This window comes from Zalophus californianus, chromosome 11 (genome assembly GCF_009762305.2).
Source record: "Zalophus californianus isolate mZalCal1 chromosome 11, mZalCal1.pri.v2, whole genome shotgun sequence".
NCBI classification, from domain to species: domain Eukaryota; kingdom Metazoa; phylum Chordata; class Mammalia; order Carnivora; family Otariidae; genus Zalophus; species Zalophus californianus.
In genome coordinates, this window is record NC_045605.1 from 50,798,371 (window position 1) to 50,870,459 (window position 72,089).

A 72,089-nucleotide genomic window follows, 5' to 3' on the forward strand; every position below is an offset into this window, starting at 1 on the left:
CATGTGGCTTGCATATTCATTATTAATGTTGTTTTTTGAAAAGCATTTTTATTTTAATTTTAATAAATCCTATTCATCAATGTCTATTTTGCAGTTAGTCAATTTTACTAATTGTCTTAAAAATCTTACTGAATTTGTGGTCACTTGAATCTTTTTATTTGTTTTATTCTAGAAGCTTTATTTTTTCAGGTTTTACCTTTTGGTCTAAAGTCCATTTTGATTTAAATGTCATGAATGTCTGAGGTAAGGGTCAAGATTTTTTTTCCACCCAAATATGAAATTTTTCCTACAACATTTATTGAAAGTGTTATCCTCTCCTCACTGAATTGCAGTGACACCTTTGTTACAAATCAAGTTACCTTAAAAGTGTGCATAAAAAAAAACTTTATTCTTCCCATTGATCTTAATTTCTATCCTTGTGCCAATATAATACAGTGCTAATTATAGTAAATCTGAATTACGGTAGTGTAAGTTTTCTAGTCTTGTCCTTCAAGATTGTCTTGACTCTTCTTGATGCTTTGCCTTTCTATAAAACATAATTAAAAATAGTTTGTTTAGAAGATGGGCAAAATGGTTGAAGGAGAGCAGGATATACAGGCTTCTAGTTGTCGAATGAATAAGTCACAGGAATACAAGAGACACAGCATAGGGAATATAGTCAATAATATTGTAATAGTGTTATATGGTGACAGATGACAGCTACACTTGTGGTGAGCATAGGATAATATATAGAGAAGTTGAACCACTATGTTTTATGTCCGAAGCTAACATTGTGTATCAATTAAAATAAAAAAATTAAAAATAAGAAATAGTTTGGCAATTTTCACACAAGCATACATACCTTTGCATTCTGATTGAGATTTCACTAAATCTCTAGAACAATTTGAGAATTAACATTGTCACAATTTTTGATTCTTTCAATTCATCAGTATTATATATTTTTCCATTTATTTGTATCTTATTTATGTTTTCTCAGCAATGATTTGGATTTTCAGTTTAAAGAGTTTATACATTTTTCATTAGATTTCCCTAGGCATTTGACAATTTGGGATGTTAATGTAAATTTACATTTAAAATGTTAATTTAAAAATCTCCCATTTTTTACTTTTCTTATTAAACACTAACAACTTTATCATTTGCACAGTCTTTATTAAGGGCCTGAATAGCCATCTTTAATCCAATCACCATGCCAAATGTACTGCCTTATAAACTTTTACCTTTATAGGCCTCTGAACCTTTATTGCATATCTGGTATATATTGCAGAAATCACCCTTTTATTATATGAAACTTTATATGTTCTGGTTGCTTCTTACATGTAGGACGTTTCTATAAAATACAAGATCTATGAGAACAGGAGTCATGATTTGTGTTTCTCAAGAAATTTTGCCCCTGATACAACACAATGCTGAACATATAATGATGACCTGTCATTCCTTAGATAGTCATTACATGGGCACATTGCCTGACTTTCTCATTCATCAACTAGTGGCAGGCATATTTTTTCATGGGGAACGTCTTTTCCTGCTGATATCAGATAGAGTCCTAGACTTTTTCTCAAAATTGCTTCTAACAATTAGTTGATTTGGCATATAACACTAATTTATAATCTCTATTTAAACCTTCAGTAAAACTTCTATAGAAAACTAGAATGAACTTTAGCCATTGTATGTTTCCTATTTTTTCTAGCTGGGACTTACTTCTAGCAGTTAGTGGACATACTCCATCATAATTAGGATTCTCTATAACATATAGAGTTTTCTATAACATATAGAGAATTCTCTATTATAATATATATATGTAATATATAATTTTTTTATATATATTTGTTATGTGTTATATATGTTATGTTCTATGTTATAATTTTGTATATAATTTTCATTTGTAATACAATCTAATTTACACTATTATTGGGATGATTACTTAGAAAATAAAGAGTAAATATAGAAATGGTCCTCTTATATAATTAGATAAATGTTTTGTATGAAATGATATCATGTGTTATAAAAGTTTTATGAGTTTAAATAGAGAAAATCAGAGAGTGTAAGGTAGATCTTTACAAAATAATAATGTTTGCAAAAAAAAAACTAAAACAAAAACAAAAAATTCTATAACATAGCTATTGTAATCCAACATAACCTGTGTTCAGACAGTTACCAGAGTAGGGTAAACAAAACTAGATTTTTCCAGTTGTCAGGAAAAGGCTGAGCAGCTACATACTTCTAAGTTTAGAGTTGTGGGATTGGATTATATGACATCTGCTTCTCAGTCTTTGATTTTCTAATTTTACATTTAAAGTACTTCCCAGATGGAGTTCAGAGAAGTTTTGTATATGTCTGTGTGCATATGCATATGTTTATGATATATAGTATAGAGTTGTGCTACCTTAAATGTTGTGTGTGTTTTTCTGTATTAAAATCTTGAATCTCAAGTAGATAAGATTTACCCAGTCTTGATAGCTTTATATCTTTAACAACATCAAAGTGATAACATGGCTATTTGTTCAAGATTTTATTTTACTTACTTACTTACTTATTTATTTATTTATTTATTTAGAGCATGGGGGAGGGGCAGAGGAAGAGGGAGAGAGAAAATCCCAAGCAGACTCCGCAGTGAGTATGGAACTTGACATGGGGCTTGATCTCAATACCCTGAGATCATGATCTGAGCCAAAATCAAGAGTTGGATGCTTAACTGACAGCCACTCAGGCGCCCCAAGATGGGTGTTTTTTTTGTGTGTTTTTTTTTTAATTTTTTTTTTTATTTATTCATTTGAGACACAGAGATACAGAGAGAGAGAGCAGGAGCAGGGGGAGAGGCAGAGGGAGAAGGAGAAGCAGGCTCCCTGCTGAGCCAGGAGCCCAATGTGGAGCTTGATCCCAGGACCCTGGGATCATGACCTGAGCAGAAGGCAGACGCTTAACCGTCTGAGCCACCCAGGCACCCCAAGATGGGTGTTTTTTAATTCAGGTATTTATGAAGATGACAAATTTTTTTTAAGTAACTAAGCTCAAAGTCTGAAAAATCTCCCACAAAAATTACATGTATTAATACATACCTATGCAATTTTAACCATACTTGATGGCTCTAAGGCTCTAAGGAATAATATCAGTATCATTCTCTGGTTCCTAATATTAAACAGCTAGGAACAATTTGTAAACAAATTGGCCAGTGGCATATTTGTGTTGGTTCAATCTGACTTTTCCTGTGATGTCATATTGCTGCCATTTCACACCATCAGATTTTTAGCTGGATTTTAAATTCTCATGGTGAAATCTTTATGACTCAGTGTGTCTCTTTCCCTATTCACTTGTTCCAAGTGCATTATTGATATTCTCAGTCTGCAACATGATTTTTACACAGTCCTTGCTTTGCTTTCTTGAAACAGAATCTGAGAAATTTGGCTGACTCAGGATGTCATAGCTCTCTGTCACTGATCCAAGGGTTCTTGTTCCCCCCATGGCATCAGTTCTCTCTGGTGGTTGCATCCTTACCACCTGCACCAAGAAGAGAGACAATCAAACTACTAAGCAGGAAAAGTCACTTTTTGCTTACATGTAGATTTGAAAATAAGTTAATCCTTTCCTGCAGTGACATGACGCTTTCCCTGTAGCATCACTGACAATTTCTCCCATTTCAGTTTTAGCTTGAATGTATATTTTTAACAACTTGATGTCCAGTAACGTGTTCATGAGTGTTCCATTTTCGTTCACCTGAAAACAAAAGCAAAGCAAAATGTCTAATATCATCAGTAGGATGCCAATCTCTGGTAGGCTGTCATGATATCAGTTTTACATGCTCAATGACACATTATGAAAAACATATATTTAGTTACATTGCAGTAAGAGCCTGAAATCCTGAGTTTTAGTCTCTGCTTTTTCCTGAATTTGCTGCAAGACATTGCCTCATAAACCTGTCTGGACTTCAGTTTCCTTGATTAAAACATAAACACTTGGCTTAAATATTTCTGAAGTTGTTTGTAGTTTTATCAGTTTTCCTTAGGCTGTAATGCTATTTCTACATTAAATAATTTTTATCTTTAATTCATAACTGGGAACTTACTAATATATCAGCTTTCTCTTTGAGCTTCTAGTCAGGACCATCTGGCTTATTTCTATTCTATTTCGGGCACTATTTTCAGTGAGAAGATATCCACCCTCCAATTACAGGAGCCTGGAGCCTGACTCAGGAACCTTTGAAGCTTTGTTACATTCCTGGTAAAGAGACACTTTTTGAAACCTGCAAGGGCGGGTGACATTTCTAAGGTTCAAGAAAGTGTGAACTTTGGCACTGAACATATTATGCTATTCAATTGTACTTCCTGAAGTTTATGCTTAATGTAGGCATGGTGCTACTATTGTAAAACATGCTTTTGAATCAAAGAAGAAAGAGGAAATATCTCGATAAAGGTAATTTTGACATAAAGATATCTATTGTTACTAGCAGAGCTTCTGAATACACTGGAACAGTTCTTGACAGTAAAAAGGTTTTCATTATATATTCTCTATCACAGTCAAACAAGCAGGAAGGAAGCAAAAAAAAGAACAATACTTAAATGTCTATGATTTTTGGCACTGTGTTAAGAAATAGAGAAAAAAAATGAATTTCACAGTAAAGAATGAGATGGTATTTTTGTTCTCAAGCAGACATGATTTTGCATCTTTAGCAGGAATGTCTATATTCAAAAGACTTAAATAATGTCTCAGTTAACAAATTTTAATTAAGTAGGACAACATTCATTTACTCATTATTGAAGTTGCTGTTTTACATTATCATATAATTGATTTTCATTAAAGACTTTTCAAGCTCACCGGACCCAATGCATGTATTTTACAGAGGCAGCAATGTTGTAGGGAGACGTCTTTGAGTCCTTGGCTTCATTTTCCATTTGTGAAGCATTGGTCAAGAGTCTCTGTAGATCTTAGTTTCCTCATCCATGAAATCTGTAGAATATAATTGGTATCGTAATTAGCTAGTTCGGGAGATTTACCCAAAGTTACATAATAACTTTGTTCTATTATTAGAACTAGATTAGATATGAGGTCTAAAATCCAGTCCTTGCTCATTATACTGTACTAAATTGCCTCCTCCCATAAAATGTAATGTGTGTGTATTTTTTGTTCATGTTTTCCTGAGACAATAATGTTACTTGTATTATACATATATATGTGTGATATATACAGATGCAGTAATATTGTTGTATATTTATATGTATATGTACCTATAGTAACTATGTGTTACCATGTGCCAGATGCTGTTTTAAACACCTATATTACTTACATATAATATGTTACTTAATCCTCACAACAGCCATATGACATAAATACTGTTATCTTCTTCAATACAGATATTGTGGCACAGGAAAGTCAAATTGTTTGTTCAAAGACACAAACTAGTTAGTTTAAGGCAAGATTTGAATCCTGGAAGTCTGGCTCCACAGTGCATGTTCCTAGTTATTACTATTCATTATCTGTACCTTGTAATTATTGAGTTTCTGAAATAAGGGCTTCTGACAGCATTGAAACAACACTCATTCACGTTCTTTGGAAAGTCTTTCCTGCACCTGTATTCCTGGAAGACTTGGGGGAATGCTTATACTAATGCAAAGTGATAATAGGGCAAGTACTTATTTATATAATATAAATACAATTATGTAAAGCAAAACAACTCAAAATTATAACCGCAGTTGTGTTTAAGTGATGAAACATTGGCCATTTTATTTTATGATATAGCACTTTTGCATGTGAAAGCTCATCCTCATGACTGTGGAGCTTAGATTAGTGAGATAAGTGTCTGGAGACTGGGTTAGAGGGCATTGTAATTGTTAACATAGCTAACTAATGGAGCCTGAAGTAGGGAAAAGACCAGGAGTCTGACCACAAAATGAAGTTGTTGTTTACAGCACTACACGTCCTGAGCTTTCAAGCCCAAAAGACAAAGAATGAAGAATAGGCCAACTTTATCCTGTCATATATGCATGGTCATTTTCTCTGTCCCTGACTCCCTAACTCTTCAGTCTGAAAAAGAATCTCCATGTAAAAATGCAGACAATTTAGCAACATTTAAACTATGTCATCTCAAGATTTCTAACATGTTCTGTTACACCCCTTTCTCCTGATTCTATAACATTTTGCCTAACCACCCCAATCTCCTATTTTATCCCTAAAACAAATTAAGATACGGATAAGAACTGAAAGTATCCATTACATTTATGAAAGAATGAAGTCATTTTTGGCCTTAGAACGATTTCAGTAGAGGAGTGGGGCCAAAACCAAATAATGGTAGACCAAAGAAGGATGAATGGAGGAAGAAAATGGAGATTGACAAAGAAAAGACTGAAGATGCAGGAGGGAGAGAAAGAGACAGAGAGAGATAAAGAAAGGAATGGAGATAAAGATAGAGAGAGAACATGTGAGTGAAAAGAAAGGTTCTGCAGGAGACATGGACAAATGCTTACACTACAAAGTGATAATGGTGTGATTAAAATAATCAATAAGATATTATTATGATTATGAAAAAATAAACATCAAAAAGTGTAACTCAAGTTGGGTTAGAGAGGTGGGAGTATTTGTTTTTCATATTACAGTTTCCAGATTTTTTATTCTGCTGCTGCATTATTTATAATATATAATTTAAATTTAGTAAACTTAAAATTAAAAAGGACTCTTTAACCACTTGTTCCACAATCCAGCACACACACACACACACACACACACACACACACACACACACACACACAATCCTACTCATGTAAACACAATGCTTGCTAATATATGGTAAAGAATAAGGAAAATCAACACCAAGTACATAGGAGAGCATCACGAATTGATCAGATTACAGAAGACTTGGTGTATGTGCTATGTGTTAGAGAAATTGCTTATCTTCGGAACAGAGAACATAGTCCCAACCTCTGGTCAAAAGGTCACTAAAGATAACTCCATATATATTTCTAGTATTATGGACAAAGAGTCCCTCACTGTTGGAAAGTATCTTCATATTTTACAATAGTGAGAGATTAATTAACTTCCAAATCCACTCCCAGAGCTGAGAGCTTAAGGATAGAAAGTTTTAGAAGAAGAAATAAGGGTCAAAAAATTGAAGTCATCCTTCTACTCTCATATAATATCTTTCAGCTATTTCTTTTCTATCTTTAATAATGGGTACTTAAGATAGAGTCTGTAGAACCCACTTCTTGAGTATGTAGAACAATGGTTATCTATATAAAAATGAGTTAAGAAAACTTTATTAAATCACAAGGTATAGTGAGCTAACTTGATGGAATTTAAGCATAAAAATATAAGCATAGGGAGAGAGATTAATAATAAGAATGATCTAATTAAGTAATTGTGTTGTAAGTTATGAGCTTTCAATTAAATAAAAACTGAAATTACTCTTTTGCCTCTGTTAATTAGTGGGTTTTGTATCTGCTTCAGTTAAGCATGAAGAGGATACTGGTACAGTCTTTCACCACAGGGACTGCATTTGCAATTTTTCTAGTCTTCTGGGATTTAATGCAATTAAAATGAAATTGAATGCTTGGCTTAATCCTGTTGAGGGAGTTTGTTGGACAGAAAGCCCTGCAGCTTCACAGAGTAGAGACTTGAATAAAGTAGAGTGTATTACCATCCCAGTTGTGTTTAGATACTATCTTCTCCATGGAGTTATACTTGTCTACCTGATTGGTATCATTTTCTGGACTCTCAAAAATTCCTCTGGGATCTCCATTTTTACACTTATGATTATCTTATTTACTCATCTCTCTTCCTTAATAGACTATAAACTTTGAAGACAAGTAGAATGTCTTATCACCATTTGTTGGCCTGCAATGATGAGATCATTGTTGGTAAGCTCAAGGCCTGATGCATGATCAATGTCAAGTAGTTATTTCAGGATCTGTCTCACTGGACAAACAGAACATTTTTGCCTTGTTTGGCCACAGCCCACATGTGCAATGTCTGGCATAATTCAAAGCTGTGCTCCTCAGATTCATCATCAATTGATTTCTTTTGGTCTTTCTATGGCTACTACAATGGAGTACCATGACTACTACAACTAACTGGGCTTCTGGTACTCTTGTCATTAGATGGATAGATTGTGGATAACACATTATGCTTCCCAGGGATCCAATGTAGTAAGGTGGGAGAAGAATGGACACAAATTTTGGAATTAACTTGCCCCAGATTACGGTTTTACAACTTCTTTGAATTTGTTCAAGTTCCTTAATATCTCTGAGACCGTGCTGTCTTATTTTAAAGAACGAAAATATCAGTGCTTTTCTTTTTAGAGAAATTTAAATAAGGATTTAAGCCTAAGGATTTATTGTTGTGAAAATTAAAATGAGAGGGCATACATATATTTTAAAATAGGGAAGAAAATTTCTTTGATATTTGTCCTTAGAAAATTCTAGAATTATTTTTTAAAAGGTATGTTATACTGGCCTCAAAGAGCAACAGCTCAAACTTCTATGGTTTCATGGAGGGCAGGACATGTCCCACCAAGCACTTTTCTTTTTTAGTGGAGGAGTCTTTGTCAAAATATGGTCCCTGGGTCACCTACATGAGACTTATTTTAAATATTTTTTGAGAAGTCAGAATCCTTTTTTTTATTTTAATTTTTTTATTAACATATGATGTATGTTAATAAAAATAGCACATACCCTCCCCAGTGTCCATCACCCAGCCACCCCATCCTCCCACCCTGCTCCTCTCCAGCAACCCTCAGTCTGTTTCCTGAGATTAAGAGTCTCTTATGGTTTGTCTCCTCACTGGTTTCATCTTGTTTCATTTTTCCCCTACCTTCTCCTATGATCCTCTGTCTTGTTTCTCAAATTCCTCATATTGGTGAGATCATATGATAATTGTCCTTTCTCTATTGACTTATTTCATTTAGCATAATACCCTCTAGTTCTAGCCACATCATTGCAAATGGCAAGATTTCATTTTTTTTGATGGCTGAGTAAAATTCCATTGTGTATATATACCACATCAAGAAGTCAGAATTCTTGATCATGTTCCAGACCAATTTAATTACAATCTATAATGGTAGAATGACAAATGTGGACTTTCAGTATTTTTCACTCAAGTAATCTCTATGCATATTAAAGTTGAAGTGTCACTGATCTGGAATAAAGAGTCTAACTCAACAAGGGTAAAATTAACTGCAGTACATACCAGGGCCTATTATTTATGCACTTGGGTAGACTGGTGATAAAGAATATTTAGGGGTTGTTGTCAGTAGATGACACAATTTAAGTGTCAGATGAAGTTGCTAATAAATATAATGCAATCTTATCTAAGTTAATATTCACCTACTCATTCATTCATTCACTTGTTACTTATTTATATATTTATTCATTCAATGGACTCAGTGTGAAGTAAAATTCTAGGTGAAGTAAAATTAAGAATTTTTCTCTACATTCAGGGATGTTTTCATCTGGTAGGGGAGAAAAACTAGGTAATTGGAATTACGATGTGAATATTAATTGTCATATTGGATATAACATTCATTGCTAAGAATGAAAGGAGCTATACCTAACCCAGTTAGTAGCAGATGAAAGCTTAAAGTTGAATAGGAGTTAGCTAAGCAAAGGGGAAGAACTGAAGAAAGGATTGTTTCAGGAAAGTGGAACAGCTTGTGCATAGGTAGGAAGCCAAATATAAGTGTGTTTTGAACATGTAGATAGTTTGGAGTGGCTGGAGCATAAGGTAGGAGAACAGTGAAAGATGCATCTGGGGCAGTATAATTCTCGGAGCAAGCAGAACTTTAATGCTAGAGTCACTATTTTTATCCTACATGCCCTGATTTCAATATAATAAGCTTTTCATTTGCCATATGGAGATAGTGGCTTAGCACACATAGAGAATGTCTTATTTTCTATAGATGAATTATGTTGTCAAATGGTAAACTGCCGTATGGCAAAATGTGGTTCTAGAATTAAATTTCTGAGTGAGACTTTACCAAAGATGTAAAATTGCCCCTGTAAAAGGGAAATGTTTGCTATAGGGGTGCTATTATATTGTTATAAAGAGTTATGCACTAGTTTATTGTGTTTTAATTAATACTCAATGCCCCTCTCTAAACTTTTATATCTTAAAAAAATCATGACTAGTTTGACTATTGAATGAAATTTCTCTTTCTTCTTCTTCTTTGATAGACCTTTATCCTCCTGTGACATTATTCAAGAAATTGATTTTACCAATTACATTCCAATTTCATAGTTTTGATGAAATTTTTCCATAAGCAGGCATATTTATTATGGGGCCAAAAAAACTTACACATTGGATGAAATTCTTTGAGAAGGTAAGGAGTTTAAATCTCTAGAATAGTATGGATTTGTCTTCTCTAAATAAAGATTTCCTACCAGTTAACTTTCATTAGCAACGTATGGTTAACCCAAACAGATGATTACTCCCCATTTATCCATTCAGTATCCTGGGTGAATTCATGACATAAATGCCATATGTAACATCCTAAGTTAAATGCTGGTTTTTGAGCCACATTCAGGAAAGAAGAGAAAGGTGGAAGGATGAAAAGACTTCAGGGCGGTAAAAAGGAAAATAAGTTTCTAGCAAAGTTTACTTAATAGCATAGTTTCTGACAGATAGCAAATGCATTATTAGTTTTGAGGCTTTGTTTTGGTTTGGTTTGGTTTTAGTTTTACAACTGGTAAACTATAAAGTCATTGTGAGGTACAAATTAAATCTGTAAAATATCACAATCCTGTTTTTATTTCCATCTCCCTAATCCCTGCAATAAATAGTATACCTCTCCAGTTCACCTCCCACTCTAACATTATCTCTGTAAAGCAAATGTGCCCATGTTATTCTTAAAAAACCCGAGTTGCCAATATCTGAGCATAGACACACACACACACAGTCACATGTTTAAGGTGAACCCTCCCCCCAGATAGGCAGAAAAGACCCTTCAAAATAGGCCCTACTTCCTTTTTAGCTAGATCTCTACATGTTCCTAATTTTTCAGTGTAAAAAACTAGTTCTTTCATCATTTATAGGATGAAGCCTTTCATACACCCAGGCTTTTTACATGCTGTTCTCTTTGGATGCCTTTCTGCCCTCCCACATGTGGAGGAATAGCTGGAACCTTTCCTACACAATAATGGACAGCTTGGATAAAACTCCTGTAAAAAGAATATTTTCCCAAACATGTGAGAAACCCTCAGTTTTCACTCTATTTCCTAAGATGGAATTCATAAGAGTTACAAAACCTATGCTGAAGAGGGAGGGAAAAGATAGCAGAGGAGTAGGGGACCCTATTCCAATCGGTCCCTGGAATTGAGCTGGATATCTACCAGCTGAGCACCCACAAAATCAGCCTGAGATGTAAGAAGATAGATCTGGATCTCTACAAACATAATATCACAGGTGGATGGTTTCGAGGTACAAAGTGGGGAGCCATGATTCTGCAGGCAGATATCAGAAGATAAACATAAAGGGGAGGGAGTCAAGCTGTCAGGATCCTACACCGCTGGTGAGCAATAGCCTCCCACACTGGGGACCGGGCACAGACTCACAGACCGGTAGTGATGGGTAAAGTACTTTAGGGCAGCCCCCAGATGGAAACCCAGAGCGGTGGGGCCACACATGTAAACTGGGGGAAGCTGGCAGTTTTAGAAGCACAAAGGGCAGAGACGTTCCCCGACCTGGAGACGAAGACTGGGAGTGCTGCTGAGGGGTGTACGACCCAGGACGCTGCAGTTTTTATGGCAGCACAGACAGAAACAGAGATAGTGTGGCCTGGAGAGCTCACTGAAGAACAGACTGCAATCTCTCTGCTCTGAGGCAGAGGGTTGGAAACAATCTCTTCTGCTTTGACTCTCAGAAGAGACACGGAAAGCTGCCAGGGAAAGCTGCCAGAGAACAAAAGCCCCCGAAAAACTTGTTTTCACTGAGCCCATCCCCTGCCACAGGGGGCAGGGCAACTCTGCCCTAACAGGGTTGCCTGAATAACAGCACAGCAGGCCCCCTTCCCCGGAAGACAGGCTGGGAAAACAAGAGGCCAGCACCCTAAGGTTCCTACAAAACAGGTGCATCTTGCTTGGGTTTTGGTCAATAATATGGACTCTATACATTCTGTCAACCACCCCTCAACAGAATGACTAGGAGGAGGAACCCCCCAAATAGGAAAGACTCAGAGACTATGACTTATGACAGAGATTTACAAATGGATTCAGATATAACCAAGATGTCAGAGATGGAATTCAGGCTAGCAATTGTGAAGACAGTAGCTAAAATGGAGAAATTAATTAATGGCAACATAGAGTCTCTAAAGGCAGAAATTAAAGCTGAAATGGCAGAATTTAAAAATGCTATGAGATCCAATCTAATCTAGATAATCTAACAGCTAGGGTAAGTGAGGCAGAAGAACGAATTAGTGATTTAGAAGACCAATTAATAGATAAGAAGGGAAAAGAGGAGGCCAGGGAAAAACAACTCAGAATCCATGAAAATAGAATCAGAGAAATAAGTGACACCATGAAACGTTCCAATGTCAGAATTATTGGGATCCCTGAGGGGGTGGAGAGAGAGAGGACTAGAAGATATATTTGAGCAAATCATAGCTGAGAACTTCCCTAATCTGGGGAATGAAACAAACATTCGTGTCTTAGAGGCAGAGAGGACCCCTCACAAGATCAAGGAAAACAGCCAACACCCCAGCATGTAATAGTAAAACTCGCAAATCTTAGAACTAAGGAAACCATCTTAAGGGCAGTTGGGGGAAGAGATTCCTTATGTACAGAGGGAGGAACATCAGAATAACGTCAGACCTATCCACAGAGACCTGCCAAGCCAGAAAGGGCTGGCAAGACATATTCAGGGTACTAAATGAGAAGAACATGGAGCCAAGAATACTTTATCTGGCAAGGCTGTCATTTAGAATGGATGGAGAGATGCAGAGCTTCCAAGACTGGCAGAAACCGAAAGAATATGTGACCACTAAGCTGGCCCTGCAAGAAATATTAAGGGGGGTTCTATAAAAGGAGAAAAACCCCAAGAGTGATATAGAACAGAAATGTACAGGGATAATCTATAAAAACAAGGTCTTCACAGACAACATGATGACAATAAATTCATATCTTTCAATGATCACTCTCAACATGAACGGCCTGAATGCACCCATAAAATGGCATAGGGTTGCAGATTGGATGAAAAGACAGGACCCATCCATATGCTGTCTACCAGAGACTCATTTTGAACCTAAAGATACATCCAGACTGGAAGTGAAGGGATGGAGATCCATCTTCCAAGCCATAGGACCTCAAAAGAAAGCTGGGGTAGCAATTCTTATATCAGACAAATTAGATTTTAAACTAAAGACTGTAGTTAGAGACACAGAAGGACACTCTATTATTCTTAAAGGGTCTACCCAACAAGAAGATCTAACAATTGTAAATATCTACACCCCCTACATGGAAGCAGCCAACTACATAAGCCAACTGTTAACCAAAATAAAGAATCATATTGGTAACAATACATTAATTATAGGAGACCTCAATACTCCACTCTCAGCAATAGACAGATCATCTAAGAGAAAATCAACAAAGAAACAAGATCTTTGAATGACATGCTGGACCAGATGGACCTCATAGATATATATATAGAACATTCCACCCTAAAACAACAGAATACTCATTCTTCTCGAGTGCACATGGAACTTTCTCCAGAATAGACCACATACTGGGTCACAACTCAGGTCTCAACTGATACCAAAAGATTGAGATTATTCCCTGCATAGTCTCAGACCAAAATGCTTTAAAACTGGAACTCAATCACAAGAAGAAATTTGGAAGAAATTCAAACAGAAAAGGAAGGAAACTTCCAGACTCATTCTATGAGGCCAGCATTACCTTAATCCCCAAACCAGGCAAAGACCCCATCCAAAAAGAGAATTTCAGACCGATATCCCTGATGAATATGGATTCCAAAATCCTCAACAAAATCTTAGCTAATAGGATCCACTAATACATTAAAAGGATCATCCACCACAGCCAAGTGGGATATATCCCTGGGATGCAAGGGTGGTTCAACATTCACAAATCAATCAGTGTATCAATAATCAATAATAAGAGGAGAGAGAAGAACCATATGGTCCTCTCAATTGATGCAGAAAAAGCATTTGACAAAATACAGCAGCCTTTCCTGATTAAAACTCTTCAGAGTATAGGGATAGAGGGAACATTACTCAAGTTCATAAAATCCATCTATGAGAAACCCACAGCGAATATCATCCTCAATGGGGAAAAGCTGAGAGCCTTTCCCTTAAGATCAGGAACACAACAAGGATGCCCGCTCTCACCACTGTTGTTCAACATAGTACTAGAAGTCCTAGCAACGGGAATCAGACAACAAAAAGAAATAAAATGCATTCAAATTGGCAAAGAAGTCAAACTCTCTCTCTTCGCAGATGACATGATACTTTATGTGGAAAATCCAAAAGACTCCACCCCCCAAATTACTAGAACTCATACAGCAATTCAATAATGTGGCAGGATACAAAAGCAATGCACAGAAATCAGTTGCTTTCTTTTACACTAACAATGCAACTGTAGAAAGAGAAATTAGAGAAACAATTCCATTTACAATAGCACCAAAAACCATAAGATACCTGGAATAAGCCTAACCAAAGAGGTAAAGGATTTATACTCTAGGAACTACAGAACACTCATGAAAGAAACCGAAGAAAACACAAAAAGATGGAAAAACATTCCATGCTCATGGATCGGAAGAATAAACATTGTTAAAATGTCTATGCTTCCCAGAGCAATCTATACCTTCAATGCCATCTGATCAAAATTCCAATGGCATTTTTCAAAGTGCTGGAACAAATAATCCTAAAATTTGTATGGAATCAGAAAAGACCCTGAATCGCCAAGGAAATGTTGAAAAAGAAAAACAAACCTGGGGGCATCACGTTGCCCGATTTCAAGCTATATTACAAAGCAGTGATCATCAAAACAGCATGATACTGGCACAGAAACAGACATATAGACCAATGGAACAGAATAGAGAGCCCAGATATGGACCCTCAACTCTATGGTCAAATAATCTTCAACAAAGCAGGACAAAATATGCAATGGAAAAAAGACAGTCTCTTCAATAAATGGTGCTGGGAAAATTAGACAGCTATATACAGAAGAATGAAACTCGACCATTCTCTTAGACCATACACAAAGATAACCTCAAAATGGATGAAAGACCTCAGTGTGAGACAAGAATCCATCAACATCCTAGAGGAGAACATAGGCAGTAACCTCTTTGACATTGGCCACAGCAACTTCTTTCAAGATTCATCTCCCAAGGCTAGTGAAACAAAAGCAAAAATGAACTTTTGGGACTTCATCAAGATAAAATCTTCTCCACAGCAAAGGAAACAGTCAACAAAACAAAGAGGCAACCCACAGAATGGGAGAAGATATTTGCAAATGACACTACAGATAAAGGGTTGGTATCCAAGATCTATAAAGAACTTCTCAGACTCAACATCTAAAAAACAAATAATCAAGTAAAAAAAATGGGCAGAAGACATGAACAGACAATTCTCCAAAGAAGACATACAAATGGCTAACAGACACATGAAAAAATGTTCATCATCATTAGCCATGAGGGAAATTCAAATCAAAGACACATTGAGATACCACCTTACACCAGTTAGAATGGCAAAAATTGACAAGGCAAGAAACAACAAATGTTGGAGAGGTTGTGGAGAAAGGGGAACCCTCTTACACTGTTGGTGGGAATGCAAGTTGGTACAGCCACTTTGGAAAACAGTGTGGAGGTTCCTCAGAAGGTTAAAAATAGAGCTACCCTATGACCCAGCAATTGCAGTCCTGGGTATTTACCCCAAAGACACAGATGTAGTGAAAAGAAGGGCCATATGCACCCCAATGTTCACAGCAGCAGTGTCCGCAATAGCCAAAATGTGGAAAGAGCCGAGATGCCCTTCAACAGATGAATGGATAAAGATGATGTGGTCCATATATACATTGGAATATTACTCAGCCATCAGAAAAGATGAATACCCAACTTTTATGTCAACATGGATGGGACTGGAGGAGATTATGCTAAGTGAAATAAGTCAAGCAGAGAAAGTCAATTATATGGTTTCACTTATTTGTGGAACATAAGGAATAGCATGGAGGACATTAGGAGAAGGAAGGGGAAAATCAAGGGAGTAAATCAGTGGGAGAGATGAACTGTGAGAGACTATGGACTCTGAGAAACAAACTGAAGGTTCCAGAGGGGAGGGGGTTGGGGGGATGGGTTAGCCTGGTGATGGGTATTAAGGAGGGCGTGTTCTGCATGGAGCACTGGGTGTTATACAAAAACAATGAATCATGGATCACCACATCAAAAACTAATGATGTATTGTATGGTGACTAACGTAACATAATAAAATAAAATTAAAAAAAAATCAAAACCTATGCCTCAGAAAAGAAGGTTCCATGAACTGCTTCCAGTCAATGTAAGGGGAAACTCAGAGTTTACATATCAGAGTAGGCCATGTGTTTGAATTGTAAGTCCCAGGCCCTTGATTTTCTTACATGACAGTGCCTAGTTAAGTGGATTTTTAGCAATAACACACTCAAGAAGGGAAGGACAATAACTGAAGGATGTGTGCTGTGGGGATTCACCATGAGACACCAATGGACTGACTGTTCTCAGTGTAAAAATTATAGCTTAGTGCTAAATCCCCTCCCCTACTCTCTGGTGGCTGCTCCTTTAGGTGGGTCATGTAAAGCTTCTGCATCTCAATTACCTTCTCTGTACAATGTAGATTAGTGATACTTAAGAGCTATCCACTACAGTGCCCATCACCTCCTTGGCCATTAATAAATTACAGTAATACATATACTACTGAGGCAGTAGGACTCCTAGAACATTGGCCAGTTGTCAAAAAATGTATGCTTACCCGTTTTACTAAGAATGTCAAAGAACTATCACATAGGCTTTTTTTCTGGAGAAAGATTTTTTTACAGGATGGTCTTCAGTCCCTTCTCTTACATGCTATATCCCACCTGAAGAAAGAAGAGTACTCTGCTTTCCTGAGAATTCCACCAGGATTATACTAACCTACTTATCTAATTTACCTTTAGTATCTTGGAACTTCCTCATAGGAGCTTGAGCCATAAATGGAGACACAACTATAACCCAAGTATTGGAATTTAAATGAAATTATGGTCTTCAGGAAGAGGGTTACACTTAATTTTATTGCAGCACCAGTGTGTACATGGTAGCTAGAAGGAGATGGAAAATTTAGAGGTGTTTTCATTTGGCCTCAATAAATCCAAATATCTGTTCTGTTTTTTGTGAAGTTAATTCAGTTGTTGATCTCTTTAGGAAAGTTAAATGTGTCAGGTACTCTGCTATGTGGCATATGAAATATAGGCTGAAAGAAGAAAGAAAGGGGAAATACCTTAAGAATACTTTAAAAATCAAGAAAATAAAAATACTTAAAGAATTTGTATGCTTGATAAGGCTTTGCAGGTATCTTATTGAAGCCTGAATTAATATACAATAATTACCACTACAGTAACTAGGGCAGAATATATGGCTTCTTGAACTGGACTCTGTTAGGCACTCAGGGTAGTACTTGTATAAAACTTAGTTCTTTCATCTCTGTTTTTCCCATCTGTCTCTCTCCCAGATGTTTCACAAACTATTTTTAAAGGATAGACATTGTATTTAGCTGTGTGTGTGTGTTTTAATAATTCCTGCTTTTACCACCATGCCATGCATATTTTTAGACACTTAAGAAACATTTGTGGAACAAATATATAAATGAGCACAAAGAGTTATACAGGGCAGAAATAAACTTGCCATAAAGAGTAATGACATTTTATAAAGGGAAGAAAGCTGGTATGTTTCCTCTCAGTCTATTTCAAAAGGAGGTTCCACAATGCTTTAACGTTGTAGAGATATTTTCCATACACTTAGGAGTTAATGCCTCAGTTGCTCTTGCTGACCCATAAAAGATTTACATAAATTATATATATGTGTATATACATGTAATATGTATATATTCAAATTAGTATATATTCATATATATAAATGCATATATTTATTACTATGCATTTATATATTATATTTACATATTCTTTCTCTCACTATCTTGACATCTTTCTTGAAGGGTTTGTAGATAGTAGTTCACAATTTGTTCACAAAAATGAGAAAGGTTGATTACAGTTTGGATTCAAACTGGCAATCTTTTTCAGATACCACCATTTTGGATCTAACAGTATCCAACTAGACTGAAGTAATTTTTTTCTGTGTTACTTTGTGATTTTCTGCCTTTATACTTATTCATAATTTATCTTCCCTTTGCCTGAAATGCCCTGTTTCCTTATACATTGTTTATCTGAACTATATACTTCTAAGGCATTCCATCTCAAAAGCTGCTTATTCTGGAATTGTTACCTAATCTCAAGTAGAGGTGGTGTTTGGGTCTCATGGTTTCTCATTGACTGTATATGTACCTTGTAAGACAATGATATTTTCTCTTTTCTATGAGAATGATTACACTTGCCTTTACATTTTACACTATAAACTTATTAAGAGTAGGTGATGTGTGTGGTTTACTTATACATTTCATTAGTAATTAACAAATATTTTTATAGATTATCAAAAAAAGGAAACAAAAATATAAATTTCAAAGTAAGGTAGAATATCGTTCCATTGACTTACTAAACTTCAGTGAAGACATTGCTGAGGTATCAGTACAGATAGATTATTGGGATAGAAACAACTACAGTTTAGTAAAGTTCCTTTTAAAGGGAATATTTAATAACATATCATTTATAAAGCCATAAAATCAGAATAAGAAATCTTATTCGAAAAGAAAGTTGATATAAGCAAATCAGTTAATGTAGATGATGAATAAAATCAATTCTGGTTATGTTGTGATAAACATTTTTAAAGTATAAAACACTTTAATCATAACATGTCCAGATCCGGTAGTAATGAATAACTGGAAAAATATTAATTATAAATGAAATTAAAAATAAAAAAAACTAAAATCTACGAACTGGTTGAAGCACCCAGTTGTTGTATTCTCAAAGAATACTCATGGGTAATGGTTTATCATACACCTATTTTTCACATTTTAGAATAAAAATGAACTGAAATGGATATATATATACATATATATATATATATGTATATATATAAAATCTTGGTCCTGCACCTAGAGTGTTCACAGGTGCATGCACATGTATGCATGCATATATATATATATGTCTTTTTTCATTATCTCATTCCACATGCGGTCCTTCAAAAAATTTCCTCCTGATATCTACCTCGAGATATAAATATTTGAACATTCTATGACCAAAGAGATTACAATGACTAGAATTATTTTGACTTGATGCATTTGGTGAGAAAATGGTGTTTATAAAAGAGATATTTCATAAAAATTAAAATTCTAATAGTTTGAAAATGTAACTGTTTGTCTAACTTTAGGAGGATTCAAAGCCTCAAATGAACCTTTGGTATAATCCCAAAGTTATTTGCAGTAATCAAAGAACACTTTGTGTCTTCTTTGTGCAAAAGCTGTTTCATCTGGTCTATAAGAAAAGACTGGTGTTAAGTGATAGGTAGTCATTGGGGATGTCCCTTGATGTCATTAGTCTAATCAGTAGGCAAAAATCCAGGAAAAAACCTTTAAGAAATCCTATTGTTTCCAGTTTCACTTTTTCTTCTCTTAAAGTTATGAAAGTGTTTGCATTTGCATTTAAAATACTTCAATCATCGTTTATATAGTTTGTCTGTAACATTTATTCGGCAAACTCAGTGTGGACAGTTTAGAAAATCAGCTGTGTATTGGATAATTAAATCTGTTTAAATATGGAATTAGTTATCCAAGCTTGACAAATTCCCATTAACACTTAAAGAAATATGGAATGCTATATACCGTAAAAACAAGAGCAAAGAAACCAGAAAAATTTCAGACTTGATTATTTCTCCAAATATTCTTGCTTTTTTTTTACCTTTCTAAATATTTTACATAACCACAGTGATTGTCATAATATTTTGTGTGTTTAGAAAACTAAATATAAGAATTTCTAAATAATGAGCCAGAAACTTCCAGAGTAATGGCCTGGCAGAAAGCAACATTTAATTGACCTCAGACCATTGTAATCTCATGAACTAGTACTTGACTTAAGCCTATCACAACTTACCACTGTGAATATTTATCTATAGGATTTTAGCAAAATAGGATAAATACCTTTGTAAACTTCATGGAAATTCAGAGCTCTTAAAGACTAAGGTTCTTTATTCAGAGTTTTACAGTAGAGAACATTGAGGACTTTTAGAATTTAAGTGGAGTAAAAATGGAGTCTATGGGGACATGCTTAAATAATTCAGCTCTAAACAAGATTTAATTAGTCAATTATCTAATAAACATCAGAATTCATAAACAGTGCACAACTGAGTATGTTGAATAAAAGTTGCAAATTGCCTATATTCATAACAGATGATTGAAACATCATTAAAGATATGTAAATGCAATATCATTTCATTAGAATTTCGAGGAGAAAAGGTAATTAGAAAAAGAACTGTGAAGTGATATTAGGTATCTTCCCACTTGAAATGTGCGAATGATACATTTCACAAGAAAATGATTGTAGTTCAAGTCCATTTAGCAGTCAAGCTACAATCTGATTGGCTTTACCCTCCCTCCTTCATCTAAATTTGATAGTGTCTTGTAAACATGGTATCAGGGAATTTGGAGAATTTTTGTTTATCTCATCTACTAGATTTTGAAAGAGATGTTTGACAAAGTTCAATTTTTATTGGAAATGAAACTAATGCTACTTAAATTTTCTGAGGATTTTTATTTCACTGACAGTGTGTATCATTGAATGCCCTGGAGAATGGCATGGTTGCCAAAAGAAGCTCAGTTGCTCCACTCCCATAAGGTGTGCTCTCATACTTCATTGTTTTAGTTTGTTTTTTGAAGGAAGGAACATACCCATGCTCAGTATCTACATTGTTAACATATATTGTTAATTAAATAAGAAGGCTTAACTGAAGTCCTCTACTACCTTGGTGGCCATGTAAGCAACCCAAAACCTAACCCAAAACCTAAGCAACCCAAAACCTAACTCAAACTGGAAATACATAAGCCAGAGTCAATGTACTTGAATCAAAAAAAAAGAAATTTATTAGCAACCAATCACAAACAGCCAACTAGGCTTTCCCGAACAAGGCAAGCACCTAAGCTATAACCAATCAAATAATCCTAAAATCATCCTTACTGAACCACACTAGTTCATTTTCTCTTTCATATAACAGTTTTCAAAAATACAAATGTTCTTTCCTTCACTTTGTGCATACTACATCCCTACAAATGCAGGCATGGTTGTTACTCTCCCTAGGTTAGTAATGAACATGGTAGTTGTTCTCTGTCTTTCTAGCCCAAACTCCAGAGCACATTTCTGACTTGGTGGGATCACCATTGTTCCAAGAAATGGTTCTTTCCTTATGAGTGCAGGCTTGATCTTAGGACCCTGGAGTACATGACCTGAGCCAAAACCAAGAGTCAGACGCTTAACCTACTACATCATCCAGGCACCCTACAAGCATTATTTTTTCCTGTTATTCTCCTCATGCACTTACAGCCTGTCTCATCCTCCACCTCATTAGATGCCTCTTGTCTCTTTCAGCAGGATTTTCTTTTGGAAAAAAAAAAATGCTTTTCATTTTATAGCCTTTTACTCTGAACCGCAGACTCCTTGTTTTCCTTTTTAATTTTAATAGTAGAAGAGAACACTAATGGCGCAGGACATAGTAACTCTATGGAGTAGGATATTGGATTTTATTTTATCTCTATATTGTTCTCACTCCATGACCTTGGACGTGTCTTGAATTTCTCATTGGTTAAGTGGGCACGATACTAAATTATTTGCTGACTTTCCACAGTTTTTGTGAGAAGAAAATGGAGACTGTTTATGAAGATATTTTAAATATTAATAAATATTTGTAGATATACATTATCTTCAATAACAAAGAAGTGCATACTTGAATATCTGTCCATTCCCCCTCTCTTTACCATAATGGCTGGCAAGGGCTATATTTTATTTGTGCTTTTATCCTCTACAGCATCAATATCACTGGATAGCACTGAGCATATTATCAAATAATCAATAAATATAAAATAGATTGTGATTGATTGCATTTTGTTTTTCCATGATGTATGTGCAGAAAAGTGGATGATACCCAAATACAACTTATTGTATTTGGACATGCCTGGAGGGGGAAAGAAAGATGATGTCATGAAGAAATAATGTGTTCTGTGGTTGCTGATAAATATTTAACAACCAGATTTTCAGTGAAGGTGGGAATGGAAGTCTTGATTTAGAATTTGCTGGTTTATTTCCATAGTATAAATACTTCCACCATTATTGATTTCAAGTTACCAGTGTGGCCTTACTGAAAGTGGAACTGGAAAGAGATTTGCAGTAGAACACCATGACACAGTATTTCCAGAATAGAGAAACAACTGTTATAAGTAATTTCAAGAGTATAGGTAAGAATGAAATGAAATAATTAAAATGTAAAAAAATAGTTAAGAATTAATGAATTTTGAGTACTTATTACTTTTGTTTTTAACATAATTTAGCTGTAAGTTTATATATATATTTTTAATGATGGTTGTGTTTGTCAGATGACAGCATCTCTGAAATGTGACATTTGGCTCTCATGAGGCCATACTAGCTGGCTCTAACATGCACACGAATATGTTCCTTTCTTTGAGATAGCTCTGACACCTCACTAAAACATTATCCACAATTTACCATAATTTGGAATTAAGCATTAGCGGGTTTCTGTACCGCAGGCCAGGAATTTTCTTTACTAAAATACAAAGAGGTGTTTACCAAGTTGATTTTAGATACCCCCTTTTTTATTTCTCCTATCAAGAATTAAAAAAACCTTTATAAATTTTATACTATATTAAGAAATTCACCACTTTATAAATGCACACAAAGTATGTAAGTATGTTATATTTTAGATCACGGCCACATCTAGTAGTTCTTGCCAATAAAGAATAAAAATAAAGCTTATAAAATTTTTAAATAAGAATTACTATTGGTGGCAACAATTCTCAGCATAAAGTATGTTAAGTTATTTTTTTAATTCTTTTAAATTTTATTTTATTCCTTTTATGGGGTTAACACAATACTCATAACCCTAATTTAGTCATAGAATAAATATCTAAAAGTGACATTCCTCACCCCTGTTCTCCAACAGGAGCCATCTATTCAAACCAAAGAAGATTCTTACCACCTACTATCATTTTTTTCCTTCAAATCTTTTTCAGCTTTGTATCTTCCCACCTATTCTTTTTACCCTCTTGCCTGAGTCAGGATAAGAGTTTTTTCACTTTGGCCAAATCTGAACTATATTCTGGCTCTAGAGCCCTAAAACTATGAAAGGAAAGGCTGTTTGGAAGCTATTACTTTCAAAAAATATTTTTTAAAAGTATTGTAGATTTTATTTTAAAGCTAAAAACAATATATGTTTAAAGCAGAAAAGTGAAATTATAAATAAGAATTTAATTTAAAACTGTCATTATCTTTAACAAACAACATTGATATTTATAATGGGTAAATGGATGGATGGATGAATGGATGGACAGAGAGAAAGAGAAAGAGAAAGAAGGAATAAATAGATGCAGAGATGTGGATAGATGTATATGTTTACCATCTTGTGTATATAGTTTTACCTTCTATTTCTTTTCATATAACATTCTATAATCACTTCCTCATATATTAATTGTAAATATTCTTTTTTAATGATTAGAATACCACATCATATGGATGTGTGGTAGAACAATTAACTAATTTTTGGTTGCATAAGTTGCTTTCTAACTTTTGGAGTTATAAATAGCAGTATTTTAAAAAATCTTATATGTGGGGCACCTAGGTGACTCAGTTGGTTAAGTGTCTGACTCTTGATCTCAGCTCAGGTCTTGATCTCAGGATCATGAGTTCACGCCCCGCATTGGGCTCCACACTGGGCATGGAGCCTTCTTAAAAAAATAGTATATGCTCTTCTTTCTATTTATCTCTTTTTTTTTTGAGATATAATTGACATACCACATTATATTAATTTTAGGTGTACAACATAATGATTCAATATATGCATATGTTGTGAAGTGATCTCTACATTAAGTCTAGTTAACATCTATCACCACACAGTTACCAATTTTTTCTTGTGATGAGAACTTTTAATATCTCTCTCAGCAACTTGCAAATATACAATACAATATTATTAGCTGTATTCATCTTTGATTATTTCCTTAGATTTACTCCAATATATGGAGCTTCTGGGTCATAGAATATGGAGAGTCTAAACTTGTTATTATGTATATTGTGTATATTGTGAAATTTTATTAAGAAAAATTTTTTTATATTTAGTGAAAAAGTCTGATGTTGATGCCTAACTACTGCCCATGCTTCCCTGCATCCACATCTACACCAGAAAACTATGGCATTGGTATCACACCATCAGTTCATGTTTGTGAGTAATAAAGCAGAAGTTTTCATACGCTCATAGTTTGTGAGGAAAAGAGATCAAGTATTTTTTTGTTTGCTTGTTTTTTTTTAAGCAGGCTCCATGCTCAGCTCATGATCCTGAGATCAAGACCTCAGCTGAGATCAAGAGTCAGATGCTTACTGAACCACCCAGGCGCCCCTCGATCAGGTTTTAAACTGTGCATTTCACACATACTAAATATGAATGTGGTTCAAGTTGTTTATTGTGTATGCATTTATCTCCCCCGTCTGTAAGGAATATGTTAGCATTATTTTGAGTAGTGTTGTAAGGATTATAAATAATGTATGTAAAGTGAGTTATACAATGTTGATTCTGGGTAGATGGTATGTATGTATGTATTTATTTATCTGATGGTGGTAGGTTATAAAGTCCAGGAATAATTTTGGGAAATACTACCAATCCATGAATTGGATTTCAGCCAAAGAAATACAGCTCTTCTCAGCATGTAAAATCAGCTCTTTAATGACCCTACATGGCCAAAACCTGGATTTCACCCCTCAGGTTAACTCTAAACCTGCTTTTATGAGTCAGCAGCAACCCCTTCATAATTATAGCATTATCCACCCCACTATAAAAATCCATTAGTGCATCTGCCTTGTTTTTTTGAGGGATTAGTAGAGCAATATTGTGATTCTCATTGTAAAAGCTGAAAATGATCTTCACAGTAAAAATTACATGATGAAATTAAAAGTAATTGATTTGTCTATAATTTATAACACATAATTTATAATCACTTAAATGCATATGTATTTAAATATATTTTTGAAACTATGTATGTTTACTAATGGTTACCTAAGTGATTCTAATATTTATGAATCAGGATCTAAACAAAAGATGTATTTTTTTTTAGTTTCTTTTTTTAATTGTAATTTTATTTTATTTTATTATGTTACATTAGTCACCATACATCATTAGTTTTCTTTCTTTCTTTCCTTTCTTTCTTTCTTTCTTTCTCTTTCTTTCTTTCTTTCTTTCTTTCTTTCTTTCTTTCTTTCTTTCTTTCTTTCTTTCTTTTATTATGTTATGTTAATCATCATACATTACATCATTAGTTTTTGATGTAGTGATCCACAATTCATTGAAGATATATTTTAGATTCTTTTATGTGAAGATATACCTTCAATAGCTAAATCTTGGCAAGCATTTACAATAAGATTCTTTTGATGATATTTAAACTTTAAAGCAACTAATTTATTCTGGTATACGTTCTTTGGTCCTTATAGGGATTGGTCTCTCTATCCCCATGGCAGCAGCTGTTCTGTTCTGGGTCTTTGTAATTTCTTAAAGAAATTAAAATTAAAAGAATTTTAATATTGTTCATCAGAATTTCAACATATATAGGCAAGGCATGCATTCTCCAGATCATCATTGCTCCAGTAACCTCCATTTCTTTACCCATTGATGGTATCTGCTTAGTCCAAAAAGATCTTATTTTGCCATGTTTTACCTACACTGTCAGCAGAGTATTCTTTCTGTTCTCAAATTTGATCAAAATAATCTGCTTCTCAGGAATTCTCACTGGCTCCCTTTTGGCCTCCTGTACACTTTCACATGTCACTCAGAATCCTTTAATCACCTTTAAACTTTGTTTCCACAGGAAGGAAAAGAACTAACTTGAGGTCCTAGTATTTTACAGACATTGTGCTATGCACTTTGCATGAATATACTTTTTTAGTCCTCATAACAATCCTATATTTTAAAAATAAAGAAACAGAGCTTAAGAGAGATTAAGTAACTTTGTCCAAGGACAGAAGCTATAAGTGGCAAAGCTAGAATTATTTAAACCAATGTCTACCTCACTTCAAATCTTTTGCTTTTTCCTCTATCCCAGGGGAAGAGCAGTTGGACAGGGATCCCTGAAACATCAAGAATGTATGTGTGTAGGAGTAGAATGAAATGAATCTAAGTGGTAATTTGGAATAATCATGTTGCATAGCTATCATGTTGACTTTAACAAATTAATGAAGTATGACAATAGCCAATGAATAGCATGTTAGAAAAACACTGTTATAAATGTATATTAGGAATGATAGAAAATGATATATGGGACCAGTAATTTAGGGAGGAAAAAAAACACTAAAAGCACAAGAGAACAGGGAAACACATCTTATCTTGAGCTTGAAAAAGAACCATTGAGAAAGAATACTTGGGAAGGCACTTTTAGCCAACACAAATGGCTCTCTGAAGGCAGCCTGAGTCTGTAAAGGGATTTCGAACTAAAGATGCTGACAACATAGAATGTAGTTCAAGATAACAGCCTCCATTAACTTGATATGCTCTTTAATTTAAGTACAAGTAACTAAGAATGAACCTTCTGAGAACAGAAAAGTATAAAATGTTAGCACGCCTATTCTCATGGTTATCTGTCATTTAAAAACATTTCTTTTTTTAACTTGGGATTTTCTTCTCAGATCATTTTTTTATGCCAGCGGACTATTATTTATAATAAGGTTTTTTTAATGACTTTTTTGAGTCATATAGCTATATAGCTTGTCATTGTTGCTATGTAAAATATAGATGTAAAGCAGAGGAATTAATGGTTATTCTTATTTTCTTTTAACAGCCATGTAATGAGCACCACCAGTTTTATGCTGGGCTAACTCTGTGAGACCCATAAACATGAATAATGAAGCAGCCAGTGATCACAGGGGCTAACAATCCAGCAGGGCAGGCAAGCACAAATGCATACGATATCCACACTTGTTACAAAATACAACATGAGTGATGTTGAGAATTGCAGGGCTGAGGGAGGGAAAGATCAATTTGATTTTTGAATATCAAGGAAGACTTCACAAGGTCAGTAGATAAGACAGTGTACACAAGTAAGGTGGAAGACCAAAATTCAAGCTATTCTCTTGCTTCCTATTTGATGTTTAAATCTCCATTAGCTCACTTGACCTTTCTTATTTGTAATAGAACATTTAAAACTTTTGCCTTAAGGACAAATTGCATATATCTAAGCAAAAAGGCAAAAAAAAAAGGTTTTAGAAGAAATCATAGGAGAAAATCTTTATGATCTTGGAATAGGAAAAGCTTTGTTAAATAGTACCTGAAGAGATTTAGAATGCCTTAATCTTTTCCTTTGTCTTTATTAACCAGCAAGAGGGTGAAAGACAAAACAGATAGATAAGATGTGAAGATATTTGTGATACTATGTGTGGAAAATGACTGATATCTGAAATATATTAAAAAAAATCTCAGAATTGAATAAGGATAATAATACACTGACAAATAGGTGAAAGACTTAACCGGTCACATCACAAGACAGGATGCCCATATGCCCCATAAACATATGAAAAGTGTTTACCTTCATTGATTATTGGAGAAATGCAAAATAAAATCATAATATCATTTCACCAGAGGAGCTGAAATGAAAAACGAAAATTCCAAATGTTGAGGAGGATGTGGAGGAACTAGAACTCTCATGTACTTATTCTTAGTAAAAATATAAACTGGTAAAACCACTTGGGGAGCTGTTTGACAGTTTCTAATAAAGTGAGGTATAAGCTTACCCTGTGACTCAGCAAGTCTTTGCTCTAGGAATATACCTGTATTAGCTTTCTGTTGCTGCTATAACAAATTACTATAAATTTAGTGGCTTAAAACAACACGAATTTATTATCTTACAGTTTTTAGATCAAAAATCCAAAAAGGTCTCCTTGGGCAAAAATAAAGGTATCTTATATTCCTTTCTGTACACTAGGTTAGAATCCTTTCCCATGCCACTCACAGCTTCTAGAAGTATCCTACATTCTTTAGCTCATTTCCCCTTCCTTCACCTTTAAAGCTAGCAGGGTTGGATTCTTTTACCCTTTTCCCCTCATCACATCTCTCTCTGCCTGTCTATCTCTTTCTGTATCTGTCACTTTCTCTCTATCTTTCTCTCCTTTTCTGTGTGTCTTTCTCTATCTGTCTCTGTCTCTCCCTCACCATAGCCAGGAAAGGTTCTCTGCTTTTAAGGACCCATGTGATTACATTGGGCCCACTGGAATAACCAACCAAGGACAATTACCCCATCTCAAAGTCCTTAACTTAACCACATCTGCTAAAACCATTAGTCATGTAACATATTAACAGATTTGGGGGATTAGAAAGTGGTTATAAAATTTTAAAAACAGGCAAAATTAATCAATATATTAGAAACCATGATAGGTGGTATTGTTGGGGAGGATGTGATTTATGATTAGAATAAGACATGGGTGGGGTAACTTTCTGGGATGATAATAGAACGGTTCCATTTCTTTTTTTTTTTAATTTATTTATTTTAGAGAGATAGAGAGAGTGAGAGAGCGTGAATGAACAGGGGGAGGGACAGAGGGAGAAGGAAAGAGAGAATCTCAAGCAGAATCTGCACAAGTATGGAGTCCAAGGCAGGGCTCCATCCCATGACCCCGAGATCATGACCTGAGCCAAAATCATAAGTTGAACGCTTAACTGACTGAGCCACCCAGGTGCCCCAGAACTGTTGTATTTCTTAACCTTAACTTTTAGTTTGTGAACTTGTGAATATTATACTTAAATATTATATTAAAAATATGTTGTACTAACTTCACAGAACCGAAGATAAAATATAACAATATTGGGAATTCTCTTTATTGGAATTATTTAACAGATGTTTCACTAAATTTTTTTCTGTTTTCACATAGCCAATAAGAGAAATATTATCACCACTTAACAAATGATGGGGCTAAGAACCAGAGGTGTTAAGTGTCATAACTAATAAAGATCAGCACCTTGACTCAAACCAGTGCTTATACATCAAAACCCGTGAGTTGCCTTCCATGATATTGGGATCAGGAGCATTTTATCAGATCTGCAGAATCCTGCAGATCAGGAGCAGGAATGTGGACATTCAAAAGTAAGCACCACAGAGTCTGGACATATTAAATGAAAATAAAAATGCTAAGAAATTCTAAATCATAAAGCGGTTAGATACAGAGACTAGGGAAAGAAATAAGGCTTTGAGTTTATCTGTCTCTTTTAAGAACTGTGCCTCCATTCTCCAGATTTGAATAGCCCTACCTCTAGTCACATAAGTCATGTACCATTGCAGACCATAAGTTCCTTATCCAGTTCTCACCTGGTAAAGAAATATTTGAACCATGTTTCTCTTCCATTTTCTAATAGTGGAATTTTTGGAAGGTAGTAATTACTTTCTGAACCAGGAACCCATGATCTGCATGGTACCACATGGGCCTCTCTTTAAGGTTCCTACACATGTTTTACCCCCAGAGCTATGTGGTGATAAGAGAGAACTAGAGCGAGAACAAGAGACAGAGAAAAAGAGTGCAAGAGTAAGCGAGCACATGCAGTTGAAGTGCTCTTTATAACCAGTCCTGAACGTGACATACCATCCCTTCTGCCCTTTTCTCTTGACCACACAGATCAACTCTAGTATGTTGTAGGAAGGGATTCTGCAAAAGTGTGTATACCAAGAGGGCAGGATCATTGGAGACCCCCTTAGGGGCCCATTCATCGTTAGTATGGATATAATATTTACAAGAAATTGTAGCTTATAACAAATATTTAAGTAATGTAAAGCATTAGCAAGCGCTGTTGGACAGTACTAAAAAATATAGCATTTGGATCTCCTAGATCCAAATGTACTACAACAAGATCCAACAGTACTACAAAGAATTGTGTGGTAAAGAAGTCAACATGATGACATAATTTGCTTCCCAAACTGACTCTTTTCTTGGAACACAACTCATAGGATTTATATAAAATAGGTCATGCATGTAAAGTTATTAATATTTATTTTGTTGCCAGGAATCATCCATCATTAACAGCAGACAGAACCACACTCATAACACAGCAACAGCTTTTTTCCTTTGTACTCCTGTCCTGTCCCAAACCTGTTGACCTTGACCTTACCTCTGAGTGTCAGCATTTCCTACTCTTGCTTTTAACCTTACCTTAAAGGATTCCTTCAAACCTGTAGTGTTATTATGTTGCTTGTTATGTTTTAATTCTCACAGGAGACTGACAAAGATTTTTACTACTTTTCCTACTATCTTGACATGATTTTTTTTAGGGATCCAGAAAAAAATTGTATTAATTTACTGAGAAATACTGAGAAGGAATTCCTTCATAGAAACACTGTTGTCCAATGGGTTTTGAGTCAAGTCCAAATACAGGACAGCCTGTTAAATTTGAATTTCAAATAAAAACAATTTGAGTATAAGTATATACCATGCAATATTTGGAACATGGTAATGCTAAAAAATTATTTATATGAGAATCAAATTTAGCCAGCATCCTGTATTTTTATTTGCTTAATCTGACAACCCTACCAGACCAGCATTATGTGACAGGGTAATTCACCTGGGCAGCAGTTTCTCTCCAAACCTCAGAATCTGCTATGTCCTATTGTTTCAGTGTCTTTATGTCTCAGATTCATCTTTACTTAATTGTTTGTTCATGTATCTTACCCATTGCCCTCTCTCCATTTGGAACAGGGTATTTTCTCTGAATGCCATCTTAACTTGTCTGGGTTTCCAAGTTCTATTTCTTTTTCAGGTTCTTTTAACAAGAGCTGGTTCTTCCTGTGCCTCCAGGCACTCTCTCCAGAATATATTGAATAGGAGAGATTATCCAGAACTATAGCCAAACTCTGCCTCAGTGAAACTGTCCACTATTTCAACTTTTGACTAAATTGAAACTGTCTCCTAGATGACATTATACCTGACTTTATTGCACGAACTGATCACTTGTTCTCTTGGACTTAGAATGAGGCATCTAAACTCCTTCCTGGGTAAGTTCTTTCAGTTTAGAAAGAATGTTTAGAAGGATCCACCATAATGGGCAGGGATCACCTGGTCTCAGCAAGCTTGTTCTTTCCCCCTTGCTCAGCCATGAACTTGTGTCTGCTTTTGTTATATCAAAAGGACAAGGATGAGATGACTGTATGGGATATGGTGGTGTGGCTCATTCGAAGTAAAAGTGAAAGAGTTTGGATTTTTTTTCCAGTTTATAATTCTAGATATTTTCCAGTCAAAGGTCAAACTTTGTGATGGTTAATTCCCTGATTATGCTGAATCTAAAAGATCAGCCTGAGTACTTTGAGTTTAGGGAAGAAAACTAGCATGCTTCTCACCACAGCTGTCCTAATATATGCAGTCAAGAGGAGGAAGAAACATCCCCATCTCACGGACAAGGCCAGAGTTCAGTGTGATCCCAAACACTTTTTCAAAGGAAAAATGCTTAGGCAAGAGTGGCTTGCAGTAGTACAGCCTGGTGATGGGTATTAAAGAGGGCACGTTCTGCATGGAGCATTGGGTGTTACACGCAAACAATGAATCATGGAACACTACATCAAAAACTAATGATGTAATGTATGGTGATTGACATAACATAATAAAAAAAAAGAAAAGAAAACAGGAAAAAAAAAAGTACAGGTTCCAGTTTGGGAAGGGCAGGCAGAGAAATAGAGAGCAAGACCTGCTAGGAATAGAAAAGGGAAACTAACAGCATTTAGATCACTGCACTTCAGTAAGCACAAGACCTCTCTGCAGGACCTTTACATGTCGACAATAAGATATGTGCGTGGGGAGAGAAGGTCCATTTAGGGAGACTGTGTAGCTGGTCAGGATGCAGAGCTCATATTCATTATCTTTCCATTGCTGTTTCTTAGCCCTTATTGGGCCCTGGGCCCAAGGGATGTGTCTGGAACAATATTTCCATACTAACATATATACAAGTGTAGTATCTATGGCCAGATTACGTGGGTCTAGCCTCAGCAATGTCATTCGCTATCTGTGTGGTCTTGGGGAATTTACTTAATTCCTTTGCCTAAATTGCCATCTGATTGATGTTAAGGTTGGATGGATTGCATAGGAAAGTGTCTGGCATATGAGGACTATATACACATTGGCTACTATGAATATTATTATTTAGTGTTACTTGTCAAGAGGAGCTTCTCACAATGTACCCCTGTGCAGTAAGAAAATGGGCAAAGTAGAAGGGCACTAATTCCTCTGGAGTGAAGCAACATTCTAAGAGCTTTGCTTCCAACATATTGAAGCTACATGGCCATCAAGAAAGATCGATAATATCATGGCCATTTGGCAGATAAAAAAAAAAAAACACAACTGAGGCTTAGGGAGGGAAAGCAACTGGATAAAGGTTACACAGCAACAAAGTGATGGGCTCAGAATTTAAATACTACTCTGTCATTTTTTTGAAGGCTTCTGTTCATTTCTCAGGGTTAGAAGAATTTTCAGAAAGTATGCATTTTAACTCTTTCTTGACCTTAAAAAGCAGATGATTATCTTCATTTGTGGAAACTGACCTCAGACATACATCCTTTCTGTCTTTCAGTAGCAGCAGTATGTATCTCTTGGTACTGGTTCTAAAGAAACAGGTTGGTTAAATAAACTATTCAGAAAACCTTGGCAGGAGTAGAAGGCAGGTGGGGAGCATTCAGAAGTTCAGTAACCGCAGTTGCCTCCTTCCTAGCTCTAGGGATTATAAAGGTGTAAAAATGACCTGGGCCATCCCACAGTAGAGCCCACAGCTGTCTTTGTTACTGGCAGCTTTATTTCACAAAAAACATTTGGAATTTCCTGTTTTCATATGGACCCAAGCTTTGCTTTAAACATATATCACATAGATATTCAAGATATTGTTAAATGAAAAGATTTTATCAAACACTGAAATTGGCACTAGAGAGAGCTTTAAGATAGGGGTATAATCCCTAGAAAGAGATTTTTTGTCTCCCATTAACGGAATCACGTTAAATGCCTGAGGCAGGAAGCGATGTGAAGAGTTGTTTAAATTTTCTTTCCTTTTATGAAGACAATTCCAGTGCTTTGTTTTAAATAGGTAATTACATATCCGAAGTCAGAATCCTTACATCTTTGTTCTTCGTTTGATAACTTACAAATGAGATATATTTAGGACAGAAGACGAGACTCTAATAAAGCAGTTAATGAGCTCCCCCTCCTCCTACTCCTGGTACTGTTACTACCGCTACCATGGCTGCTACTACTATTAACAATACAGTGTCCCTCAGCTTTACAGAGCTGCTGCTACATGCTGACCTTGTGCTGCGCAGTTTACTTAGCTGATTTATTTAATGACCCAGCAAGAGCTCTACAGGTGAAGAAGTTGAAGTGAATTGATTGTTAGAAGAATCAAGATTATTCTCCTAGTAAAATAGTTAATCTCTTGGCTCTCTGGGAGTTGAATTTTCACTTTACCAAATTATCTGAAAATGACTTTGGGTCATTTGACCCCATTCTGTGCCTCTATCCCCTCCTCTGTTAAATGCAAATAATAGGGTCTGCTGCATTGGAAATGTTGTTAGGATATTGAAGGAGTTATGAAAGAGAAAACACTTTGAACAAAGAACAAACGCTCCCTATTATTACTTAATATGATCTGCCTTAGGTGTCACAAAGCTTTGTGTGACATATTTAAGCACAGGCAATTATCCCACAAAAGCTGGACAAATGAAGCCTGGTTATTGTATGCTAGGTCTGAAAATATTACAGCCAGTGTGTCTAAAGATAAATACTTAAGCAGGGCAGAAATCTTACTATTTCTTGAATGGGAGTGAGGAACTAGGCCAGTGGCAGAAACCTGCAGTAGCTGGGGTGAAGGCTCTAGAAGGGTGCCTCCTCATTGGAGGGCAGCTTGAATACTTGAATGACTGATGTGCTACGTGATGCCAAAGCCATCACTAATGAGGATGTTTCTGACACTACCCACACGTTTGCATTTAATAAGTGCTGTGTCTTTTACCTAGAGGATTTTACTTGTTGTTTGCATATCTGATCAAAGCAGAAAACTTTACAAAATAATATTTAACCTTATTGAAATAAAGAATTATATAGAAGAGTGCATATTTTTGTAAGAGTTCCTTCTTTGGGAGGAGTTTATCTTAGCAATAACTGCATGCATGAACATAAGTATTTTGATTTGTGTTTGTGGATGTGCATACAGTATATAATTTGCATGACGTGTGCTTATGTGTACATTTATCTGTGTGTATGTGTATGTTTGAAAGTATGCCTCACACATTTGTGAATTAGTAGTCTTTTACGTATATGCATTAGTTTCTTGTTAACTGACTGTATTTTCATAACTACATGTTCATGATGCACATTTGCCATTTCAAACATAATTTGTGTTAAATATATTTTCTTAAGCATTTTTACATTCTCATCTTTACAAGAATTATTACAATTTGGTTTCTATATGAGGGAATTGAGGTTTAGGGATTTTAAGTAATTTACCTCAGGTCACATTCCTCTAAGTCCATGTGGAACTAAATCCTATGGCTTTTCATCCATGCTCTATCTAATTCACCTCGCTCATACCTTACTGTTTCAATTTAAATTAAAAAAAAATTAAACCTCTCTCTCTCTCACTTTCCATCTCTTAATTAGTCAAGTAATCAGGTTTTCCTATAGGATGATAGACATTCTTATCACATTCTTGTTACATATATACATATGTATATATATGTAAATGTGTATATAAAACCATACAAAATTTATCATACTTTGATTTCAAGCAAAGCTCAAATAACTAATTTAGATTTAGATAAATTCAATACACTTATCAAGCACCTGTAGTATACCATGTAGTCTGATGGGATATGCTCTTATGGGTAAGAATCTCACTATTTTATAGTTAAGATGATTGTGATAGTAGAGCTATATTCAATATAATAGAGCAGGGAATGGCTCTTTTATGACTTTTGTCATGATGGTTTTAAGGGACTGGATTCATCTGACACACTTCATCACAGAAGAATGACATCCCCCTCCCTTTTTAATATAAGGTCCATGGATAAGATAATTTAGATTAGACATCATAAAACCTATCATTTTGCCCCTCAGATAACATACTGTGTATAACTCCAAAGGTGCTTATTATATGGTTCTGAATGAGTGTTTATTATCTAACATTTTAAAATACCAAAACTCTGCTATCTCCTATATTAATGTTGAGCTAATAGACTCATTTTAGAGTGTGTAATTTACGTTCTTTATTCTACAGAAAAGTCAACTGATAACAAGCAATGTGAAATTAATTTACCAAAGTCACAAACTGAAAGAGACATCAAAGTATAGTAAATATATGAAAATGCCATCCCATTGTCAATGAAGAGCTTATAATGAAATTATTATTATCAACACTATAATGGAATTTGATTCAATAAAGTTTAACTGAACATCATTAGTATCTTCATTATTAATTTTAATCAATTAATGAAAGGCATATATAATAATCACCTATTGCCAAAACTACTTGTCTACTTCTTTTATATGTCACCTGTTGAGTATTTGCATTTGTTTTTGGTGAAATTTAGATCTAAGAATGTTAGCGTCAAAGAATGGAATGATTGACCTGACATTTGTTGTATGTTCAGCCACTGTTTTAGGTAGAGAGTGCTGAATGAAAGATACCAATGGCAAAACATAATGTGAGGCTAATGAACAGCAACATTATTTACTAGAGTCATAGCTCTAGAATTTTTCTTTAGTGACTAGATTTAAACTTATAATACTTCTATATTTAATGGTCTGCCAATGTTTACATATATAACATCATATGCCTTAGATATTGACAGTCTTTATTCCTGATTTGAAGTAGCGTTTAGAGTCTAAAGAATTGTGAAACTCAATTAAAAACTTTCTTTTTTTTGGTATATTTTAATTGTGAGAATAAAATATTAGGTATTGCAATCCACAGCATAAATTACCTTCTATCAGCTTACTCTTCTTATCAATTGCAATAATGCTCTGAATTTCTGAGTGTTTTAAAACAGTGATTGAAGAATTGAAGTAGATTTCACAGTAATTACTCTCTCAATAGAATGATGGATATGTAGATTAAATATAAATTATTAATATATATAATCCAAGCATTATTGAGTCATTTGAAGTGCACAGATAATTACAATTGACTACATCCACACATTTTGTTATAAAAAAATTAAATATATGAGTTCTAGTGCTTTTTTGCCAACAGTAGAATTGTATATCTACAGCAATCAGCAGGAATGTACAGTGTTTGGTAATTTTTCCTAATAAGTTAAATTCATAAAAATTCTCTCTTTGAAGGTTGCCAGAGTATAGGCATCTGCTTATTTTAGGGGAAATTTAATGCTAAAATCAACTGAAGTAAAGAACAGCTGATTCTGTGTTCTTTTTTTTTTATGTTATGTTAATCACCATACATTACATCATTAGTTTTTGATGTAGTGTTCCATGATTCATTATTTGCGTATAACACCCAGTGCTCCACTCAGTATGTGCCCTCTTTAATACCCATCACCAGGCTAACCCAACCCCCCACCCCCTTCCCCTCTAGAACCCTCAGTTTGTTTCTCAGAGTCCATAGTCTCTCATGGTTCATCAATTAAAAACTTTCTAACGATAAAAAATAACAAAACTCTAGTTAAGAGGCCATATATGTTGGAAGGATAAGTAGCTTTAATACAAAAGACTGATAAGGGATCTTGGAAAGTTTACAATGTAATTAATCAATCATCTGCTTGTAGAAGCACCTCTAAGCACTATATAACAACACAGTGTAACAACTCTGAATAACTTCCTGCACTCAATTAAGAAAGTCCTTACTACTTTAAATTTGCATACCATAAAATAACACCATGGTTCTAGAGTGGCCCTCTTTGGTTTTATTGCTAGTACCTATCAGTCAGTAAGTGCAAGTTTGTCCCCGTATCTTTGCCACTGAGTATTGTAAAACAATTGAAAGTAATTTAAATGCTGTATAAAGTCTTTAAGGAATTAAATATTTTTCAAAAGACAAATGGGAAAGTATTCAGAAAAGAATTTGGATCTGGAAATGAGGTGGGGAATAGGAAAGCTTAGATTGTTTGAAAATACAGAAGAGTTGCTGAGCTGACTTCACAGAAAAGAATGGAAAGAGGCATAAGTTGAAAGCAAGACCTATCAGGTGGTTTTTCAGAAGCGGTTTTGTTTCCAGTACAGTTCCTTACACATAGGTGTTCATCCCTAGTAGTTCTCTTCTTCCCCCTTTCCTATAAATGTGAACATGGTAGGACTTAATTAGTATCTATTAAATAAATGCACAAAGCACAATAGCTTTCTATCACTAAATGTATTTATATAGTAATGGGGGAATTGACATAAATTATATCCCGATCCTGTTGGCAGTGACTTCTCTTCTATTCGGATGCTAGAAAACAGTGACCTTGCCCCTCCATGTATCTTTAACAGAAGCTGACTGGTGCTGTCTTAACCATCTTTCCCATCAAGTGAAAGTATCCATCAGACTAGAACATTTGGTCATATGCAGAATTGTCATTCAGGTTCACATGAGTGCTCTTGTGCTTAAGAAACCTATAAACATACATGCGTGCACACACACACCTCATAGTACGCAACTGTAGGTACAGGACAGAGTACCCACAGTAAAAGTTGTTAGAGAGGGAAAAAGGTGGAAACCATGGCAGTCACTGGTCCACACCATTGATGGAATCTTATTGACATACTGTGAAAAACTCTGTAGTTAAAAAGTCCTTTAAATGGAAACTGGATCTGCTCTCTGAGATAATTCCCTTCTCTTTGTTTTGCACAGCCCCTGGTTCTAAATTCTGGAGAGTTTTTTCTTGTTCAGTATCCTCATTGGAGATCTGAAGTGGGTTTTGCAGAGTATACTCTCTGGGCTGCTTCTTGTCAGTGAGGATTAAGAGGTCTGAGGACTGTTTACCAGTCATGGGCTTTTGTGACAATATGAATTCCCTTGAAAATTTTGAGGGTTTTAATCCATTTGCTCCTGTAACTATCATGTTTACATACAATCAATCAACACAACCAAATTTCTTTCCTAAATATAGAACTCAGATCTGCATATTTCTTTGCTGCTTCCTCAACTCTGTGTACGCCCTTCTCTGATTCTCTCTCTCCCTGTCTCCCCCTCTCTTCTTTCTGTTTTATTCTTAATCTGGTTTTTGCCCAAGGGCTTAATCCCTGTGTTCAATTTAGAATTGTTAATAGATTTCCATTCCTTAAAGTATTTGTCCTACCATTTCCTACTATTTTAAATCCAGAAACAACGAACTTTTCCAACTCTGCAAGTCCCAAAATTTTCTAGATTCTCTCTTTCCTTCCATTTGTGCTCTCAAAGCAAATAATTCTTGGCAGAGCTCATCCTTTTTGTTTAATGTCTTGCTTAACATGGGAAGTAACAGCTAATACACACTAATATTTTGTCTTTTTCCACCTTTCTCCCCTTAAACTGTAGACTTCTAGGCACTTGGTCTGCCTTTCAAGTTATTAACAAGCAAGAGCTTTACCAACTATTTTACCACTGAATTAAATGGATGTCTGTTTTGCCAGACTCTAGTTCATATTTCCTTGTCACCTTCCAATAGCACATAGTTTACATTTTTGTTATCACAGCAACACCTCACTTCAAAGTACTAATTCTTGGGGCGCCTGAGTGGCTCAGTCGTTAAGCGTCTGCCTTCAGCTCAGGTCATGGTCCCAGGGTCCTGGGATTGAGCCCCGCATCGGGCTCCCTGCTCTGCGGGAAGCCTGCTTCTCCCTCTCCCACTCCCCCTGCTTGTGTTCCCTCTCTCGCTGTCTCTCTGTCTCTGTTAAGTAAATAAAAATCTATTAAAAAAAAACCAACAACAAAGTACTAATTCTTATATTATTTAGCATAGGATATTCTGCAATAATAAGTAGACCCAAAATTTATAATGGTTCAAACAATAGCCTGAGGTGGATGTTTCTGATCTGTAAGCAGTTGTCTTCTTTGCAAAGACCTGTTTTTTTCTGGCTTCACTATCTTCTATGGTCTTGTTACCGTTACACCCAGCCAGCAGGGGAAGTAGCATGGAGGCATGTAGGAAGCATGCACACCTCTTGAAAAGCTTGGCCTCAGAATGATACGTAATACTTCTGTTTATATCAGACACACGGTCACACCACACTGCAAAAGAAGCTATGAAATGTAATCTACCTGTTTGTTAGGAAAAAGAAAAAATAAATGTTTGTGAACATATATGCCCGCCATTTAGGTCCCTTTGATAGTTTTTCCGTTATTAAGATAGCCCGGCCACTAAAAATGAAATTATTTTATGTATTAAACTTCTTTTTTTTTTCCTCTAGGAAGATCAAGAGGGTGAATGATTGATAGAGAATGGTTATGTGCTCATCCTATTATGGTTTGTTTTTTGTTTTTTTCTTTTGTATTTTACCCTTTGGATAAGTTCTAGGATCCTTTAAGAAAGGACTCAGGGTCTTACATTTTGAATATTTACAGTGTCCTAAGCATAAACATGACAGCATAAGAGTACTAAATAAATCATTGGTTTTCTGTTTATTATTTAATGCTCTATAGGAGGGTTCAGCAATTTTTTTCTATATGGCCAGATAGTAAACAATTTAGGCCTTTCTAGCCACATAGTCTCTGTTACAACTATGAAAATGTGTTTTAGTGTAAAAGCAGCCATAGACAATAAATAAATGAACAAGTGTGGCTGTCTTCTAAAAAACCTTTACTTATAAAAACAGGCAGCAGCCAGGAGTTTGGACCTTAGAGGTAATTATCACTTTGCTCTCACCAGTTGTTTGATACAGAACAACTTTCTTAGACTCTCTGAGTCTGAATTTCAATGTAAAGTGGAGAAAGTCGTTGCCTATCAGTAGTTTTAAATACGTGATAATGTAATAATTGCCAGTCATGGAGCCTTGAACAGAGGAGCATCTCATTCATTAGACACATATTATCATCACATCCAATCCGTGTCAAATGTTTATAGGTGAGAAAGTTAATTTTAAATGTATTTCTAGTCTTTTAACAGAGTAAGAACATTGGAGGACTGAAACAATTATTTTTCCTTTTATTTCTCACCATGAGTTTGATAATGGATGCTCAATAATTATTTAACTAAGGACTTGAAGACTAGTCTGTCTGTGTTGTCACGTACTAATCACATGAGGACCCATAATATTGCTGTGGAACAGAGATTCTTAACCTTTCCAATTTTATATTCCTCCCATTACTGTATGAAAGAACGAGGATTGCAGCATGATAGAAATAATAGGGCACTTTATTCTGAGAAATACATAGAGATGTTTATAGACATTGTGGTGTTTCATTTATCATTGATGGTAAATTTTAAGGACAGGATTACTGCTTTTGTTTTGATGGAAACCAGTTTTATAGCTCTGGCTTTAAAACAAACGATTCTGTTCAGTTTTGAAATGTATATAGTTTTGTAATGATATAGATGAGAAAGAAAGATTGCCATGGTAATTGTAAAACCCAAAGATAATAATAATTTTTAAATTGGAGTCATATTGTCAGGTGGGGTTGGCAGGAGAAATCTGCAGTACTGGTTAAAGGATATAACAAGTGAGGGATGGTGGATTCTTAGGAATTGTTTTTGAAAAACCTATAGCCCACTGAGACATTTTCTTATTCCTCCAGGGTTATGCTTATGGTTAATCACAAATCTATAGAGAACCTGGGAGGAAAAAAAAATCCATATTCCTTCCTAGATTTGAAATTCATACAATGACTCTATATGAGTACTGTGTGAATGGAATTTTTAACTTGAAGTAAAAAATACTCCCCTTTAATGTGTGAAAAAAAAATGATTCTTACAGTTAATTTTTTCTTCCACATGTCATTTAATCAGTATTTGAAGTACCACCATATGCCAAAAACAGTGGTGGGTAATTAGGGCATCAAATGAATGAGATAATTTCTATATTTGAGATACTAATATACTAGTGGAACAAACAAGTAAGCAGGCAAATTTAATACAATGCTACCAGCTATAGGGGTGGAGACAAGCTACTATTAGGAAAAGAGGAAACAATAAATTCAAATTAGGGATTCATAGATTGATGTGTGAAGTGAGTCTCAAAGAATGAAGATATCTTCCTACCAAAAATTAAGATGGGAAGGGAATTCAGAGAAGGGAATTCCAGGAAGACTTATAAAACAAAACCCACTGATATTGTTTCTAAGTACTGCTTTACCTTTCCTTGAGTTTGCACATGTTTTTTCTTTGTAAATACCTTCGTTACCTCTTAGCTATCTGGTAAAAATCATTATTCTTCAAAAGTCAGTTGAAATGTCTTCTATTTGTGAAGGTTTCCCTGTCGTTCATAAGCACATTGAATCACCCTTCCCTTTGTTCAACAAATGTTAGGCTCCTGCTGTAACTTAACATCACTCTGGCAAATATTTTTCAATTGCTTTTTTTCCTCATTAAACTAGAGGCATCTTATGGACAAGCACAACTATTCACAAACAATTGATCATCAAATCTTTGTTAGTTAGATAAATAAACAAATATTTTCTTATTCTGTTTTGAATGATAGTCTTTTACCTCCAACTAGATCATTGGCTTCTTAATGGTAGTCATAATGTCTAATTATCTAATGTCTAGTTTTTGCATCATCTAAGGAATCTAACACATTGTTCTGTAGGTCAACGCATATCTGTTATAAATATTAAATGGATCACTTCTTGATTTGACTATTTTCATTATATAGAGTCACATGTCAATAAAGTGACACTATTATTCCTTTTCTTTCATTACATTATTCAAACCATTGGCTATTTGAAAGAAAGAAATTTAAAACATTACTAAAATAATATTTTAAAAATCCAGTGCATCTTTTTTATATGTTGAAGTGACATTATAGTTAGTCATTTCTTGTAAGCAATTATAACTATATGGCAACCAGAATAGTATTAAATTCTGTCTCACATTTTTTCTTGCTTCTATTCAGAAGTAAAATGCTTTGAAAGTATTTAGGTCCAAACCAATAAAGAAAGTCTTAGAAAAAGATATATGTATATATATCATATCAGAAGAAGTTAGTATTAAAAGTGTAACATCACTTACTTAGACCTCTCATATCTGGGAATTTACAAATATCCCTCTACCTACAGCATTTACAAAACACCCTGTTTATAGGATTCATACAGATCATTTTATTTGAACCTATCAACACTCTTGTGGGTTCAATATCCCAATTATATTATAACCCCAATTTTAGAGATTATAAAAAGGAAAGTTAAGTGATTTGCCCAAGGCCACACAGGTAATAATTGGTGGAATCAGCTTTAGAACCAAGCTCTTCCTAAACATTTCTCATTCTGTGTGAATTATACTATAGTGAACATCTGGAAGAATGGTTTACAAGATTCAAAATAATATCCTGGAATCTTGTTGATTACCTAAAGATATTACCTGGAGAAGGAACATGGTATACTGAGAGAGTAATAGGTTAAAATTCAGAGGGTGAGAATTATGGCCGTAGCACAGACTTTAGTGATGCTTTTAACCACGGGGAAGTCACTTGATCTCAGTTTTCACATCTAGAAAACTGATATGGTAGTAGCTTCCCTAAACATACCCCAAATTGCTGTGAAGATCAAAGAACTTATAACATGCAAATCATTGTCTAGTCATAGATTATCATCACAAAGTTACACAGTGATAAATGCAGAAGATAGTACACCCTCCTTTGTCGTTAGATACCTGTTATGCTTTTATATAGTAGCTAGGAGATGCAAGTTCTAACTTTGGCTCTGCTACTACTTGACCTTTTGTCTTTGAAAAATTCCCATAACCTCGGTCTGTTTCCTGATCTGGAATATTAGGATGAACTATATAATCTCAAAAGCCTTTTCTGTGTTGCAGTGTGTGATTCTAAGTGAATCCAACCATACTTTTTGGCGTAGACTGCCTAATCATCAGCAGAATAAATTGCAGAGACAGCTGGCTGGGGTTAGGGGTACAGTCTCTGGCCACAGAAGTGCATAAAACTGAGGAGACCACATAGTCATCAAACAGATGACAGAGCTCTCATTAGCAATGTGCTGAAGCTGGTGACATCCAGGGACAATTGCCGCTGGTATTTTCTCCATGTTAGGATGCCTGTTCAGTTAGTTTTTCTGTGCTAGCTCAGTCTGAAATCATCCTCTGAAAAATCAAGAAAGTGTTCTTTGTTTAATAATGAGTCAGGGCAGTAATTATTAAGTTCACACTTTATAGCATATCTAATATGTGTATGCCAACATGCTATGTAATGGTAAAAATTAAAAAAAAATGAATGGTACTCACCCTTCTGTTTTGGAAGGAGTATGCACTTTGATACCAAAGAGCTTTGACTTTGGGGCATGATCTGTTGCTTATTGGCTGTATCTCTTTTATTTGCCATTATGTTCACTAACACCATACCTGACTAAAGTAGATACCTGTTATGTGTTGACCAAATAGATTTTCTTTGGTTATATCATATTTTCTCTAGGTTTCTTTGGAGAAAATGGGAATAATAACACCCAATTTATGGAGTGGTTGTGAGAATTAAATGCAATAAGAACAGAAAGACCTTTGTATGGTAGTTACTCAGTAAATATCCCCATTTCTTACACAAACTCTCCTACCTTTCCTTACATTCTAGTGTGGGGAAGTATTGAAGACATTTGCCAACACGGGTTTGAAAGTAAAATAGTGTATATAACAAATAAACCATATCAGCAAAAGGAGCAGTTAATTCAGATTGAGAGATGAACATGATAAAAAACAAAAAAATGCAAGTAACTGAAAGCCATTGATGTAACCACTTTGGTCAGAGAGACATGTGAATAGGCCAAATATGGTGCAAGTCCCACATCCCCCTGTTCTCACTGCCCATCACAATGATGAGCTGTATCAAAACTGGTAAGCATGAACACACTTGTGGGATTGCTCAAAATTGAAGACAACTCTAGATTAGAATTACAGAGAATGTGTTGGAGAAGTATCCATAGAGACTGAACAGCAGAGTTTTTTGTTTGTTATTTTGTTTTGTTTTGTTTTGTTTTAAGAAAAATGGCATTATCTAAGAAGGAAAGCTTATAGGTGAAAGTCAGAGAGACCCAAGTTCAAGTTAAACCTCTGGTACTTGTATGTTGTGAGAACAGGAACAAGTAATTTAATCTCTATAGGCATCAAATGCTATCATCTAAAAAAAATGGAGATAAAAATACTGATTTTGCAGAGTGACTGTGAGGATTAAGTGAAGTTTTGTGCTCAGCACATTGCAGGAACAAACTACTGCCACAGTGTCCAAAATTTAGTAGATACTCAATATGTATTTACTAGTAACTCAAGAGTCACTGAATTAATGATTAATTGGGATATTATCACTTTAGAAGGAATATATGTTGATTTAATATGAACTTACCTATAACAATAATGGGTACTCAAAAATATTTCCTTCCCTTTACTTAGTAGAAGGATTGTTAGAAATGAATTAGAATTTTTAACTATAACCCATATGATTAGGATCAACTGAACTTTTGGAGGCCTGGTTGATTAACTCAGGCAGGAATAATTCAGAAACTATATTACATGTAAACACTCAACATTCAGAGAAAATCTTGGCTTCTCTATTACTGCTTAGAACACTTTATTGCCAAGGTTAGCAGAGCTCACTTCATGAGGATATGACCAATGCAGTGATCAGAGCCTGGCAAGAAGGTCCTTGCTTTTGGGATGTGAAACCCAATGATTGCCATGTTGAAATTCTTAATAATTTGGTCTTTGTTTTTTATAAGTGAATCCTGATGATCTAATGGAATATTCCCTGGAGAACTGGGACTTCGGCTCATAAATGATACTGCCTCCCACCCCCTTTCCACATTCTTGGAATGGGCTTCTCTGTTGCTTGCTTTCTGCTCCCTGGCACCCAAGGCTCCCAGCCTGGCTTCCTTTTCTTTCCCCTGCCCTACAACTGCTGACCCTCCACCCAGGGTGGCAATGGGAGGCCCATGTTCTTCCATTGCAATGCTACTGCCACCACCTGATTTGGACACATGTATACAAAGATTTAGAGTCAGGCACACACCTTGAATTTTCTTGGGCTGGGCAAGGTGGCAGCCACCCCTGAACTTGCTGGCAGTGCCATTGCACATTCAACAGGATCTCATACCCATTCACCTAATCTGGATACTGAGCACATCCTGAAACAGAAGAGAGGTTTCAGTGTCTGAACAGTCATCTGCCTACCCTGGGTTAAAGTGGTGGGCCTGTGGGAAGGAGAGATAAACTTGCCTACCCTCAAGTAGGGCCCTGCATTCACATTTTGCATTGGGTCTCACAAATTAGGTAGCAGATCCTGAACATGAGGCACACAATATAGCTGAGAGCAAAGCTAGCACATATTCTATAATGTAACTAAGGTTTGTCCCCATGATACACAAACATCTAGACATCTGAGGTTTCTCTGAGTATGGAGCCCCTATTTCTGCCTATGTACTGAACATATTCACTTGTAAGGATCGCTTCCACCCAACCCTGCCCTGACTCGCAGTCTGATTATTTTCCAAGATTGTCATGATCATCTTATTCCCTTTTACAACCTAAGAACTCAGAGTCACATTTGAAAATTCTATGTCTTTCACCTCTTTAGGTGATGTACATCAATTATGGCTCATAGAATTTAGTTTCAAAATATCTCTTTAATCTAGCCATTTCTCTTTGTCCTCACTGTCATCATCTTAATGTATGCTCCCACAACTTGCCTGATCAACTATATCCACTCTTCCCTGCCCTTAGCAACTAGGATGATCTTTTTGCAAAGCAAATCTGATCACATTACCTCCTTTACATTAACCTCTTAAGCTTCTGATTTCTCTTAGGAAAAAAGAGCAAATTCTTAACTTTGCCTGAAAGACCCCACATGATCTATCATCCCCTGTATATCCCTTCAGCTTTGTCACACATCATGCTCCTTGATACTGCCTATGATTTGGCCACATGCTACTTTTTCTAACTCCTCTGAATGTGAATGTGCTCATGCTGGCTTAGTAACTCACCTTCCCAATCTTCTAATCAACTGCAACTTTTCTTCAACTGCAGTTTACTTACCACTTCCTTGGAAGAGCCTGCTCTAATTTTTAGGATTATCATACAATGCAGAGCACAACATGGCATGTTTTGGTAATAACATATTTAATCTTTTTATTCATGCATATGATTCTTTGATTAATATCTGCCTCCACTCACTAGACTATGGCCAGATGTATTGTATCTTCAGGGTTTCTCACAGTGAATGGCACATAATCGCTGCTTAATAAGTATTGATTAATTCATTGAATAATTGAATGTACATTTAGTATGTTTTTCCTTAAAAAAACCTGTAGGGCAAATAATACAGTTCCTACCATGTAGTATGTGGCATGACTAAAAGTCACAGTTTAAGACTGTAAAAATTTGGAGTATTGTTTAATCTTTTTGTATCTTAGAGGTACTTAACCTATAAATCAGTTGGATAATAGTCTGTCGAAGATATCTGTCATTTAATAGGGAATTCTGTTTGGGTGCCTGGCTGGCTCAGATGGTTAAATGTCTACCTTCAGCTCAGGTCATGATCTCAGGGTCTTGAGAATGAACCCACCCCACCTCTAAGGGGTAGGGCTTCCTGCTCAGTGGGGAGTCTGCTTCTCCCTCTCCCTCTGTACCTCCCCACTGCCTGTGTGTGTGTGTGTGTGTGTGTGTGTGTCCGCGCACGCATGTGCACGTGTACACATTTGCAAGCTCTCTCTCAAGTCAATAAATAAAATCTTTGAAAAAATGGGGGAGTCTTTAAGAAACATTATTTTCTTTTGGCTTTGTATTTTCACATCTTTTGTGTGTGTTTGTGTGTGTGTTTTGAAGAGGTATAATAACCGGAGGTTTATTTTGATTTTGTAAAATAATTTGTTCATTTTTCAGTTGTTCTTTTTCTTTACTTACTAGGTATTTTACATGTCCATGCCTCTGAATATTTTGTTAGGGTATAAACTGTTCACTTTAGTAAGGATAGAGATGGGTGCACACTTGTGTGTGCATGTATGTGAATGTATGTGAGCTGAATATTTTATTCTACTGTTTTTATTTGTATGTCTGTTTTGGTAAGATAAATCTTTCCTAGAAAACAGTTTGGTTTCCACACTAACACACTTCTGCACTTCCATTTCGCAACCTGCCCTCCTAGCAGCCTTGGGTAGTCAGTCCTTCGTGTTATAACTACATTGAACACTCAGACCCCAACCCAGTGTCTATTTGATTGTCCGTTGCAGAGCAGCCAGGCTATTGGCTTTGTCTGCATTTTCAATCTCTTGAACTTTGTGATCAAATTCAGTTGTCTGGTTTATTTGTCTGTCTTCTTCATAAGGTTGCATGCATTTTGAAGGTAAGAACAGTTTCTCTTTAAAGTTCTATTCCTAGAGTGCCTGGGTGGCTCAGTCAGTTAAGTGTCTGTCCACTCAGGTCATGGTCAGGGAGTCCTGGGATCGAGCCCTGCATTGGGCTTCCTGCTGAGCTGGGAGTCTGCTTCTCCCTCTGCCCCTCACCCCACTTGTTTCCCCCACTCCTTGCACTTGAGCACTCTCTCAAATAAATAAATAAAATCTTGGGGCTCCTGGGCGGCTCAGTCAGGTAAGCATCTACCTTCAGCTCAGGTCATGATCCCAGGATCCTGAGACTGAGCCCCACATCGGGCTCCTTGCTCAATGGGGAACCTGCTTCTCCTTTTCTCTCTGCCTGCCGTCCTCTGGCTTGTGCACTCTTTCTCTGACAAATAAATTAAATAAATAAATAAATAAAATCTTAAAAAAAAAATAAAGTTCTATTCCCTAGATCCTAACCTGTAGAGTTCTCACAGATTTGCTGGATTAAATTGACCTTGTAACTACCTAGGATATGATCACTTAGGACTCCCCACCACCTTATCTTAGCATTGCCCTACCTGCCTAAGCATACTCCAGGACACTTTAGGGAGAAGATTCAGCCTGCCAGATGTCCATTTCTCTACTATACTTGGTCCAGATTTAAGACATTTATAAAACAGGGCATTTCAAGAACTTGGCAGTGATTAGGACCTTTTCATACTTCTTCAGTGGTGTTCACAAATGGAATTCAGAGTTTTGGAGGCAGACTGCTCAAAGTGAATGCTTGGCAATGCCATCTATTATCTCCATGTGTCTGAACTAGTCAATTATCTTTTTTTTTAATCTTTAATTCTCCATCAATAAAGTAGGCTTGGTGTTAATGATTTTTGCATGGTGGTTGTTAGGACCAAGTGAAATATTATAAATGAAACCACTTTATAAAGAATTAGACACCTTGTGATTCTTGTTATCATTTATTTTCACTTACCAATTTATGAGCTGTTTTATTTCTAAAGACTAGACTGCAAATATGACTCTTTGCAATATGATTAACACATACCTATTTGGAAAGGAAATTACTTAATAATTCTGTAGATGCAATTTCTGTAGGAGGTTACCAAGGAGAATTCTGAGTCTATGGTTTTAAAATACTGAGTCTAAAATATGGCTACATATTCACTATATGATGATGGTGATAATAGCAAATTCTATGTGCTTCTCATGTTAAATTTTAAAAGATAACACTGCTTCATTTGCTGCTCAAAGCAGCATGACTTTGAGGTATAATCCCATTGCATAGTTGAGGACACTGAGAAATTAATGAAGGCACTGAAAATTTCAGTTTTTCTTCCCCCCCTTTAGGCCAACAAAACCAGCCAAGAACTTGTGATGGCATTACTCGTTGCATACAATTGGGAGATAAGATAGCTCTTTCAAGTTTCATGAAGTGAAAGTTACTCAGTTTTTATAATGCTTTCATAAGGATATTATATTTACTTAACAGATTATCCTTATTAATTGTGTTCCAGGAAGCATGTTATTTTTTGTCAATGGATTTAAAATGCATACAATCGTTAGTACTACTTTGTTCTTATTTCAAAAAAGAAATTGTCTTGATCAATCAAATGGAAATTTGGGGGAAAATAATTTTTCTGCATTTAAACAGAATATTTTGCACAAAAAATACTCCAATGACAAAAGCCTCACTTGTTTCTAATATCGATGTCTATTTTTTTTCTCTTCAGGAGGAAAAAGAAAGTCATCAGGAAATGTGATTTCTTTAGTGGTCTTGAGAAAAGAGCTTTCTCACCATGAAAACTTTGACAATCTCTGTGAAATCAATGCATAATTAATAGTAACTGCGAGCTATTAATGTTTATAGTGTATAATACATTAGAAAAATAGTCTTGGCCATGACAGCTTCTTCTAAATATTTCTCAGCATACTGGTAGTATAGATAACAAGCAGATCAACTGTATAATCATGAGACCTAACTTAAAATTTCTGTGCAGGATGAAGACACAAAATTACTGATGTTAAAGGCCTGTGATTACTTAATTCTCCTTCATTCCAACCTCATTAATTAAAACAATTTTAGTCCACTGACTTAATCATGAGATTTTCCTAAACTATAATTATATTTTTAAAAATTATGACATACTAGTACATATTCTCATAAGGTGATGATTATTGGAAAAGAGTACTTAGAATTAAGCTTTATAATGTATTTTGAAGTTCAGTGGGGAGGAGATTTTATAAAACATTTCTGCAGTCTCCTGATCATTTGGAAAATGATCCTAAACTTAAATTTCTGCCAGCTTCTAGACATGTTTTGAATAAAGCACAAAACCTGCACTCTATACTTGGATCCCTTTTTGATATAAAGAAAGGAATAAACACGTGAATGGATTCTATGTGCTTGTTATTCTGCTAAGCTCTTGTACTTATGTTTTCTCATTCTATTCCTCAATAACCCATGTGAAGGGAAAAAAGTGCTAAGATGCATTGAAAATTGCTATTTGCTAGACTTCATAAGGCAAATATCCTATTTAATTATTTCAGTTAATTCTAATGGGTATTAATATTCCATTTTTATACATGAAGAAACGGAGTCTCAGAAACCTAGTGACTTGTGCCAGGTTCCCCAGGTTGAGAGTAAAAGGTTGAGGGTCAAAACTTGGATATTTTGGTGCATAGTCTCAGGCTTCTCCCTTCCTGTTGTAGCTGTGAGGCTGGCAAGGGCGGCTCCAGAATGAGTGCATACATGGGCCTGTTTTTGAAACTCCTTCAACTCTCCCAGCTGATTTCTTTAGACACTTTGACACAGACACAGACCATGGTCAACAAAATTCTATGTTGAAATGTCAAGTGCAAGTAAAAGATTTGGAAGGAAATTGATACCCTGACTGGAATAAGAACACACGAAGCATATTTGTTGAAAATTACACAGGTACTTTCGGTTGGTGAGTTCTCAGCAGGAGGAGAACATGAAGTAGTTACTGGATTATCTTTCTGCTTGGAAACTAAGGCTCTGATGAATAGAGAGAATCAAATTTTCTGAAGGAGAATGCAAGTTAAATTATGTCTTTGGGACATCATCTACCATGTGTCCATAATATAAAAAGTGCATGACATCTGCATTAATAAAAGCATAAGAAAAATAATTCTGGCTGCACAAACAGAAAACCTTTAAATTGTCAGTGGCTTAAGACAACATAAGTTTTTCACTCAACACAGGCTGATGCATTGTTCCTAGTCAGGTGGCTTTGAGGGACCCAGTTATCTTCACGGTCCTACTCTCTTGCTGATACTAGGAGCCGTCTCTCTTCAGCCAGAAGATAGGGAGAGACTACAGCAAATTCAAATTTACTCCTTAACCACGTTTGCCAGAGTGATATGCTCACTTCAACTTATATCTTATTGGCTAGAACTACTCACAAGACCCTGCCTAGGTAGATGAGGTGGTGGGAAATGTAGCCCCTGATTGAGTAGCCACTCCCTGCAGTACTTACACCTTGGGGGGGAGCAAGGATTCTAAGTGTTGATGAACTGCTTCTACCAAAGCATCAGCTTACTGTGTTATGGGGAATATTAATGTATAAGAACACCTACAGAAAAATATAAAGCAGATAGTTCACTGTCAAAGCAAAGGAATAGATGGGGTGAAGGTGAGAAAGAAAAACTGTTAAAATGTGGTCATGAGGTTTGGGCGGTAAATGGTGCTGCTTTTCAAGGTATTATTTGTAGAGGGTGAGGATATTTGAACTTTGTCATGGACGAAGAAAAAGATTAAAATGAGTGGGAAGACAGAATTAGGGAGGAAACAGACATTTATGAAGCAGTTACTGTGGCGGGACCTGATCAGGTAGAGGCCCACAGAGCAGGTGGTGAAAGAACTCACCAGAGGCAGAACAAAGGAGATAGAAGTTTATTGAATACATTGCAAGAGAGCATCATGCAGGAAGCAAAGGAGAGACTGTCTGCCAGTGGGCAGTGGTGGAAGGCTGGTGTTAAGAGGGAAGTGAGGAGGTGTGGGAACGTATAGAATTTTCCTTTTTTGGTACCTGTGCCCAGTTGTAAGTAGCCCATTGGTCAGCTAGGGCTTATGGATATTTTGAGGTGGGTTGCCTTATGAGCCTGTTCGCATTCAGCCCAATGGTCACTGTGGGGCATTTGACCATACCCAGGTTTCTATTGCTCAATACTGTTGCCTGGGACTCCAGGATCATGACCTGTGCCAAGGGCAGTTGCTTAACCAACTGAGCCACCCAGGCGCCCCACTGTAACCCTCTCTTAATGCCGTTCATATCCTCTATTTTACATATATAAAGAAACAGAGACACAGAGGTTATACAACTCCTAATGATACATACTCAGAGAGTATGAGCCTGAATTTGGATTCACATTGTCTGATTTAAACTTTCAGGTGTAACATGATGCTGTAGTGTAAAGGAAAGATAGAGGTACACAAAAGGAGTATCTGTCTATGGAATCTTCAAAGAACAGAGAGAATATGGGAACATGGGAACAACAGGGAAAAAAGAGCAAGGACATATTATGTTTATTTTCTTCACTTTGGTTTTGTTCCTTCTCAGTTCTGTGGAAGGACATGGGGCAAAGAAAATATTTGCTAGGGAAAAATAGAACTATTATGACGAAAGTGCTCAAACTCTAAAAATAATTTTATAGGGTAAGATTTGAAACAGATTCCTAACTAAAATATTCTGTAGGCATAAAGGCAGAGCCAAGTTAAGTACTTCAGTTAAAACAAAACAATAATGAACAAGTTAGAGAAAATTCACTGGGCAAGGAATGTGGAGCCCTGGATTAAAGCAATCAACATGAAAATAGTTATGGATTCAGATGACTAAAAGTACATTGCAAACCTAAAAAGTACTTGTAAATTTGACTGCATTAGGAGAATCATAGTGTCCTAATGATGGGAAGTGTCCTCTGAGGCAGAAGCCTTACCTCTCTCTCCCTCTTTTTTTTTTTTTTTGCTTCTCTTATTTACTACTGTATTTACCGGGGCACAGAACCCTTCCTGGAGGATAGTTTAAGGACTCAAAAAATATTTTTTGAGTGAGTAAATAAATGAATGATATTAAAACTGATCACGTGACTTGTGCAGCTTATAGAATTTTCTTTTCACATTTAAGAGTCTAAGACAAGAGACAGGATTAATTCATTTATGTTACAAATATTTATTGAGCCTCATGATATCTCAAGTACTCTGGTAGATAATTATAGATAAAATGATGCCCAGACAGGGTCTGTTCCTTATGAAGCCAGTACACTTATGGAAATACAGATGGAAAAGTGTCTCCAACTTCTGCTATATTAGAAAGAGGTGAAGAGAGCTCTTTAAGTTATAGAAAAGTATACTTTAGGATGTGTGCATACAGAAAATAGATAATCTTGAGCTATTTGAAGGGATGCCATGTAGGGAAAAACATCTAATCACTTTGTAGCTCTGAAAATCGTAACTAGGTGTAATGCATAGAAGTTACAGGAAGGCAACATTCTGCCTAATATTAATGAGAAACCTGTTAAACAATTTTTCCTCCTGAAAATAGAAGTTTCTGGCTCTTGAAGGGCTGAGTTCCTTTTCACAAATGAATTTGGAAACGTAATTATTATTAATAACAACTACATAGCTGTTATAAAGTTAATTTTTTAGTGTTTTGTGCACTTGAATATTTGCCAAAATTTCAGTTATTTGTGCTAATAATTGTAATAAAGGAGACGTGGAAGGAGAGAAAGAAAAGTGATGGTAGAACAGACAGAAGCTTGTCATTTAGATGTGTGGAAGAGAGAAATTCACCTAGTTTGCACCTTAACTCTTGTCTATTTGCTCAAATTTGGAGCATGAGTATTGATGGGTTAAATCAATCAGATTAGAAATTGTTTCTCAATTCTATATAGCTCCTTATAAGTGGTGCACTGGCATGGATTATCTGGGTCAAGCAAAGGTATCTTTAGCATTCCCTTCCATTGTCGAGGGATTTGGGAAATCCTCCATGAAATATGGAGACTTCTCTGTGGTGAAATTGAGTTAAATATGTCACCAAAAGTTATCTAAAAATTTTCTCTCATTTAAATCATACAGGTTTTCTCTGCCTCTAGATAGAATCACCAAATTTTTCAAACAAAAATACAGTATGCCCAGTTTAAATTTGAATATAATATTTGGGACAGCTTTTAGCTGAATAATTATTCTTTGTTTATCTGACATTCAAGTTTGACTATCTTAGGTATATTATGTTATGTTATATCATTATATTCTATTAATTTGGCAACCTTACCCTAGAGCAATATTTCATAATGGGACAGATAACAGCAATAATTACTGTTAACTTGAAAAAATGAAAATGTATTAATGTGAAATATAGATTCTTACTGTGTATAAGATTTGTTCTAGGAAATTAAAAAAAATGAATTTAAAACTGCCCTTTTTCCCTTACGGATATCAGAATCTAGCAGTAGGTGACAAACATGTAAACAAAAACAAAACCTAACATTATAGGTGTTATGAGAGAGATATGAATGGAGTAGGGTGGAGGTAACCAAGGAGAGAGCGTAAGTTCTGACCTGGCAGGAAGTGAGAAGTGTTCATGGAAAGTTTTATAACAGAGACAGAGTTTAAGTTGAATTTTGACGGGTAAATTGGTCTTCACTAGGAAGACACATTCTACTGTAATAATTATTGGATATGATTTGTCAACACCTACTGCTACAAGTGTACAAGTGTACAAACTGTAGCAGTAAATAAGCTTAATATTGAAAATATTCTTTATTCTTTTATCATATGATGTGTGTACTTTTAAAACTATGTTATTTCTGTAGTAAAAGTAAAGAATTAAATGCTTAGGACTCCAAACAGAATCCAAATAATGTCTTTAGAATGAAAAGCCATACTTTAGTGAGTCAATAATATATTAATTATAACTTTGAACTCACTTATTGTTGTCTATTTATTGGCCTTCTCATAAAGTATTTTATTTAAATTTATTGGGATGGATTCTCCTTGTAGCATGTAACAAGCTATTAAAAATAGTGCCAATAAGTAAAACAATTACCCAAAATCATGGCCAGGAGCTGAGCCAGGGGCTTGATGGGTTAATTGTCTGGAGAGCAGTGGAGATGACAAGATGCCTTTATTTAAATTTCTTAAAATCCTGTGCTGAGGCACAAAGAAAACTCATTTGCATATTATCAGCTTTGTGTTAGGAAACAGACTGGGTGGTGAATTTAAAAGAAAGATAATGTCAAAGGATTTTACAAAAGGACTTGAAAGGTGGAAAAAGAGAGACCAGCAATTGAAGAAAAGTGGAAAAAGAGAATCTGCTATGTTCTATATAATCTTATTTAACCCAAATACAGCACTATAGGTGAAATGTAATTGATTATAATTTTATATTTAATACTTGATGTACTAGGTTCTGAGATGTTAAGCAACTAGAAAAGGAATACATAGCTAAGTGGAAGAACTGAAATGTAAACCAGGCTTATCTAACACAAAAGTCCAAATATTTGTATTTAATTGTAGTGTAAATGATAATAATGACATCATTATTATTATCATTATTATCATCATCCTTACATAGTAGTGATTTGAATTATTGCAAAACAAAACAGACTGCTCCAAAAAAGTGGCAAGATGGAGTGTTTTGCCCCTGAACTTTCTAAAGGGCCAGGTCACCCATAGATAAAAAAGCAGATTTCTGTATAGAGAGCATGTTTGGACTAAAAAGTCATTCCCACCTTTTCTAATTCTATCTTTCACAATCATATTGTGGCTTACTCTCTATCCACTTGAAATTACTTTCTGATTTTTAAAAATACAACTTTCAAGAGTTTTTATCCATTCTGGTATTGTTTCTTCTTCAAATGCTTTCTTGGTTCTCTAGACCAAGAACATGTCTAGTTCTGCCTCTAGACAGAACTACCAGTTTTTGACTCCTTTTGCTAACACCTTCCTACCCAGCTAGATTTAGGGGGTTCTCATTTATTCCCACTGTATTTTAAACATATTTCTATATAGTTTTACGCTTACTTATTAGAGACAGTATATGTTTTCAAATCTATATTGTAAGGACTGAGCTCATTGGGGATCAAGAGGAAGTTATTAAAAATTATTAGAGACAAGATAAAAGACTTACTAGCCTTCTCTGGGGGTGGGGGTTGGAGGAGGTTTGTCAAGATTGCTTTGTAGATTCCAAAGATGTAAACACTGCTATCCCATAGAGCCAGCATCACCATTCACTTTTCTAGACTTTATTTCTTCCTCTGTTCTAGCCATATTCCTTAAACCATGCCTTCTTTATTCCTATATCTGGAAGTTTGCTTATGTTCTTCCACTTCCCAGAATAATCTACCTCAGAGATGGCAAATAGGTTGCAGACACACTATAAAAATGGTTGATGATCACTGCCTGGGTGGTAGTACAAGAAGAAGGGTGACTGTATGTGTCAAAGAACGCCACGAGGAGTCAAAAAGCATCTGCTTGGGTAAAGACCGGGTGGCAACATGTGGGCCTATATTGGTGATCTTAATGCTGTGTCTTGCATTTTCCTCATCCAAAGATCCCCTCCTAAATCTTTCATTTGCCTGGAAGAGACCCACATTAAAACCACTAATAAACATGCAAAGAATAAAGAGAAAGAAAGAAAAATATATCACTAAAGAAAATCAGCAAAATATGAAAGAGAGAAAGACAAGAAAGGATTGGAGAAAATCTCCAAAAACAACCACAAAACAAGTAATAAAGTAGCAATAAATACATATCTATTAACATTTATAAATGGATTGAATGCTCTAATCAAAAGACATAGGGTATCAGAATGGCTAAAAAAAAAAGAAGACCCATCTATATGCTGTGTACAAGAGACTCATTTTAGACCTAAAAACACCTGCAGATTGAAAGTGAGATGATGAAGAAGCATTTGTCATGTAAATGGATGTCAAAAGAAAGCCAGAGTAGCAATACTATATCAGAAATAATAGACTTTTAAAACAAAGACTCTATCTAACAAGAGACAAAGAAGGGCACTGTATAATAATAAGAGGAACAATGCAACAAGAAGATCTAACAATTGTAAATATTTATGGCCCCAATGTGGGAGCACCCAAATATATAAAACAATTAATAATAAATATAAAGGAACTAATTGATAATAACACAGTAATTGTAGGGGACTTTTAACACCCTACTTGCATTAATGGACAGATCATCTAAACAGAAAATAAACAAGAAACAATGGCTTTGAATGCCACACCGGACCAGATAGACTTAACAGGTATAGTAAAAACATTCCATCCTAAAGCAGCAGAATACACATGCTTTTCAACTGCACATGGGACATTCTCCATAATAGATCACATATTAGGCCACAAAGCAGGCCTCAACAAATACAAAAAGATTGAAGTCATACCCTGCACCTTTTCTGACCACAACACTGTGAAACTAGAAGTCAACCACAAGAAAAAAACCTGAAAGGCCACCAATATATGGAAGTAACATAACATGCTATTAAACAATGAATGGGTCAATCCAGGTATCAAATAAGAAATTAAAAAAATACATGGAAACAAATGAAAATGAAAACACATTGGTCCAAAGCCTTTGGGATATAGCAAAGACAGTCCTAAGAGGGAAGTATAGAGCAATATAGTCCTACCTCAAGAAGCAAGAAAAAATCTCAAATAAACAGGCTAGCCTTACCTTAAAGGAGCTCAAAAAAGAACAAAGAATGAAGTCTAAAGCTACCAGAAGGAAAATAAAGATTAGAACAGAAATAAATGATATACAAACTAAAAAAACAATAGAACAAATCAATGAAACCAGGAGCTAGTTCTTTGAAAAGCAAAAATTGATAAACCTCTACCCAGACATATCAAAAAGAAAAAACACCCAAATAAATAAAATCACAAATGAGAGAGGAGAAATAACAACCAGCATCATAGAAATACAAATAATTATAAGAGAATATTATGAAAACTATATGCCAACAAATTGGACAACCTGGAAGAAATGGATAAATTACTAGAAACACATAAATTTCCAAAACTGAAACAAGAAGAAATAGAAAATTTGAACAGACTAATTATTAGCAATGAAATTAAATCAGTAATCAAAAAACTCCTAACAAACAAAAGTCCAGGACTGAATGACATCACAGGCAAATTGTACCAAACATTTAAGGAAGAGTTAATATCTATTCCTCCCAAACTATTCCAAAAAGTGGAAGGGGAAGGAAAACTTCCAAATTCACTCTATGAGGTCAGCACTACCCTGATACCAAACCCAGATAAAGACATCACAAAAAAAGAGAACTATAGGCCAATATCTCTGATAAACATAGATGCAAAAATTTTCAACAAAATACTAGCAAACTGAATCCAACAATACATAAAAAAAAAATCATTACCATGATCAAGTGGGATTTGTTCGTGGGTTACAAAGGTGGTTCAATATTCACAAATCAATCATCACATTAATGAAATAAAGGATAAGAACCATATGATCCTTTCAATATATGCAGAAAAAGCATCTGACAAAGTACAACAGCCATTCATAATAAAAGCTCTCAACAGAATAGGTTTATAGGGAGCATACTTCAACATAATAAAGGCCATATATGAAAAATCCACAGCTAATATCATCCCAAATGGAGAAAAACAGGGAGCTTTTCCTCTACAGTCAGGAATAAGACAGGGATGTCCACTTTCACCACTTTTATTCAACACAGTACTGGTAGTCCTAGCCACAGCAATTAGACAATAAAAAGAAATAAAAGGCACTGAAATCAGTAGGAAAGAAGTAAAGCTTTCAGTATTTGCAGATGACATGATCAAAGAAATTAAAGATGACACAAAGAAATGGAAAGATATCCCATGCTCATGGATTGGAAGAACAGATATTGTGAATATGTCCATACTACCCAAAGCAATCTACACATTTAATACAATCCCTATCAAAATACCAAGAGCATTTTTCACAGACCTGGAACAAATAATCCTAAAATTTGCTTGAAACCACAAAAGACTCCAAGTAACCAAAGCAACCTTGAAGAAGAAAAAGCTGGAGACATCACAATTCTAGACTTCAAGTTATATTACAAAGCTGTAGTGATCAAAGCATTATGATTTTGGCACAAAATAGGCACATAGAGCAATGGAACAGAATAGGAAACCCTGAAATGAGCCCTCAGCTATATGGTTAACTAATCTTTGACAAAGTAGTAAAGAATATCCAGTGGGAAAAAGATAATCTCTTCAACAAATGGTTTTAGGAAAACTGGACAGCAACATTCAAAAGAATGAAACTGGACCACTTTCTTACCCCATACAAAAAAATAAACTCAAAAAGGATGAAAGACCTAAATGTGAGACCTGAACTTATAAAAATCCTTAAAGAGATTTTAGGCAGTAACTTCTTTGACATTAGCCCTAACAACTTTTTCTAGATATGTCTCCTGAGGGAAGGGAAACAAAAGTAAAAATAAACTATTGGGACTTCATCAAAATAAAAAGCATCTGCACAGCAAAGGAACAAAACAAACAAACAAACAAAACAAAACAAAAAACTAAAATGAGACCTTCTGAATGGGAGAAGATATTTTCAAATGACATATTTGTCCAAAATATATAAAGAATTTATAAAACTCAACACCCATAAAATGAATAATCAAATTAAAAAATAGGCAGAGGACATGAACAGACATTTCTCCAAAGAGGACATACAGATGACCATGGACACATGGAAAGGAAAATCAGGGTAATGAAAATAAAAACTACAATGAAATGTCACCTCACGCCTGTCAGAATAGCTAAAATCAACAAAGAAACAACAGGTGTTGGCAAGGATGTGAAGAAGGAGGAACCCTCATGCACTGTCACTAGGAATGGAAACTGGTATAGCCACTCTGTAAAACTGTTTGGAGGTTCCTGAAAAAGTTAAAAATAGAACGACCCAATGATCCAGTAATCACACTACTAGGTATTTACCCAGAGAATACAGAAATACTAATTCAAAGGGATACATGTACCCAGATGTTTGTAGCCACATTATGTACAATAGTCAAATTATGGAAACAGCCCAAATGCCCATTGGTTGATGAATGGATAAAGAAGAGGTGGTATACACAGACACACACACACACGCACAGGCACACACACTAGAATAGTGCTCAGCCATAAAAAGAATAAAATCTTGCCATTCACAATGATATGCATGGAGCTAGAGAGTATTATGCTAAGCAAAATAAGTCTGTCAGAGAAAGACAAATACCATATGATTTCACTCGTATGTGGAATTTAAGAAACAAAACAAATGAGCAACGGGGAAAAAAAAGAGAGAGAGGTAAAATCAAGAAACAGGCTCTTAACTATAGAGAACAAACTGATGGTTACCAGAGGGAATGGGTGGGGGGAATAGGTGAAATAGGTGATGGATGGAGATTAGGAATTTAAAATAAAAGTAAAATAAATAAAATAAAATAACTCACATTTTGTTTTCTCCCTCTGATTCCCAGTATGTTTAGTCTGTATCCCATAGGCTAACAGCCTTAGAGTTGATTTTGTTTCTGTCTGTATCTTTAGACCCCAGTAGATTATGTACTCCTGGGGGGCAAAGTGAGTTCACTTTTTATCCTCTATCTCCATAGCATGCTACTGACATCATAGTGGAAAATAGAATGTTTTCTTTTGATTGATACCAAAGTTTTAGTTATTTCTTGGGTGTGCTTCCCTGGCTACATTCTTCTAAATGACTGTTTGTAAGCCAGATCTTCACTTTATCCCTGAACATTTCCAGGGAAGGTGAATTACTGAAGATGTATGGATATGAACAAACTCTGAAGATAATTCAGGAAGAAAATTTTGAGCACATGCTATGAGTTTGCTTGTGAGTGATAAGGGTAAGAGTGGCTTAAGAAAATAAAAAAGATATCTATTCATTTTTCACAGTGTGAATACTTTCACAGTGTGAATACGTTGTATACACAGTCCAGAATGATATAGAAGCTCTGCTTGAGGAAGGGACCATAGCTCTGTTTTGTTTGCTATGCCACCATAGGCTTGTCTCATGGGCTTACAATGACAGCTGAGTCTCCAGCCAACACATTCTTGTTCCAGACATCAGGATTAATGAGGGGCAAATAATAAAGGATAAAAAAGTACATGGAGATGTCTTTTAAGGAACTTCTTGAGAACAACAACAGGACACTTTTGCTAACCTAATGGACAAAGCTCAATTATATGGCCTTACTTCACAATAGAGGCTGGGAAATGTAGTTTTAGTCTGGCTAGCCTTTTATTCTGCTGAAAATTTATTTTCTATCACTGTGGAAGGGAGAAAAGATATTGGAAACCAATTAACAATTTCTGCCGTAGTGACTGCTTTTTGTTGTGAATTTTGTTTTGTTTTATTTTGTTTTGTTTGAGGTTTATAGAGATAAGCAACATCAGTACTTTGTCCTGGAAAAGATTCTAGTCTCCTAGAATAACTTTAGTCACTAAACATCCATTCACAGGCAAGGCCATAGTAGTGGGATTAATAAACTCTAGCCCATTAGAATAATGAAATAACATAAAGTAGGGGATAAGCAAGCAAACACACAATTACAGTATTATATAGACTGTATAATAACAGGACTCTGTACATAGCCTAGTGGTAATTCATGACAGCTTTTGATGGAGAATTGGGAGAAGCAAAAGAGATATTGATTTACTATAAATGGACACACAGAGTTTACCTGCAGTACAAAGTAGAATATAAGGAGGACTTGGAGATTCAAAAGAGGAAGAAATCACATTAAGATGATAGAAGTTTACTGTAGCAGATAACTTTTTACGTGGACATTTAAAATGGGAAAGATATTTAAAGCTAGATATGGAATTGGCATTGAGGTTAAGGTAAATTTACGAGCAAGGCAAAGGAGGTGATGAAACAAACAGTATTCTGAGAAAAAGTGTTTATCAGTTTCCTCTGAGTTGAAGCAATTTTACTGTCAGTAAAGACCCTTTTGGTTGCCAGCAACAGAAATTCAGTCTGAGCTGGTTTAGGCATAAAAAGGCTCACATAAATGAACCTATTTGTTAATTCACTGCAGACATATGTATTGAGCATTTACTATATGCAGGGTACAGCACCAGGATCTAGATCATGGGTAAGTGACTAAAATAAGTATAATTTCAAGATTCACACAGTTTAATTTTAATTTGATTTTTATAGTGATCCTACTAGAAATAATTCATTAACTCTGTTTTAGAGATGGAGAAACTAAGAGTTAGAAAGTTTGCCTGGCTTACCAGAGAATTAACAGCTAGTAAGTCTCAGTCCAAATATGAACTCAGGTCTGCAGGTCCCTAAAGCCTAGGCAAGCATCTGATACAAGAAACATAATATCTGAGCCTCGGGCTAACTTTTGGAGCAGGTGTTCTATCTCTGTGAGAGAGGGACCTTTTCTTTCTCTAGAAATTTCTATGTAGCCAGTCCATGAATCCAGTCTGCTATCAATGTCTTTCATATTATCTCATGCAAATTCCAGTGTAGAATATATAATAAACATACAGCAAAAATTGCAAGCTGGAATGGGAGTAAAGAAATAACAGAAATAAGGTTACACTGTGTGCTCAGCAGTGAACTGTAATTTTGACATGTAGTTATTGATAGTATTCTCAAAATATACTGTGAGTTTAAGTTTTATGATCCCCTGGTGACTTAATAAAAAAATTATCTTCCTACCTCAAGTCTTTCTTACCCAATTGCATTCCCTAGTTTCGTGAATAGAAGCTAAGATGCAGGTTCAAATTAGTCTAATTGAAAAGCTCACCATCTTAATTTTTATAATTTAAGTATTTGAATACCATACTACCAATCATTGAGAAGGACCTCCAAGTTCTCTCTAAACAAGGGTGCTAGAAGGGATCTTATTTATTTCATTATCACAATCCCTAATGTGGCTTGCTCATTGCTCTTTCTCTGACAATTTGCTGTTGGTAATGAAGATAGAACATGTCCAAGAAGAATAAAGCATAATAGTGCACTCATTCATCTACCGAATTATGAGCTCCCATTCCTGCTTATTTGCTAGGTTCTGGGAATACAGAAATAAAAATAAGTTTAGAGTGTGCCCTAAAAATTGTTTTAATGGAGGACAGAGAAGTCATGGAACATCAATACTTTGTGGTTAGTGCAGTGATGAACATATGATGGGTGTGCAGAGAAAGGCAGCTAAATCAGGCTAGGAGTGGGTCCCTGGCCATGGGTTAGGGTCAGAGACCACACTGAGGAAGTGGTCTTAGGAGGATCTTTCAGGGAAAGTACCAGGAAAACCATGTCTTCCTCCAGGGTTCTTGCAGTAAACAGTTTATGACCTGAAACATAAGATTTTATTACAGTTATCTTTAAAACCATATTTGTTCAAATGTGGTTTGGGAAAGAAAATTGCCAAGCTCTGCTCCTGAACTCAGGATGCATCTGAGGCTGTGAATCATCCCCAAATCACACATGGTGCAGAGCCACATTTCCATTTATTTGCTTGACATTTTACTTCCAAAGGGAGGAACAAGCTAGTTTTTCCTCATCTTCTTGAAAATATGAAATGTGTCAGCCAATTATCTCCCTCAGCTCTTCATCTACACAAAAGACAAGACTAGCCCACAAATTCCCCCAGAGGAATGCCAGTATGTGCTCTGTATTTCATCTAGTTTTTGTTTAATGTCCTCATCCAAGGGTAAAGTAATGTTCAATTGTCATGGAAACACATTAAATTCAAGTACAATTTATTCCTACACAAACGGTAAAGATAGTGTTCACCATCTTTAGAATTAAGCTTACTTTTATCTTCTTTTTTCTTTTTATCTTTTGATTTTCATTTTACTTTTCTTTTTTATTAATTATGAATCCAGTAAGTTTTCTATAGTGCTTAGTATAAATTGTGAGCGTGGAGTTAAAGGGATTGTTTAAAAAATAGTTGTGTACGATCACTGTGCTGGGAACTTTACTTTTACTTTATTATTGGATTCTCATAAATGCTCTCTGAGGAAAATTTCATCCAATTGCAGATGAGAAAATTAAAAATCATAAATTTATGATGAGAACATATCTGTAACAGACAGAACTATAGGGTTCAGGTCTAGAAGACTTTGAAGGCTGCTTTTTATTTTTTATTTTTTTACTTTTTTTCTTTTCCTGGACTTTAAGAATGTTCAGTAGTCAACTGGAGAAACTCTAGCAAGTTTTTTTTCTCTTCTGACTTCAAAGTACAAACTCATAAATACTATGTTTTATAATTTACAAGGCACTTTTCATAGCGATTGTCTTATTGAAAACTCCCTACAATATAATGAGGTAAGTGTTGTTATTAGCCCCATTTTTCTAGGTGAAGAAACAGGTTCAGATGAATATGAATTATTTCCCAAAGATGTTAAACCCAGTAAGTGACAGAGCTGATACTTGAATGGAAATTAAGACTATAAACTCTATGTTCATCTCTTTCACTACAGTAGCTCACTGAGAAGCCAGATTCTACTGCATTCAGTAAGGCTGGATATCTCAGCAATTGTGAAATTAGGCTTTCAGTTATAATGGGAAATACCTGGAAAGCTATAGTAGCAACAAGAATGGTTCCTCCTCTGCCTTGTTCCCATCTCCATCATAAGTATACACACACACACACACACACACTCACACACACACTTTCTGAGTATTCTGAATGTTTTTTGAGAAAGGGGTTAGAAACCAAAGGGTGGCTAAGGCATGTCAGATCACTGATCTTATTTCCTTTTTTATTATTTTTTAAAGATTTTATTTATTTATTTGACACAGAAAGACATAGTGAGAGAGGGAACACAAGCAGGGGGATCAGGAGAGGGAGAAGCAGGCTTCCCGCCAAGCAGGGAGCCTGATGTGGGGCTCAATCCAAGGACCCCGGGATCATGACCTGAGCTGAAGACAGACACTTAACGACTGAGTCACCCAGGCACCCCAGATCACTGATTTTCAATCTCAAAAATTAACCATACATTTTCTCAGTTAAATATTAATATTGTAGAAGATGAAAATTCTTACAGAGAATTATTTTGCCAATTGAATATTTCTAACATCCCAAATGACTCCATAATTTGCAAATAAAATTATGCTTATATAATAAAAATAACCAATAACTAATTTATCTACTTTAAGATTATAAAGTTTATAATAAGGATAACCTCTAAAAGAATAATTTAATTAAGTACCAATTAGTTAATATTACCAAGACGGACTTTTTCATCTTCAGAGTTTTACAGATATATGAGAAGAAATGCATTTAGGAAACAGGTGAAGTGAAATCTTCCACATACGCAATGAACATAAGTGAGGTTAATAATTTTCTGTTTGAATGAATGCCACCCATTTTTATGAGAAGAGATGGCAAAACTTTTAAATTTTACTCTCACAAACATTTATCACCATTATATCAGTAACAGTGTGCTATACTGTAATTTAAAAAATAAATGCCTAATATGCATTTGTTTCAAGCAGCACAGAATATAGTGAGAGATTGAAAGGACTCATGAATAAATACGTTATATAATTGTATAACATTGCAGATGCTATTCAGAGATACCAATAATGTTTACCTTTTAGCATCTAAATCTAAGCTTAGAAAAGTCCTTATTAATGAAATGTTAAAGAAGAGTACTAGAATAAAGCGACATTGCATAGTCAAATAGGTCTGGGTTTCAAAAGCAAGTAAGTAACTGAGTTACTTTCCTAAGACTCAGTTTTTCTTTCTCTTAAGTAGAATATTACAACTTACCTTGGGAGTTTGTGGTATAGATTTGGAATGTTGTATGAAATCAACTTTAGTACTATGTAGGCTCTCTCACTGTATTCATCATCATTACTACAGCTAACTCACTTTTGTTTTTAATGCCATTGTTTGCTGTTGCCCTTGTTTTTATTAAAATCATTATTAGCGTTATCCCTGACCAAGGATGCATTTCCAGAAACTTCCCAAAGGAACACCTGGCAGCCTCATGGGTTTAGTGTGTGGTGCTATATTTTGTTCAGCCAACTAATTACTGAAACCAAGCATCACTTCATTGACGGATGAAGGACATTATTTTCATTTTTATATATCCATTTATTAATTATTTACTGATCCCATGTGCTAGATGATGTATATCCCATGGTGGGTAAAAGAGATTCATTTCCTGCCCTTAAGGAATTTATAATCTAATTGGAAAGAATAAGATTAATCAGACAATCCCAGAAACACATGTCAAATTTCAGAAGTGATAAGCACTGCCAAGGAGTGGCATATAGTGGATGAGAGCTCATAGGAGATTTTGTGGTCAGGAAATTTGAGGCTCAATGGAGCAGCAGAAACTGTACAGATAGTAAAATCCATAATGGTGTAAATGCCATGGATCTGTTTCCAAGTCCCACCAGCAATGCATCTCTCTCCAGTTGGCTTCTGTAAGCAAACTGATTAATTAGAATTCATCTGACAGTTAAAATGCATCTATTCCCTTAGGAAAATAAAATGCTACAATTTGTGGGAATTTGAACAGAGAACTTGATAATTGATGAATTAGAACATGACTATAAATGTATGAGTGTCTAACTACTGCATTTCATAATCAAGTCATTCACAAATTAGCATAAGAAGAAATGGGCTAAGATTGATGTTAGCTGTTAATGAAATAATTATATAAAATATGATGGTATTGGCTTATACAGTTGTTCATTTCTCATTGTTTTCCTATTCACGTTAGAAAAAGTTATCTTCTATAACCAACCTTCTAGTTAATGATCATATAGTCTCTCAGTCAACAATTATTAAACCCCCACTATGGGGATGACATTAGTAAAAACTCAAAAACTCAATTATAGACAGACTGGCAAGTAAATATCTACAAGACATGGTGGTAAATATTTTAACAAAGTACAAGGTACTGTGACAAAAATGATAGTGATTATTAAATTTCCCTGGGGAAGGAGAAAGGGAAGAAATAATTTTTTTATGTATTTTTATTTTTTATTTTTTATTTTTTTAAAGATTTTATTTATTTATTTGAGAGAGAGAGAGCACATGAGAGGGGGGGGGTCAGAGGGAGAAGCAGACTCCCTGCTAAGCGGGGAGCCCGATGCGGGACTCAATCCTGGAACTCCAGGATCATGACCTGAGCCGAAGGCAGTCGCTTAACCAACTGAGGTACCCAGGCACCCGAAATAATTTTTTTTTAAAGGAGACACTGTTTCTGGGCCTTGGAGAATGAATTTGCATTTGCTTAATATGCAAGTGTAAGCATATCTACCTTAGAAAGCAGAAGCAGTCTATACAAAGACACTGAAGTGAAGAATATCATGGCTTATTTGGGGGAATACAAAAATCCATGATTACTGGACCACAAAATTTTAGGACAGAAATAACAAGGATTAGGTTTGAGGAGAAGGAAGACAGTAAATCCAGTTAATATTAAATATAGGAACAGAAGCAAATCATGATGTCATATACATGCACGTATGTAGGTTTAATATGTTTGTCCCCTGGAGGGAACAGGGAGTACCAGATGTTAGACCTTGCAGAATAAAGCAGAGCGCAGTGGCTAAGAATACAGGATTTGGAATTAGACAGCTTTATGGAGAAGTTTTGGATGGGTTTTGGACTTTTTACTTGGGTTCAGCATCCACCAATTAGCCCTGGTAGATTAATTTAAAGGAATTGAAATGTAGCAGACAAGTTAAGTTTCATTTGGAAACATTTGAACTTTTCTGAAACCAAGAGGTTTTGGATGAGGGGGTTGCTCGGCAGTGCATTGGCAGGCATATTACTTTTCTGATCTTCAGGCATTTCTACAGTCACTTCTTAGAAAGTGTGCCCAAAATAACATCCTCTTCTCTGCTAGCCTCTAACACTGGTTTCTTTGGAGGTCCCTCCATTGGCAGTTGGCAGTTTCGGTGAGAACAGTGGAGGGAAAGGAGGACATATCTGTGCCCCCCTTTTTTTAAATTTTTTAATTGTTATGTTAAACACCATGCATTACATCATTAGTTTTTGATGTAGTGTTCCATGATTCATTGTTTGTGCATAACACCCAGCGCTCCACGCAGTACATGCCCTCTTTAATACCCATCACCAGGCTAACACATCCCCCCACCCCCTCCCCTCTAGAAACCTCAGTTTGTTTTTCAGAGTCCATCGTCTCTCATGGTTCGTCTCCCCCTCCGACTTACTCCCCTTCATTCTTCCCCTCCTGCTATCTTCTTTTTTTTTCTTAACATATATTGCATTATTTGTTTCAGAAGTACAGATCTGTGATTCACAGTCGTGCACAATTCACAGCGCTCACCATAGCACATACGTTCCCAATGTCTATAACCCAGCTACCCCCTCCCTCCCACCCCCCACCACTCCAGCAACACTCAGTTTGTTTCCTGAGGATAAAAATTCCTCATATCAGTGAGGTCATATGATACATGTCTTTCTCTGATTGACTTATTTCACTCAGCATAACAACCTCCAGTTCCATCCACGTCGTTGCAAATGGCAAGATTTCATTCCTTTTGATGGCTGCATAATATTCCATTGTGTATATATACCACCTCTTCTTTAGCCATTCATCTATCGATGGACATCTTGCTCTTTCCACAGTTTGGCTATTGTGGACATTGCTGCTATAAACATTGGGGTGCACGTACCCCTTCGGATCCCTATATTTGTATCTTTGCGGTAAATACCCAGTAGTGCAATTGATAGATCGTGTGGTAGCTCTATTTTCAACTGTTTGAGGAACCTCCATACTGTGTTCCAGAGTGGTTGCACCAGCTTGCATTCCCACCAACAGTGTAGGAGGGTTCCCCTTTCTCCACATCCCCGCCAACATCTGTCGTTTCCTGACTTGTTAATTCTAGCCATTCTGACTGGTGTGAGGTGGTATCTCATTGAGGTTTTGATTTGGATTTCCCTGATGCCAAACGATGTTGAGCAATTTTTCATGTGCCTGTTGGCCATTTGGATGTCTTCTTTGGAAAGATATCTGTTCATGTCTTCTGCCCATTTCTTAATTGGATTATTTGTTCTTTGGGTGTTGAGTTTGACAAGTTCTTTATACATTTTGGATACAAGCCCTTTATCTGATATGTCATTTGCAAATATCTTTTCCCATTCTGTCAGTTGTCTTTTGGTTTTGTGGACTGTTCCTTTTGCTGTGCAAAAGCTTTTTATCTTGATGAAATCCCAATAGTTCATTTTTGCTCTTGCTTCCCTTGCCTTTGGCAATGTTTCTAGGAAGAAGTTGCTGTGGCTGAGGTCAAAGAGGTTGCTACCTGTGTTCTCCTTTAGGATTTTGATAGACTCCTGTCTCACGTTTAGGTCTTTCAACCATTTGGAGTCTATTTTTGTGTGTGGTGTAAGGAAATGGTCCAGTTTCATTCTTCTGCATGTGGCTGTCCAATTTTCCCAACACCATTTGTTGAAGAGACTGTCTTTTTTCCATTGGACATTCTTTCCTGCTTTGTCAAAGATGAGTTGACCATAGCGTTGAGGGTCCATTTCTGGGCTCTCTATTCTGTTCCACTGATCTATGTGTCTGTTTTTGTGCCAGTACCATACTGTCTTGATGATGACAGCTTTGTAATAGAGCTGGAAGTCCGGAAGTGTGATGCTGCCAGCTTTGCTTTTCTTTTTCAATATTCCTCTGGCTATTCGGGGTCTCTTCTGGTTCCATACAAATTTTAGGATTATTTGTTCCATTTCTTTGAAAAAAGTGGATGGTATTTTGAAAGGGATTGCATTGAATGTGTACATCGCTCTAGGTAGCATTGACATCTTCACAATGTTTGTTCTTCCAATCCATGAGCATGGAACGTTTTTCCATTTCTTTGTGTCATCTTCAATTTCTTTCATGAGTATTTTATAGTTTTCTGAGTACAGATCCTTTGCCTCTTTGGTTAAATTTAGTCCTAGGTATCTTATGGTTTTGGGTGCAATTGTAAATGGGATAGACTCCTTGATTTGTCTCTCTTCTGTCTTGTTGTTGGTGTATTGGATTGCCACTGATTTCTGTGCATTGATTTTATATCCTGCTACTTTACTGAATTCCTGTATGAGTTCTAGCAGTTTTGGGGTGGAGTCTTTTGGGTTTTCCACATACAGTATCATATCATCTGCAAAGAGTGAGAGTTTGACTTCCTCTTTGCCGATTTGGATGCCTTTGATTTCTTTTTGTTGTCTGATTGCTGTGGCTAGGACTTCTAATACTATGTTGAATAGCAGTGGTGAGAGTGGACATCCCTGCTGCGTTCCTGACCTTAGGAGAAAAGCTCTCAGCTTTTCCCCATTGAGAATGATATTGGCTGTAGGTTTTTCATAGATGGCTTTTATGATATTGAGGTATGTACCCTCTATCCCTATACTCTGAAGAGTTTTGATCAAGAAAGGATGCTGTACTTTGTCAAATGCTTTTTCTGCATCTATTGAGAGGATCATATGACTCTTGTTCTTTCTTTTGTTAATGTATTGTATCACGTTGATCGATTTGCGGATGTTGAACCAACCTTGCAGCCCAGGGATAAATCCCACTTGGTCATGGTGAATAATCCTTTTAATGTACTGTTGGATCCTATTGGCTAGGATTTTGGTGAGAATTTTTGCATCCATGTTCATCAAGGATATTGGTCTGTAATTCTCCTTTTTGATGGGGTCTTTGTCTGGTTTGGGGATCAAGGTAACGGTGGCCTCATAAAATCAGTTTGGAAGTTGTCCTTCCATTTCTATTTTTTGGAACAGTTTCAGCAGAATAGGTATTAATTCTTCTTGAAATGTTTGGTAGAATTCCCCTGGGAAGCCACCTGTCCCTGTGCTTTTGTTTGTTGGGAGATTTTTGTGACTGCTTCAGGTTCCTTAGTGGTTATTGGTCTGTTCAGGTTTTCTATTTCTCCCTGGTTCAGTTTGGTAGTTGGTACATCTCTAAGAATGCATCCATTTCTTCCAGATTATCTAATTTGCTGGCATAGAGTTGATCATCATATGTTCTTATAATTGTATTTCTTTGGTGTTGGTTGTGATCTCTCCTCTTTCATTCATGATTTTGTTGATTTGGGTCATTTCTCTTTTCTTTTTGATAAGTCTGGCCAGGAGTTTATCAATCTTGTTAATTCTTTCAAAGAACCAGCTCTTAGTTTCATTGATCTGTTCTACTGTTCTTTTGGTTTCTATTTCATTGATTTCTGCTCTGATCTTTATTATTTCTCTTGTCCTGCTGGATTTAAGCTTTATTTGCTGTTTTTTCTCTAGCTCCTTTAGGTGTAGGGTTAGGTTGTGTATTTGAGACCTTTCTTGTTTCTTGAGAAAGGCTTGGATTGCTATATACTTTCCTCTCAGGACTGCCTTTGCTGTATCCCAAAGATTTTGAACATTTGTGTTTTCATTTTCATTGGTTTCCATGAATTTTTTTAATTATTCTTTAATTTCCTTGTTGACCCATTCATTCTTTAGTAGGATGCTCTTTAGCCTCCATGTATTTGAATTCTTTCCGACTTTCCTCTTGTGATTGACTTCTAGTTTCAAAGCACTGTGGTCTGAAAATATGCAGGGAATAATCCCAATCTTTTGGTAGCGGTTGAGACCTGATTTGTGTCCTAGGATGTGATCAATTCTGGAGAATGTTCCATGGGCACTAGAGAAGAATGTGTATTCCTTTGCTTTGGGATGGAATGTTCTGAATATGTCTGTGAAGTCCATTTGGTTCAGCGTTTCATTTAAAGTCTTTATTTCCTTGTTGATCTTTTGCTTAGATGATCTGTCCATTTCAGTCAGGGGGGTGTTAAAGTCCCCCACTATTATTGTATTCTTGTCGATGTGTTTCTTTGCTTTTGTTATTAATTGCCTTATATAATTGGCTGCTCCCATGTTCGGGGCATAGATATTTATAATTGTTAGATCTTCTTGTTGGATAGGCCCTTTAAGTAAGATATAGTGTCCTTCTTCATCTCTTATTACAGTATTTGTTTTAAAATCTAATTTGTCTGATATAAGGATTGCCATCCCAGCTTTCTTTTGGTGTCCATCAGCATGGTAAATGGTTTTCCACTCCCTCACTTTCAATCTGGGGGTCTTTGTCTCTTGCAGACAGCATCGATGGGTCTTGTTTTTTAATCCAATCTGATAGCCTGTGTCTTTTGATTGGGGCATTGAGCCCATTTACATTCAGGGTAACTATTGAAAGATATGGATTTAGTGCCATTGTATTGCCTGTAAGGTGACTGTTACTGTATATTGTCTGTATTCCTTTCTGGTCCATGCAGCTTTTAGGCTCTCTCTTTGCTTAGAGGACCCCTTTCAATATTTCTTTTA

The 72,089-nt window shown here is 35.7% G+C and overlaps 1 long non-coding RNA gene across 2 annotated transcripts; it reads right to left on the reverse strand.

Annotated features, from left to right (window-relative positions):
• Positions 1-392: 392 nt before the first annotated feature.
• On the reverse strand, positions 393-60,331 carry LOC113915529. 2 transcript variants are annotated; one of them, XR_003517691.1, is made up of 4 exons: positions 60,249-60,331; positions 4,810-4,941; positions 3,554-3,711; positions 393-526 (listed from the first exon to the last, which is right to left on the reverse strand). It is a non-coding gene; the product is annotated as an uncharacterized LOC113915529 (long non-coding RNA). The 2 variants fall into 2 exon arrangements; XR_004819446.1 differs by lacking the exon at positions 60,249-60,331 and adding an exon at positions 27,878-27,935.
• Positions 60,332-72,089: the final 11,758 nt, after the last annotated feature.